At 48.8% G+C, this 70699-nt stretch overlaps 2 protein-coding genes and 2 long non-coding RNA genes across 5 annotated transcripts; 3 read left to right on the top strand and 1 right to left on the bottom strand.

The window, feature by feature from the left end:
* Positions 1 to 18779: 18779 nt before the first annotated feature.
* Positions 18780 to 21211, bottom strand: ID2 (inhibitor of DNA binding 2). The gene is made up of 3 exons (XM_086325472.1): positions 20732 to 21211; positions 20347 to 20410; positions 18780 to 19544 (listed from the first exon to the last, which is right to left on the bottom strand). Exons 1-2 carry the CDS (start codon positions 21077 to 21079, stop codon positions 20354 to 20356), a joined length of 405 nt encoding a protein of 134 aa, XP_086181598.1. The 5' UTR covers positions 21080 to 21211; the 3' UTR covers positions 18780 to 19544; positions 20347 to 20353.
* Positions 21212 to 23223: 2012 nt separating this feature from the next.
* On the top strand, positions 23224 to 25643 carry LOC147362681 (uncharacterized). The gene is made up of 3 exons (XR_015136388.1): positions 23224 to 23446; positions 23552 to 23635; positions 24900 to 25643. It is a non-coding gene; the product is annotated as an uncharacterized LOC147362681 (long non-coding RNA).
* Positions 25644 to 26689: 1046 nt separating this feature from the next.
* LOC147362680 (uncharacterized) lies at positions 26690 to 28653 on the top strand. Of its 2 annotated transcripts, none has more exons than XR_015136389.1 (2): positions 26690 to 26916; positions 28229 to 28653. It is a non-coding gene; the product is annotated as an uncharacterized LOC147362680 (long non-coding RNA). The 2 variants fall into 2 exon arrangements; XR_015136390.1 differs by lacking the exon at positions 26690 to 26916 and adding an exon at positions 27795 to 28122.
* Positions 28654 to 38433: 9780 nt separating this feature from the next.
* On the top strand, positions 38434 to 43596 carry LOC147362679 (uncharacterized). The gene has a single exon (XM_086325471.1). The coding sequence runs from the start codon at positions 38567 to 38569 to the stop codon at positions 39467 to 39469; it is 903 nt and encodes a 300-aa protein (XP_086181597.1). The 5' UTR covers positions 38434 to 38566; the 3' UTR covers positions 39470 to 43596.
* Positions 43597 to 70699: the final 27103 nt, after the last annotated feature.

The following is a 70699-nucleotide window of genomic DNA, read 5'->3' as shown; positions in this document are numbered from 1 at the left end:
CAAGTTTCTAATATCAAGAAGGCTGCAGGGAAAATTAAGGTTAAGAACGAAAAGAATTATGTTTCACAATTTCTCTAGAATCCTTTTTTATCCAAAGACTCAGACCATCCATAATCTTCCTGATTCTTAAAATTTGATTATAGAGCAAGACTGACTGTTGCAAGAATCTATCCTTTCAACGTGCTTCCTCCTAGAAGAGTGGCAACAGGAACTGGTTGCTTCTCCTTGTACCAGGAAGACGTGGCAGGACGTGGTCCTGGGAGGCCCCTCCTCCCGGCACAGGGACTGGGAGTTAAACAGAAGCTAAATTCCTGTTAGTGGGCACTCCCATCTGGGAAATGCAGCTCCCACACTTAGAAAGCAGTGCAAAAATAAGACTTTATGTCTACTATTTTGTTTTTAAACAAATTCATCTGCAATCTAACTCTGTTGACTACTTTGCAGTTTTTTTTTTCCTATTGGTATTTCATCAATTTCAAGGTGCAGTTTTTCACACCTTGACTTTTCTGAAATATCTTCCATAACATCAATAGGAACATTGATATTCCCATTTTTCCTTCAATGTTTCCTAAACTAATGACACATCCCACAGTTGATGTCGTCTTGTTTGGATTGATGAGACATTATTTTATGCCGTGGTCACATTGAGTTGTATCTTTAGCAATAGTAATGGACTAGTGATGGTTTATAGTCAACTGATCCCCCACATTTAACATTTGATGTTGAATATCAGTTATTCTGTATTCATTTTGGATAATGTTATACATTTATTATAATTTAAAAGTTCACGTTTATTGAACACATATGCCTCATATTGCTCTATAATTTCTATATGTAACTACTTCACAACCTCATGAATTAATTACTATTATCCTCAATTGACAAATGAAAAACTGAGTAATTTCCCAAGGTCATACAGCTTCTAAGTGGCAGAGCTAGAGTTCAAGCCCAGGCAGTGGACTTCAGAAGGCCCACTCTTATATTACACATATCTGCATTGTTCTTTAGCTAATTGGGGATGAGTCAATTTTTACACATCTTTCAAGATACACTTCAACTATAGCTTAATTTGCTGTACCATTACCATTGTCTACTTGTTTTAAAAAGGGTTTGGGGTTTAAGAAAATGTCTTTAAAAAATCTATAGCTGTGTGAATTACATATATAGGGAAAATTCTGTGTTTTTTTTTTAAACATCAAACATCTTTATTCCTACTAGTTATTTTGGAAAATGTTTAATTTTTAGTTTAAAAATCTTTATTTTTTTTTAACATTCTTTACCCCATTATCATTCATGGATTAGACCATCACATTAAAGTTGTACATAGTGCTGGATATATTAATTTTATTTGCAGTCTTGTTATATGGTTTTCAAATAGTTGCCCTTCTATGTGCCTATTGTCAGTATTCTGTGTTAGATTGCAATCTTAAATACCACTATATGTATTTTTCTTTATATTCTATTATTAAAAGTACTAATACTTAATAAATGTTAATAGATAAGTAATATATATATTGCCTATCTAAAGAATCATTACTGCAGCAGTTTTTTTTTTTTTTAATTTAATGATTCTGGTCACTGTCTCCTAAGAAGAAAATAGGCAAAATGAGACTTTCTGTCTTTCTTAATGTCAGCTAGTCACTAAATGCAAGAAACCAATAGACACATCAATATTAGTGGGTTGACAGTGGATTGAGGTGGTGGTGGGTGACAATTTAGTTTTATATAATTACCTGCTTAATAATTTGAGTGCTTATTCAAGCCAGATACTGTTATAGGCATTTCACATGGATTAACATATTAAGTCCTAGTAAGTATATGCTGTCATTGCCCCCAGCATAGAGATAAGGAGTCTGAAACACAGATGTATAACTTCTACATGACAACAATGCATTAGATTTTTATGGCTGTTTCCTAAACTCCTGACATCGTTATCTTAACTGTGAGAAAACCAAAGCCTTGGCAGTTTGAGACCGCTCCATTCCCCTGCCCCCAAGGTCAGTCAGCTAGTAAACAGGACCAAGACCCCAGCCCTGGTTTTTTGGCTCCAAATCTAATGATTCTTCCAGCCCACTCCATTTCTGCCAGTTACCCATCACTCTGTCCTCATGGGTCTGCAGTGCTTCTGTTTCCCATATTCCATTGCTGTAGAAAATGTTAGTGGAGAGTATTAAACATGCCCGTCTTCACGCTCTGCAGGACAAGTCCTGGTTTTCCCAGGAAGCTCTTCTCCTTTCTTGGTCCTCTCTGCCTGAGCTTGGTAGCCTCAAAGCCAGCAGTAAAGGAGCCCAGCTTTATAGGCTACCTGGGCCTTTAAATCCTTGTGTATCTCAAAATGAACCCTCTTGTCTGGTTCCACTGTCCTCATTGACTGGAGCTCCTGAACTGGTGCTGGGGGGCAGGGTGGGGAGTGTGTCAGAGTATGCCTGTGCAACTGTGTATTTAAATGTGACCTTGCCAGACAACTAACTTGATTAAGCCCGTCACTGAAACCCCATAGCATCAACGGAAGTATTTTTCCTTCAGTGTTTCCTAAAAGCAATGAGACACTGACAGCTGATGGAAACACAGTATGTGAGGTCTGACCCTGGTGATGTACACAGCTGTAAGTCATTACTTTTCACGGCAGAATAGTATTCTATTATATGAATATATATAACTTATCTGTTTACCTCATTGGATATTGGGTTGTTGCCAATTTTCATTGCAAAGTTTGTATGACTATGCATTATATGTCTCCTGTTGAACTTGTGCAAGAGTTGGGACTTTTTCTGACAAATTTCTGGATTTGAGTTATTTTTTAAAACTTGTACTTTTGTGATCACAAGAAAATCACAGGAAGAAAAGACTCTCTTGGTTTACTGAATCACTAAACCTCCCCAGGGACAGGTCTAATTGGATTGCTATGACAATCATGAAGTCTTTACTGAGGTCTCAGGGGCTGGGAGTGAGTGAACACAAGAGATTGATAATGAATACAAGGGGCCTTGTATTTTGAGACGATGCAAGAAGACAGCTATGATGGAGGCCCTGACACTGTGGATGTGATGGGGAGAACGTACGTGTGCCCAGCACGCCCTAGAATTCCAACCTCCCGTTCCTCTGTCACTAGCTGAATGTATCCCCTCAGATGTCAGCTGTCACTTCACGTGCCGCTTGTCTAAAACAAAGCTCAAGACCATCCCGTCAGACCAACTCTCCCCACTGGGTTTTCCTCCTTGTCATGGGTGCCATAATTATCTCTGTTACTCAGGCTCAGAACTGGAGATGTCTTTGCCTCCACTCTCTGCCACCCCCTCATTGCATCCATCACCAGGCTCTCAGGTCTCTGCAGTGTCTCTCCAGACCACCCCACTAGGGTCCCTCCACCTTGAATCCAGCCACCTCCCACCTGCCTCTCCCTCTCCCCGCTTCATTCCAGACTGCACACGATGCTGATGGAGCCTCCTAAAACACAGAGTTCATTTCCTGCTCATTGGTGGTGATGAGTCCCCTGTCACTCAACGTTCCCAATTTGAGTCATTTGGAGTTTATTCCTGTGCAAATTGATTTCTAAGCTAAAGTTTTTAATTTCCCTAGTTTTTCCTGAATATTAACAAATGTCTTCAGGAAACTAAATTCACAGATGGTCCTTATTTTTGTGAGTTTGTTCTTATTTCCTCCCATGCCCAGGTGCATGCTCTTTTCTTCCTCACATGCTGTTCCTTCTTGGCACAACATCTTCTCCTGAAATGTAATTGTCTGGGGTATCCATTAAAGCTTATCACAACCCAAGGGAGTGCCCATTTGTCACTGCCATATGCAAGGTACTGGGCCAAGGGTCAAACTTGAACTTGGTGTGCAGCAAGTTAATGGAATTTATGACTGTAAGAGTTGCCATAAGTTGAAAAATAACTGGCTCTCAAATATTTTAGAAAAATTTAATGAGTGATAAGTGATTAAGAGGGTTATTGTATAACTTATGGAAGCACAAGAGTCTGGTACTTAACAACATTCAGAGCATAAAGGTCTCCAAAGAGACCTTGAAAGATTCAAGTGCCCTTAATTTGTAAATTAAAAATGAGATTCCGAATGTTTTCCAACATGTCGCAACTTGTTTTGACTTGCAGCAGCATTAATCTCAACATTGTCTAAATTAATCTTGTTCTAGCAGCCTTGAAAAATAGAAGAATGTATTATTATGCATTGACTTAAAAGGAATTATCATTACTCGGAGCAAAGAATAGAAAAGGTTATGTGAAGTCAATTTTTTATGTGAAATATATAAAGAGTGATTTGATTGGAATGAAGTGACATCAAAAGTGAGCGTGTGGCCTTGAAAATTAAACAAGATACAGATGATATTGATGATCAGCGTGTTGGTCATTTACATGATCATGATAAAGGTGAGTGCTGTGACTCCAACATTGTGACAAGGGCTGGGAAAAGAGGTAACATTGGGAGCAAGTCTCGTGTCCTGAAGGACAAACTGAACATAAGGTAAGACTTTAAAATCTGTACCATGACTCTGAATGACAAATGGAGAAATCAAAGGCTTAGCGTTTGTTCTGGTCTTTCAAAGGAAACTGGACGAAAATAGCGTGGATTTGAGGAAAACAGTAATTGGAGATGAAAGGTGGTGTTTTCTCTGTGACCCAGAAACAAAGCGTCAAAGTTTGCACTGGAAAATTATAACATTCCCAACATCCCCAAAAGTACACATGTCAAAATCTCAAATAGCAGGCCTGTTGCTTTGCCTGTCTGCCATCTGCAGGACGTTCAGACGTGGAGGTCAAGAGTCCATCCAGCTCATCACACACACACATACACATGCACACACACACACACACACACGTGCTGATGGCCCACGAGATGCACAGCAGAGTTGCACAGTCAAGAGTCCATCCAGTTCATCACACACACACATGCACACATGCTGACAGCCCATAGGATGCTCAGCAGAGATGCACAGTCGAGTCCATCCAGCTCAGCACACACAAACACACACACACACATGCACACATGCTGACAGCCCACAGGATGCTCAGCAGAGATGCACAGTCGAGTCCATCCAGCTCAGCACACACAAACACACACACACACACACACACACACACACACACGTGCTGATGGCCCACGAGATGCACAGCAGAGTTGCACAGTCAAGAGTCCATCCAGTTCATCACACACACACACACACACATGCACACATGCTGACAGCCCATAGGATGCTCAGCAGAGATGCACAGTTGAGTCCATCCAGCTCAGCACACACACACACACACACACACATGCACACATGCTGACAGCCCATAGGATGCTCAGCAGAGATGCACAGTCGAGTCCATCCAGCTCAGCACACACACACACATGCACACACGTGCAGGATGCTTAGCAGAGTTGCACAGTCAAGAGTCCATCCAGCTTATCTCTATCTCTCACATACACACACATGTGCTGATGGCCCACAGGATGCTCAGCAGAATTGCACAGTCGAGTCCATCCAGCTCAGCACACACACACACACACACACACACACACACGTGCAGGATGCTCAGCAGAGTTGCACAGTCAAGAGTCCATCCAGCTTATCTCTCTCACACACACACACGTGCTGATGGCCCACAGGATGTTCAGAGTTGCACAGTCAAGAGTCCATCCAGCTCATCTTTCTCACACACACACACACACACACACACGCACGTACACATGTGCTGACTGCACAGTCAAGAGTCCATCCAACTTATCTCACGCGCACACACACACACACACACACACGTGCTGATGGCCCACAGGATGCTCAGAGTTTCACAGTTGAGTCCATTCAGCTCATCTCACACACACGCGTGCTGACGCCCCACAGGATGCTCAGCAGAGCCGCACAGTCTGAGGCCTCACCACATCAGGACCAGTTGAAAGGGGCTTTCGGAGAAACAGCTTCTCCCCAAAAGCTATTACGAGATTTATCAGTTCAGCCTTTCTGAGGAGGTTCTGTGGAAGTCTCTTTAGGTGAGGGCCTTAGCGGGTGTTACACGAAAAACTGGATTTGTGGTCTCATTAGTCTTGAAAGTCCAGTCAAACAGGTTTTTGTTACATAATTTCTTAGACCTTTCAATGTGTGCTTTGAAACTTCAAGAAGAGAAAATGAGGTGCAGTCGCTTCCAAATACTGTTGTCGTTTAGTTGCTCAGTCGTGTCTTACTCTTCACTACCCCACGGACTCTAGCCTGCCAGGCTCTTCTGTCCATGGGATTCTCCAGGCTAGAATACTGGAGTGAGTTGCCATTTCCTCCTCCAGGGGATCTTTCCAATCCAGGGATCAAACCCACGTCTCTTGTGTCTCCTTTGTTGACAGGCGGATTCTTTGCCGCTGAGCCACCGGGGAAGACCCTTCTGAATATATCCCACCCGGCTTCTTGTACCCCTGAGCAATGTGTAGGACACTATTCCATGCAACAGCCTGTAGGGCCTTGCTTCATTAAAGCCTTTCCTCCAAAGGACTTCTGGAAATATCAGTAAAGCAAATCGGCCATTGAGCACACTCAAAAAGCAATGATGTTCCTGTTTAAATGATCCCAGGAGGAGAGCCATCTGAGGCTGGTCCTCAGAGTATAGGACGCTCATGTGGCCAAATCTAAGTCCTCAGGCTTTCTGTTAACTAGTTACTGACTTCATACCCATCAGGGCAGAAAGAATGAATACATGCATCTCTCTTCTCCGTCCTGATGAATCAACCTGCAAGGTCAGAGAGCTCAGGAAAGGAGACAGTTATTTAGAAAGCCTGGGGAGGTGTGAAGTGATTTAGAGGAGTGAGCTACATCCCGGCTACCTACCAACAGGCCCCTAAAGAGAAGAGACTTGTGCAGGGCTCTCAAAGGCCCTCGAAGGCTCTGGGGGCATAGGGGCGCCCCCTAGAGGGCGAGCTTAAATGGGCGGTTTAAAGTCCCCTCCTCCTTTTGCTCCCTAGAACTGTTTGTAGTTGGTGAGTTCCAGTTCTTCGCTACCAATAAAAAGGAAGCTAGATGTAATCAAGTTGTCATGGGATAGAACACTAAAAATAAGGTTTGAGAGTGAATTGCTACATAATTTCTAGCATATAACTTAGAAGAAGTTTATGTTCTATCAAAAGAGCACCCAATTCCATCTACTTCTTTAATATGAGGTTTCTTGGCACTTAAATCTATTCCAGTAAAAACACCAGTATTAAAATTCATGCTGAACTCTGGCTCATTCTATACAAAAGTAACCTTCATCCCTGGATTCTTAAAATAACTGAAAAACAGTCTTACCAATATCATTAAAAAATGTTTTTCCTATAAAATATTATCTTAATGTTTATAAAAATGTTTAAATGTTGAGTGATTTGTGATAACTGGAAATAAAAATATTTATAACTTCAATATACATATGTGCATATACATATATATATATATGTTATTTTGCAGAAAGGCATCAGTTCAGTTCAGTTCAGTTCAGTTGCTCAGTCATGTCTGACTCTTTGAGACCCATGAATTGCAGCATGCCAGGCCTCCCTGTCCATCACCAACTCCCAGAGTTCACTCAAACTCACATCCATCGAGTCGGTGATGCCATCCAGCCATCTCATCCTCTGTCGTCCCCTTCTCCTCCTGCCCCCAATCCCTCCCAGCATCAGAGTTTTTTCCAACGAGTCAACTCTTCGCATGAGGTGGCCGAAGTATTGGAGCTTCAGCTTCAGCATCAGTCCTTCCAAAGAAATCCCAGGGCTGATCTCCTTTAGAATGGACTGGTTGGATCTCCTTGCAGTCCAAGGGATGCTCAAGAGTCTTCTCCAACATCACAGTTCAAAAGCATCAATTCTTCGGCGCTCAGCTTTCTTCACAGTCCAACTCTCACATCCATACATGACCACTGGAAAAACCATAGCCTTGACTAGATGGACTTTTGTTGGCAAAGTAATGTCTCTTCTTTTCAATATGCTATCTAGGTTGGCCATAACTTTCCTTCCAAGGAGTAAGCATCTTTTAATTTCATGGCTGCAGTCACCATCTGCAGTGATTTGGGAGCCCAGAAAAATAAAGTCTGACACTGTTTCCACTGTTTCCCCATCTATTTCCCATGAAGTGATGGGACCAGATGCCATGATCTTCGTTTTCTGAATGTTGAGCTTTAAGCCAACTTTTTCAGTCTCCTCTTACACTTTCATTAAGAGGCTTTTTAGTTCTTCTTTGCTTTCTGCCATAAGGGTGGTGTCATCTGCATATCTGAGGTGATTGATATTTCTCCCAGCAATCTTGATTCCAGCTTGTGCTTCTTCCAGCCCAGCGTTTCTCATGATGTACTCTGCATGTAAGTTAAATAAGCAGGGTGACAATATACAGCCTTGACGTACTCCTTTTCCTATTTGGAACCAGTCTGTTGTTCCATGTCCAGTTCTAACTGTTGCTTCCTGACCTGCATACAGGTTTCTCAAGAGGCAGGTCACGTGGTCTGGTATTCCCATCTACACATGGACATCACCAGATGGTCAACACCGAAATCAGATTGATTATATTTTTGCAGCCAGAGATGGAGAAAGGCACAGTAGGATACTAAGTAAATGATTTTCAAATGCAAACACACATTATATAGAATAAAATTTTGTGGGTGAAGTGGGATAGTAACAGTAGTTCAGGGAGAAAAAGAAACCATATGAAATTCTTGACTTCTAAAGAAGAAATGGCTCTTGTACTTTAAATACGGGTGATCACTGCTATCAAATTGTGCTGATACACTTAAGAGAATAATGTAATGAGTTTGTGTGCAAATGTATTTTGCAGACACTTAAACTTGTAACAAAAATTTTAGATGGCAACTTAAAACTATGTGAGTAGATAGATGGTTTTTCAAAATCCTTTAAGGAAGTTATACCAAAAAAGTATTTGGAGATTATAATTCTTTTTTTCTGTGGAAGCTGCATTTTATTTGAAAATCCATCCATTTTTGCTAACAGACATTTTAAGATTGTAAACAAAAATAGAATCTGCAGAGACAATGCAACAAGTATGCTTAAACTCATGTACAGAATTGCTTTCCTACAACAAACTGTCCTTCATAAGGCCCCTCTCAACCCAAACATTAAGATGTATTTACACAAAGAACCAATCAACAGTACAGTTTAATTCTTTGTTAACTAAACTTTTGGCTAGACATTAATTTTAAAGATCCTATTTCCCCTTATTTCAAAGGTACATGATCATAACATGGCATGAGCCAAGTAAAAGGTTATATAACTCTTAAACGATGTGACGTCTTAGCTTTTCTGATGATGTTCAGGGTATCAAATACTGTGTAAGGAGTCCCCCAAAACTGATTGGCAGAACAATTTTATAAGCTGTTATTTATAAAGATTTTTAAAATATTATATTAAATATTTTATAAATATTTTTATATTTATCTTATAGTCCTGGGTTGTAAGTATTATTCCAACTGTCCTAGGGTTGACCTAGCTCAGCCAGGTGTTCCCACTTAGGGTCTCCATGCCGTAGTGGTCGGTCAGATGGTGGCAGGGCTGGAGGCCTCTCAGAGGCGTTCTCACTCACATGTCTGATGTGTGACGTGGTGGCAGCTATAGGTGTCAACCCCCACACACGTTCTCTCTCTGCAGCTTGGGCTTCCTCACAAAATGGCAGTTACGTTCCCAGGGTGAATGTCCTGAGATTGAGAGAGCGAGAACCAGGCAGCAGTTAAATCGCCTCTTATGACCCAGCCCTGGAATTCACAAAGCACCCTCTCCGTCACATTCACAAGGTTCAACCCTGTTTCAAGGGCAGGAGACAGGCTTCAGCTCTTGTTGCTGACCATGTAGAAATATTTTTGCAGTTATTTTTGGAACATACAAACTGTCACAGATCACTACAGGGATTGCTGTTGTTCAGTGACTGAGTTATGCCTGACCCTTCGGGACCCCATGGACTGCAGCACGCCAGGCTTCCCTGTCCTTTACCACCTCCCGGAGTTTGCTCAAGCTGGTGTTCACTGAGTCGGCGATGCCATCCAACCACCTCATCCTCTGTCGTCCCCTTCTCCTCCTGCCCTCAATCTTTCCCAGCATTAGGGTCTTTTCCATTGAGTCGGCTCTTTGCATCAGGTGGCCAAATATTGGAGCTTCAGCTTCAGCCTCAGTCCTTCCAATGAATATTCAGGGTTGATTTCCTTTAGGGACTACAGGGATGAGGAAGACAAAGAGTCTGCTAGGATGCTATCATGGCAGAAAAATGGATGAACACATAGCTCTGCTACATGCTAGATGCACCCAGACTGATTTCAGAGAGCTGTTCATCTCCAGGGCAGAATTATAGACAGCATGATGGAGCTCAAAGGATCTCTTGCTGAGTTTCTCGTGAGACTGAGAGCTGGCTGGGGCACGTGCTTGTCCACACCTCCCGAGGGTCAAATGCTTGCGACCTCCCTCCTTCCAGGGGCTGCACATAAGCTCTGTCTTGGCTGAAAATATTTGAAATCAAGCAGATCTTTTCCCTCAATGCTGAAGCCTTCCACATACTTCTGGTATGTGATTGCCTCCATTTTTTACCCCTGCAGGATGATTTTCTTCGTTGGGAAATGTCAGTTAAAATTTACACCCTTACTGTAGTGAAAAAGATGTAAAAAATAGAAATGGCTTTCTTTTCAGACACTGTCACTCTCTCTCTTGCATATGGCTTCCAGTAAGAGTTTTTTTTTTTTTTTTTTCCCTTCTTCTTCTACTTCACTGATGGTTTGGCTATGGAATCTCAGAAAACTTGGGCTCTCGCCTATAACTAAGAATGCAAAGTCCTGATACAGAAAATGTTGAAGTGTATAAAAATCGATACTTACTATTTTTAGATTGCATATCAACATAAGACTTAGAATTCAAGTCCCTTGTCTTTATCTATTAGCAGATGCTACACAAAAGCGATCCCTTTCTTGTGAGTAAAGGTGTAGAAATAGCCCAACATTTCCAGAACTTTGGTCCTTTTATCTACTTCAGTGGATCACTTGAACTTGAAGGTTGTCTTTTTCAATGGTGAGATTAAGGAACATTATTAATGCTGTATAGTATGTTTCCAGTAATCAAAATATTTCCCCCCAGACAAGCTGCATACATATGAAAGCTGGGTAAGGAAAAAGAAATGAATTTTATCCTTGGCTATTATACCTTGCCATTTCATTCTTTAATAGAATGATCATTTCAAGTCCAAAATATTTAATAGTATGATTTCATATCTATCTATCTTCTATCTATCTAGTCTTTGAGATATGCCAAAATTACCCCTCCCATTGTGGAAGTGACAATATTATTTACTCCAGTTTGAGGTTCTGCGTAGAGCCAGAATTAGGTATTGAATTAGGTGAAAGTAATATTTGGGAAAAGTAAAATGTAAAAAGTAAAGGTAAAATGGTTGAATGAGTGATGATGTTCTATGATCTGAGGTTACTTAGTATGGTACTTTTTCTTGAGTTCAAAAAGCTAAGTTAATTGTGGTCTTATTAATAAGTTTAAAATGCACTGGCTACGACTAAAAAAAGACACATGTAAACCGGTGACATCTAGACATCGTAGACATCTAGACATCGTATCAGCTGGAGGAAATGCCGGCAGAACTCCTAAACTGAGAGTTTAGTGATACAGCAAGACACGCCTGGAGGAGTCACACAGCCAAAATTATCGCTGCCATTTCCACCAAATGTTTCCAAGGAGCTTCTAAAATGGTGCCTGTGGTAGAAAGTTGGCCCTTTGCTCCTTGCGGGCCCCCTGGCTCCCTGCTCAGACCGTGGGGTCCCTCCACTGTCACCAGCAGCAAAGGCATCAAGACCCCCAGGCAGGCCCTGATCCCACTGCACCCCCTCAGCCAAGGTTCTTAATAAAAACACTGTGTAGCCACCCTCCAAGATGGCCCCAGAGACCTGTGCCTGCTGTGTGCACCTGCAGCCTGGGTGCCCCCCACCTTGTGCCCAGGTTGTCTGTATGAACGATAGTGGAGATCTGTCATCCCCGAGATCTGGTGAGTCGAGGTTGCAGCTTCTGTACGTTCTCTCCCTGCCTTGCTCCGGGGGACACCAGCTGCCCTGCTCTGCTGTGATTGGCCCATAAGAGAGGCCCCGGGGTCTCTGGCCAACAGCTGGGGATGAACAGAGGTGACCACAAGATGGAATCTGGAAGCTGATTCTCCAGAGTCATCAGCCTCGAGGTGAGAGAACAGACACTTGATCCAGAGACCCAACAAAGCCACTCTCGCTTCCCAACCCTCAGAAACTGAGAAAGTGAGAAACATTCACTGCCTTAAGCTGCTAGTTCAGTTCAGTCGCTCAGTGGTATCCAACCCCATGGACTGCAGCATGCCAGGCCTCTGTGTCCTCCACCAACTCCTGGAGTTTGCTCAAACTCATGTCCATTGAGTTGGTGATGCCATCCAACCATCTCATCCTCTGTCATCCCCTTCTCCTCCCTCCGTCAGTCTTTCCCAGCATCAGGGTCTTTTCCAATGAGTCAGCTCTTTGCATCGGTGGCCAAAGGATTGGAACTTCAGCTTCAGCATCAGTCCTTGAAATGAATATTCAGGACTGATTTCCTGTAGGATGGACTGGTTGGATCTCCTTGCTGTCCAAAGGACTCTCAAGAGTCTTCTCCAACACCACAGTTCAAAAGCACCAATTCTTTAGTGCTCAGCTTTCTCTATAGTCCAACTCTCACATCCATACACATCACTGCAGATGGTGACTGCTGCCATGAAATTAAAAGATGCTTGCTCCTAGGAAGAAAAGCTCTGACCAACCTAGACAGCATATTAAAAAACACAGGCATTACTTTGCCAACAAAGGTCCATCTAGTCAAAGCTATGGTTTTCAAACTGCTAAGTTTTATTTATTAATTTTTGGCTGCACTGGGTCTTCATTTCGGCTTTCTCTGGGTGTGGTGGGCGGGGTCTCACTTCGGTGGCTTCTCTTGTTGCAGAGCACTGGCTGTAGAGCCCAGTCTCAGGAGTTGTGGGGCACAGGCTTAGTTGCCCCTTGACATGAGGACTCTTCCCTGACCAGGGACTGGATGCATGTCCCCTGCATTGGCAGGTGGATTCTTAACCACTGGACCACCAGGGAAGTCCAAGCTGCTAGGTTTTAGAAAGCTTACTCACCCAGCAATATCGGATCAGTGTAGCAGTAAAATTCTATTTTGTTGTTTTGCTATTTATTTAGTTTTATTTTATATTGGAATATAGCTGATTAATCCTGTTGAGTTAATTTCAGGTGTAGAGCAAAATGATTCAGTTCTACGTATACAGGCAGGTATCCTTTTTCAAACTCTTTTCCCACTTAGGTTATTACAGAATATTAAGCACTATTCCCAGTACTATACAGGAGGTCCTTGTTGGTCATCTAATTTTAAACACAGCAGTGTGTACATGTCAATCCTAAATTTCCAATCTAGCCCACTCTCCCCCTTTGCCTTCCCTCGTGGCCCTAAGTTCATTATCTAAGTCTGAAGAAAATCTGCCTTTGCCCATTTTTGAATTGGGCTGGTTTTTTACTTTTTTGGTGGTGGTTGTTGAGTTTTAAAAGTCCTTTACATATTTTGGATATTAATCCTATATCAGTTATATGACTTGCAAATAAATATTTTCTCCCATTCCATAGGTTGCATTTTCACTCTGTTGATAATGCGTAAATGGATGCACAAAGTTTTAAGTTTTCATGAAGTCCAATTTGTCTGTTTTTATTTATCTGTTTTGCCTGTGCCTTTGGTGTCATGTCTGAGAAGCCATCGCTACATCCTGTGTTGTGAGGCTTGTGCCATGTAAGAGTCTTATAGTTTTAGGTCTTATATGTTGTTGCCTTTAGTGCAGTTTGAGTTAATATATTTGTATATGGTATTAGGTAAGGGTCCAACTTCATTCTTTTGCACGTGACTATCCAATTTTTCTAGTACCTTTTGTTGTAAAGCCTGGCCTTTCCTATTGAATGGTCTTGGTATTCTTGTTGATCATTTGACCACACATGTGAGGGTCTGTTTCTGGATTCTCTAGTCTGCTCCATTGATCACTCTGTTTGTGGTCATGCCAACACCACACTGCTTGGATGACTAGAGCTTTATAGTAAGTTTTGAAATCAGGAAACATTAGCTCTCCAATTTTGTTCTTTTTCTAGACTGTTTTAGCTTAAGGATCCCTTGAGATTCCATATGAACTTTAGGATGGATTTTTCTATTTCTGCAAAAAACATCATTTTGATTTGACATGGATTGGTCTCGAATCTAATAGACTGCTTTAGATGGCATTGTCATTTTAACAATATTACGTTCTCTAATTCATGAGTATGGGAAATCTTTCCATTTCTAAATGTCTTCTTTAATTTTTTCAGCAATGTTTTATACTTTTAATTGTGCGTGCCTTTTGCCTCTTTGGTTAATTCCTAAGTATTTTATTCTTTTTTGATGTTATTGTAAATTGAATTGTTTTCTTAATTTCCTTTTCAGATTGTTTGTTGTTAGTGTGTAGAAATGCTCCAGTGGTTTTTCATCTGGGTTTTAACTTTTGCATCGTTTTCAATTTCAATATCTTGGGATTGTCTTATGTTTTCAATTAGTTCTTTGATTTCTTTAATCATTTCAGTCATTCTCATTCTTTATAGTTCTTTGGTTCCTAATCTTTCTCTTCATTGTATCTATTGACTCTTTTGCTCATAGTAAATTGTTTTCCAGTGGTTTAAAAAAAATTTACTTTAAACTTTCAGCGAGCCATTAAATATGAGAATTGTATGCGGTCTATATGGAGGGCTTTTCCATCCAGAGAAGTTTTGCACTTGCTACTGCCAAACACCCTAGAAGCATCACTAGATGGGACCCCACTTTATATTAATTTATTGGCATTAGCACAGTGGGAAAGAAACTGCCTGCCAACACAGGAGGTGCAAGAGACACAGGTTTGATCCCTGGGTTGGAAAGATCCTCCAGAGGAGGGCAACTCGCTCCAGTAGTCTTACTTGGAGAACCCCATGGACAGAGGAGCTTGGAGGGCTACGGTCCACGGGGTCGCCAAGAGTAAGACACGACTGAGTGTCTGAGCACACACACACTGGCAGTAGAATTTCTGAAACTAACTGGGTAGTATATATTTGAACCTGAGGGCAGATCTACCTACATGAATTTTCAAGGGAGCTATTTCTTTCCCAGCCTGAGCTCAGGCTGACAAATAGACTTTCTCAGGATCTAGTGAGCAATGTATTTTTTTAGTCTATACTTCAGCTGAGGGGGCCTTCAAGGGTTCTGCATGGTGGTCACAGCCGCAGCGTCCTGCTTCCACATGGTTTCCAAACCTTGATCCCCATCCCCGTTGGGCCAGTGCCCCTACATTGCCGAGCCTGGCGCCCCCAGCCAGGACGGCCACAGCGCTGGGCACTCCCCTCCTCCCTCTACTCTGCTTCAGCTCTGTCTACACGTGTCCTCTGCAGCCTGCCCTGGCATTCTTGTGACCTTGGGCTGGTGCCACTCAGAGTGCCTGTGTCCGTGGTTGGCACTGAACACAGTATCTGCGCTGAGCTTCTCAACCCATCTCATGGCCCCTGTCCCAGATGATCTTTATGATGAACCAGAAAGACATCCGAAGTCTTGGCAGCGTCATCAACCAGAACAAAGACACTCAGAGCCTGGAGGCGCCTTCCCATCAGCACAAAAAGGGAGGGTGGGTGGCAAGTCAGGCTACTGACTCTCCGCGTGGTCCTGGAGCCGCATGCCCACACTGTGGAGAGCGAGCCCCATAAATAATTAACACTGAAATTTTTTTTTTTTTTTTAAGAAAAGCTCCACAGTACAAGCATTCTTTTTATGGACAAGAATGCTATTTCCTTTTAAATTCAAAAGCCCCTTCTCCATTTCAGTAGAACACTGGGCCGAGTTGCTCTGTCTGTGAACGGCTGTGCATCTTTCCTCACTCAAGTCACATCTCTGAACCCAGTTTCCACAGGATGGAAGATTTACGTCTGCTTACCTAAGAGGATTTATCCATGACTTTGAGGACTAAGAGTAAATGTAAACTGACATTTATTGTTTGAGGTTAGTGTGACCTTGATTCCAAAATTAGATAAGGTCTGCACAAGATACCACAGCTCTATTTCATTCTCAAAAATTCCAAGCAAAATATTGGCTGACAGAACGCGACAGTGTCTATAAAAAGTAACAATACATCGTGTTCAGGTAGGATTTTTTTTTTAATCTCAGTTTTGTTTATTTATTTATTTTACTTTACAATATTGTATTGGTTTTGCCATCAGGTAGGATTAATTGCAGAAATGAAAGGGTAGTTCACATCAGAAAAATCGGTATCATATACTAGAGAAATAATTTCAATAAATATGGTAAAAGTATTTTACCAAATTCACCCCCCAAATTATGATTTAGAATTCTCAAGAAATCCCTAACAATGGAAGGGTTCTTCCTCAAATGGATAAAGACTATATATTACAACAAAATCCTAGAGTCAGGTCATCCATAAGGGATGGAGGGTGACCTGTGCTCCAAGCGCCAGGATAGGACACGAATACCCACTCTCACTCACCCCTATTCCTTTAACACAGCATTGAAGATTCTGGCTAAAGTGCTTAAATAATTCAGAAAAATAAATAAATAAGTAACATTCAGTTAAACAGAAGCTTAAGGTAAGAGAAGGGAGAACGTTCAGGCTTTCGTTGGACTTGACAATCCATTTTTCTCCACAATCGCCTTATCATCTATTTGAGGCCAAGGATCACACCTGATACTTTTTAAAAAAATCCAGGACCCCACCTGGTGTCGAGTTGGTGGTAGATACTAGTTTGCAAAAGGGATCTTATCCAAGTTATGAAGTAGTAAAGATGAAATGAGTCGCATGTGGAAACCACTGTACATGTGCTAGAGAAGTAAGCTTGCAGGACATCATCCTTCGTTTTCAAAAGGCTGCATCTCCCTTCCACTTCTAAGCCTCAGAGCCCCCGCGCCCGCGAACTGCCCTCCTCGAGGCGGCCAGCAGGTGGCGCCCGGCCTCCACCGGCAGGACCCGGAAAGGCCCACTGGGCTCCGACGTCCCAAGTCCCCTCGGAAGGGCGCCCGTTTCCCGGACGCGGCTGCTCCCTTAGGTCTTCGATCGAAAGGCGCGAACGGCCCGCGGCTCCCAGCGACGGTGTGGGCCCGGCTTGCCCCACGCTTCCCTCGCAAAGCCAGGGAGCCCTCGCGCGAGGTCCCCTCCGTCCAAGACACTGTCTCGGTCCGAGCCGACCGCGGGCGGGGCACCGAGCCTGGGGTCTGTGCTCCCCTCCCCCCGGAGAGAAAGGCCGCAGGTGGGTAGAGACCTGGCCTGGCGCTTCCCGCCCTCGCCGCTCCCGGGTGCAGCCCCACGCGGGGTGGCCGGTCGTGCCGGGCGCTGGAGGGGCAGAGGACGAGTGGACCGACGGCCTAGGCCAGTCCTGAAGGGCGGCCACGGTCGGAATGACCGGCTCCGCACGGGGGCCGCCGCCGGAGCCCGCCTCCCCGGGGGTATGATGATCCCCGACAACGGCGACGGCCCCTGGATCCAAGGACAGGCCCACCTGTGGGCGAAGATGCGGTCCGGGGGCGGGGACGATGCGCAGCGCGCGGGTGATGCGCAAAGCTGGCCCGGCCGGCTGCACGGCCCCCTCCCCCCCCCCCCCCCGCGCCCTGGAAGGGTGCAGGAGCCCGGCTAGGCTGGGACCACCGGTGCCCCCGCCCCCGCCCCCGCCCCCGCCCCGCGCTCGGGCGCGATGGATTCCGTGTCGGGCCCGGAAACGCCGCAGCCACCCGGGACAGACTCGCCGGCGCCACCCTTACACCTGCTCGGCTGGGCCTGAGACGGTAGCCCCAGGTGAGACCCTCCCCCCCCCCCCAACCTCACCCCCTATCCTCACCGGCCCGTCCTCCCCGCTCCTTCTCCAGGTCCCGTCCACCCTGGATCGGCCTTACGAGCATCCCACCCCCACCCTCAAGCCACATGCCCTGGCGGAAGTGTCTTCCAACGTGAGAAGGTAGTATCAATATACGGGGATACAGATGATTTGTAAACACGTACCTACACTAGCTCTGCATTTTAAAGCCAAGTCCCAACGTTGCCACGTGAGGGATGCGGTGGACACAGCACTTGGATCCTTCCCTGTGGTTCCCTCTCTCTCCTTCCCTGCGCAGTCCAGGGTGAAGGGCGATTTAAAGATTTAAACAGAAACCTGTCTCGGAGCCCGGGCAGGGCCCAAGCCTCCTCCCCAGGCTGGGTGAGCTACAGGTGCAGGAGGAAGCTCGCGGCCATATTACAGCTTCATCCCCAGGGCGAAGTGGCCTTAGGAGTAGCATGGAGGGTTGTTTTTTTTTTTTTTTTTTTTTTTTTGCCCCACCTCTAAATCTTAAAATCAGGTTCAGAAATTCTGTGGATTCTGTTCTTTCCTGATTAACAGCAGTTTCATTTGCTGCAGAAGTGTCTTATCCACTCGACAGGTCGTCATCCAGATTCCACATCTAAAGTGCTAGGAGTCCTCACCACAGTAACTCTTGGGTTGGAAACCCCACCCCAAGGCACAGAACTACTTTTTTCTTGACAGACTAAGAGAAACTTCTGGGTCTATAGACTCCCCAGCACAGTCAGCTTCCCTAAAAAGCAGCAGCAGCCCTTTGCCCCAGAGTGCTAGCCCTGACCACACATCTATCTGATAAGGGCCTTCTCTGAACTGCAGATTCCAAGACTTAGGGGTGGTAGAAGTGATGAAGGAGGAGGGATTAAATAAAATGGCGAGACAGAGACAGAATCTTAAAAATCATTCAGAATTCAGGCATTGACTTCAGACATGTTTTATTATAATCTTATACAGTCTACATAAATTTGAACTTGTATTTATTTGGGTTCAGTTATAACATAGCATAATAAAAATCAAAGCACTGGTCCTCTGAAATAAAGCAGGCAATCACCATTCAATAAACACACTTGATTTATTTTGTATAAAAGGGTTAAGTTTACAACTAAACTTTTATAAAAAGTTTAGCATGAATAAGTACATTACACTTTGTATGCAGAAATGTACATTTCTGCCACTATACAAGAAAACTCTAATTAAAGAGTTCACAAGGTTTCACTCAATATATATATATTTATATATAAATATATACACAGCATTCAGTAGGCTTGTGTCAAAAAAGGTAATTTCTGACCAAAAGACTTCATTTAAGTAACTGAATACTGATCCTTCTGGTATTCACGCTCCACCTTTGAAAAAAGGCAAAGTCTGCTTAAATTGGGCAATTCCTTGTGATTTTAACGTTTTCGCTCCCCATGGTGGGAATAGTATATAAAGAAAACCTTCCAACTGCAGAAAGGGCATTTAAAAGTCTTTTTCATAAATAACTAATATCACAGTCCAGGTCAGAAAACACCCTGGGGAAGTTGATCATTCTTAAGTTTTCCTTCCATTTTTTTTTTTTAAAAGGTCCATTTGACTTGTTGTCCTCCTTGTGAAATGGTTGAAAAATAAGTTCAGCGCCTTAAAAGAGCCTGTGGATTTGTTGTTGTTGTTGTGCAAAGGGAAAAAAAAAGTCATGAACACCTGCAAGAGATCGAGAGAGAAAGGACTGTTTAGGAGGTTTTACCCTAAGGGCAGAGTCAGGCAGACTGGCGCCAGGAGGAAGCCGCAGTTTGAACATTTAACCAAACACTCAAACATTGGGCAAACCCTGGCGTCCAGATGCAGCGCACACACTCGGCCTGGACAGCGCAAATTAAACATTAAAATAGCAGAGGCTCCGGGGAAAACTTCCCAACGCAATCTCCTATTTGGATCTCCAACGGCAGTGCTCACAGGCGCCAGTCTGCTTCTTGTAACAATTATTTGATTGAAAACAGCCCTTTAGTTAACAGATAGGGAAGTCGGAATCCCACATCACAGGGTCTGAGACACAGGGTAGCAATGCTCAGCTGGCCGATCCGAAGGGGCTGGAGTTTTGGGGAAGGAGGATCCCTATGGAATTTGCGGTGATAAGATTAATTATATGGAGGTTAGTACCTCATAGTACCAGAGCAATAGCAGAAAACAGCCGGGGCATGTTACAGGCGCACGAGAAGCCAGTAGGTATTCTCCTTCACCACCTTGGGAGTGAGTTACAGGCATTGATTTTTTTCTTTTTCTTTCTTTTTTTTTTTTTTTTAAGGAAAACGTTCTGGGATTTTGAGTAACAGGAGCTAGATGACTCTTCATGTCTAGGACGCGTAAACAATGTACTACGTGCAACCCAACGCAGTACACGTTCATTTACCAAACCCCCAAATTTTACAGATACGCAAGTACCCACGCGCGCACACACACTCTCCAAGCGCCAGTTAACCAACGGGGGACACAAGCAGACACTCACCATTTATTCAGCCACAGAGAGCTTTGCTGTCATTTGACATTAACTCAGAAGGGAATTCAGAAGCCTGCGAGAGAAAGGGGGGGGGGAAGGCACAAGACGTTAGACAACCTTAAGGAGAAAGAACCTTAAAAAAAAAATAGTTTTATTTTGAACAGCAAGTTCCAATAACCCACGTTTATACTGAATTCAGACTCGGAGGCATTAATATGTCATAACTTAACAATTTCACGCACACGACTCTTTGCACAGCAGATTTGTTTTTGTTTTAAATGACAGTAACAGGGATAGTGATGATAAAGTTATTAGCCTATCTGTAAGTGAGCGACTAGGGCCCGCCGCCTGACAACGGCTCTACCCGAGCATCGCTGGGGGGAGCGGGTCTTACCTGCAAGGACAGGATGCTGATGTCGGTGTTGAGGGTGGTGAGCGGCGTCCTGGACGCCTGGCTCTGTCCGGGTCGCTGGTGGTGCAGGCTAACGATGGTGGGGTGCGAGTCCAGCGCGATCTGCAAGTCCAAGATGTAGTCGATGACGTGCTGCAGGATTTCCATCTTGCTCACCTTCTTGTTTTGCGGGATGCTGGGCACCAGCTCCTTGAGCTTGGAGTAGCAGTCGTTCATGTTGTACAGCAGGCTCATCGGGTCGTCCACCGGGGTTTTGCTCCGGGAGATGCCCAGGCCGTGGTCCGAAAGGCTGTTTTTCCTAACGGACCTCACTGGACTGAAGGCTTTCATGCTGACCGCGGGGAAGGGAAGCGAAGCGATTGGGAGGAGGGAAGCGGGCTGCCCCGAAGCTCAGGCCGCCGCCGTCGCTGCCGCCGCCTCCTGCGAAGCTCGCTACGCTCGGCACCGCGCTCGGCTCAGAATGAAGCGGGGAGCCCGGCCCGGCGGCTTTTATACGCGCTCGCCGGGACCACACGACCCGGCTTCCCCGCGCCCTCATTGGTGGAAGGCGGTGCGTCCATCAGGCCGGGCGGGCGCGCCCATTGGCAGGCGCGGGCGCGAGGGGAGAGCTCCGTCCTTCCGCGTTCGCAGCCAATCGCCGTGGGGGTGGGCGGAACGGGCGCCAGCCCAGCTGAGGTGGTAAATAGAGTACAGTGAGCGCCGGGCCCAGGGGGACCTGGGGGTGGGCAGGGGCCGGGAGAGGGCCGAACACCGGGAGCAGGGGGGCGCGGACGCGGTGGGGGCGGGGACACCCCGGGAACGTAAGCGTGCACCCCAATTCCAATCCCGATCACTAGGCGGGACCCTCCCCCTAAAGGTGCCCCCCGACGGAGGCTGCTACACCTCTAGGCTTTCAGCATCACTAAGATCACAGCACCCGCGACGGGATCTGCACGGCAGAGGGGGAAAGCCACCACGGTTCCCCGCGCCTCCCGGAAAGTTATCAAGACGTTATAGAAAGCATTTCCGAAAAAAGGGAAAACGCAAATAAGTTTGCCATCGACAACTGATGTTTGTAGATTGAGATCGGCCTCTTAAGATCAGGAAAAGCTTTGTAAAAACAAACCCCAAAACACCCACGCGCGCGCATTTCAACGACAGGTTTAAGTGTGGGATCGTGCAACCCGGAGCAACGTAGAAGGCAGTATTGTAAACTCTGTGAAATGAGTACTTACTGGATAACCGTGCTGATCGCTAAGGAGCTCCGAGACGTGCGGGACCCTTCCTGGGTTCCTTCTCTAGCACTGGGAAGGGCTATTATAATAAAGCTATTAATCGGAAATCATTAGGAGTATTTGCATATTGAAGCTGTATTTACATACACTACCCTTGAGAGGCTGCTGGTCCGCTCTGCAGTGTCGGTGGCAAAGGAAGGTGACTAGCTATGTACACATCATGATTTCTGGTGTCACATTTCAGCGCCTGCTGTATTTTTAAAGTTCTGTACAGGTAGGTGGCCCTAGCCATGGTCAATATCTTCACACTGTTTAAAAAAAAATCTATCAGGTACCAGGATGGGAATCTTCTCAGCACTAGTACTGGAGGCAGCTTCAGGTTGTGTCCCCGCCCTCAACTTTTTAAAAAATTTTCTTTCTAGAAATCTTTTAAGAACTCATTCCTGAGGTCTAAATAAAAAACGGTTTGCAGTTATTTACTCAAATCCTTTTCAGTGAATTCACACATAATTCTAACTTAAGGGAAGACTACAGTAAATTAGTTGTGTGTTTTGAAAATCATTTTTCTAGAATACAATAAACTAGGAAGTCTGAAAAAGCATTCTATTTTTAAGTGTCTTTTACTTTATCTCAATCTGCATCTCTTTGGCCTTTAAGAAGGAAAAGGAGGGCAGAACTGGAGAAAAAGTAAAGCTTAATAATGGGTAAACAGTATATTTTTCTTCAATTAATGATTAATTCCTCAGCTGGTGGACCAGCCGGTCTGGTCCTGGACAACAACTACAAACATGTGCCTGCACTACAGCTGCTCTCGAGGGAGGAAAAGTTGGTGGCGCTAGGGTAGATATCACCTACCGAAAATCCAGCGACCTCAGGTGGGAGGATGGAGGTGATGGTTTCCTGACCAGCAGAGAAATCTGCTCAGGGCCTGCCCAGCAAATGCTGCCTGAGACTTCTTTGCGAACAGCAGTGGAGTCCCCACCTCTCCTCTGCTATTAAGTCTGGAAATGATTTCATCCTGAGTCCCCACAGTTCGAACCTTTTGATGTACTTTGCGTGCATGTGTTTCTGTCACATACGTGCCACAGTGGAACAGATTTTGTTTTGACACTATTTTGGTTCATGATGTTATACTTTGACTATTTTACAATAATAGCCAATGTAAACAAACATCTTTGGGATTCTCAAATTATTACTTGTGATTCTTGGACATTGCAGCTCTGAGATACTGACGCATTCCTAGCTTTTTCCAAGGACACCGTATGTTAACATCCGTGCCAGCCTCATTATCCCTCCAGCCGGGCTCCGGGCTGCTTCCTAATGAGCGTTGTGCGGGATTACTTTGCACACTCGCAAAGTTGATGAAGGCACTGCCTTCTCCCAGGCTCGTGTGTGTACCCTGATGCAGTAAAACTGCTAAATATGGTGAAAGTGTTCTGGTGTTTCTTCCTCTATCGGCCATGTCAGAGTCCAGTCAGCCTGGGTGAGTGGAATTCGATTCGACTGGCAGGCCAACCAGTTCTACATTCATTTAAAGATCAACTTAAGGGGACTATGAGGGTAAGTTCATGATTTTTTTTTTTTAAAGGCCTGAGTTCCTAGTACGTTCTGTCTCAGCAAGCCCAATACGCCATTACCTTTAAAATTATGTTTTCATCGGGAAAACGGTGAGGTGAGTTACAAAAAAAAAAAAATCTGTCCATTGGTGTCTCCGTGGGCTTGAATTTGAGGCCTCTAAAGCTACAGATGGGCCCTGGTTCTGCTAGATCCGTGGGTGGTGGGAAGGTGTGAATGGTTTCCGGTGGGGGGGTGGGTGGAGATGCATGCCCCCCACCTCCCCCACTTAAAGTCACACGCCGGCCCGGGAAGGTCGCCTAACCTGGTTCCAGGGCTTCACTCCCTCGGTCTCCACCCCGGCCCGGCCGCCGCCGGCTCCCAGCGCGACTGGCCCCTCGCGGTAATGAGAAGCAGCTCCGGGCCGGGCGCGCCAGGCTGGCCGGACGGCCTTTGCAATTCCAACCCCCATCCCCCGCCCCGCGTGATGCAACTGGGGGCGGGAGGAGCCTGCGGGAAGGCGGAGGTGGGGTGCGGAGGAGGGGGTGTCTCAAGGTCCTCCCGGCACATCTGGCGCGCTGGGGAGCGCTCGCCTCTCTTCCCCCCGGTTTTGTTCTCCCAGCTGTGTCCATCCCGCCCGTGACCCCCCGAGCGAGCCCTGACAGGTGATGAATGCGCGGCGGCGGCGGCAGCGGCGCGCGGGCCGGGCCGCGGCGGGGCCGGGGCCGGAGCCCGGGAGCAGACTCTCTGGCGCCAGGCGCGTGACGCCGCCCATTCACGCCGCCCGGCCGCCTTGTCCTCGCGGCGCCGCTCAGGCGGCTGCCATGGCAACCGCGCCGTCACTCAGCGCGCGCGCCCAGCTGATCAATGCCTGCGAGGCCCGGCTGGCCCCGGCGCGCCCCAGCCCCGCCGCTCGGCCTGCGCGCACCTGCAGCCGCCGCGCGTCTTAAGTTTCCAGCGATTTGGGGCAAGGAAGGAGGACCGAGAAGAAAAGAAAAGGGGGGCTGGTTGGGAGAGAAGAAAAAAAAAAAAAATACACACAATAAAAGCCAGGAGAGGGAGAAGAAAGAAATCTTCCTTGTGCAGAGGAGGCGTCATGTGGCTTAGAGGTTGCCAAAGCAAAAGGTTTTGCTTTATTTTGTTTTTGCAACCGAGACGCTCAGGGTGGGGCCGGCGCGAGGGGAGGGCGGATGGGGAGAAAGTGACTGTCTCAGTGGAGGGCAAAAGTGATTTATTCCTTGGGATCCTCACGAGGAGGAGCTGGACTCCCCCAAAATACCTTTGAAGGCCCCCCTCCCTCCCGCCCCCACATACTGCCCATCCTCGGAACCTTGGGAGGTTGCCCTAAAGAAAAAAAAATCAGATTTTTTTTTCCCTCCCAGGACGGCCCCCTCCCCTCGCCCTCCGGGAGGCTGGAGGATGGGCAGCCGGTTCCCGCGGCTCCCAATCTCTGCGCGCGGCCGACCCGCGTCTGCGTCCTCATTAACACTACAAAGCCGGGCAGACGTCGCCTCTTTCCAGAGCTGCGCTTTCAGCTGCGAACATCAAGAGGCCAGAAAACATCCAAGTGGGCCCGAGGACGCAGACGCCGCCTCGGTCCTGGCTTTATCTCTAGGGAAAGTTCCATTTTAAGAACCAGATGCCAACATTCCCGGACAGTTTATGGTATCCGGATCCCTCGGGGTGCGCATCCGCGGCTTAGAGTGTTAGCAGCAATTATTTATCGTGTGCCCTGGAGAGGAGGTCCTGAACACGACTGTCCTCGGCGGACCCTGGGGGTGGGGGTGGGGTGGGGACACACGACTGTTCCCGATCCGGTTATCTGGTTTAGCAGAGTTTGTTGTGGTTTTCGAGGAAACAGCATCTGGGTTACATAAGGATTCAAGTTTTTGCTTTGCTTGTTTATTTAATACCTTGGCAAGAGGGAGCCCTCACTCTGAAACCAGATAACCGAATTTGGGTTTAAAACAGCCTTAGATGAGGGGCAACGAGAGGGGAAGAAAATGAATCAAACCACGAAAAGCAAACAAGGGGATGTTTATTTTTCTCCCTTTGGGTAGTTTTGAAGACCTGCCTAACCTCTTACTTCTCGTCGCGCACAGCTAATAAATTGCATTAACAAAGCACTTCAGCTACTACCGTGGCTTAGCGGACATCCCTCCCCCGCGCCACCCCCACCCCGGCCCTAATTCCTTCTAGGATTCGCGCGCGGTCCTGTTTGCCCAGAGATCTCAAGAGCACCAGGAAAAACGGCGTGCTAAATCCAATTTCTTTCAACTGTCTGATCTCCTTGTAGGGAGATCACCTTTCAGCCCCGTTCAAAGAAAGCAAAGTTTGGAAAGTTTGGCGGAGGAGCCGATTTAACTACCAGCACGGCAAATATTTAGTTACAAACGCTGTGAAGTGCCCAGATTTGTGGCCGCGTTTGGCTTTCACAAAGGATTTTCCTGTGACTTTTGTTCCGGTCACCAAATTAAAAAAGAAAATTAACTTGAGCGAGAGATAAGGGCTTGGAAAACAACCCCGGGCCGCCCGCGAGCTGGCGGGCGCGGGACTGGCGTCGCCGAGTCTGCGCCGCCCCGAGGCGCGCGTCGCGGGGGTCCGACCCCCGCGGGGAGCCCGGGTCACCGCTCGGACCCCGGGCCGCCGCCCACCGTGAGCCAACCCTCGCGGCATGCAGCGCCGCGGCCGCCGGGCTGCCTCCCGGCGTCCGTGGGAAACCGCGGTAACCCTCTCCAGCCAGCGACAAGGGCGGGCTTGTCCGGAATCAGGCTGCATCTTAATATTATAATACGGCCCTCAAAGCAAAACCCAAGGCCCCGCTTACGAGTCTCTTAACAAGAAACACATTGTGCGCTTTTTTTTTTTCCTCCTTTTTGGCCGAAGCCACATTGGCGCGCTGGCCACGGTACTGTGAGCCAAGTCCATGACTTCAGAGGGGAGGGACCCGCCTGCCCCGCACCACGTGCGCGCTCGGCCCGGATGGCCACCCCGCCGCGCCCTGCCGCCCTGTCCCGCCGACAGGTCAGGGGCTCCGGCCGGGGCCAGGGCGCGCTCGGCGGACACGTGTCCTGCGCCCGCGGCTCTTTGGCCGCTGCCTTTTCCCGACCCGGGGAGGTACCCAGGAGGCGCCAGTGCGGGTAACTGATCGCTGGCCGCTCTAGCCGGCTGGTGGAGACGCTTTATTTTAAAATACTTTGACAGCCTTCTGTGTCCCCCACCCCCAAGTCCTTGCCTTGGGGCTTTTACTTCCAGGTTCTACCATCCCTCTTCCCTAAAAAGGACCTTCTCTCAACTGGAAATAGCCCAAGGTTCTGCAAGCCCTCTGACCCCTGTCATGTGTCATTGCTGTCCCTGTCCAGAGGAGGTGACAGGATCTAGGGCTGCATTTTCAGGGAGGTGAGTGCTGGGAACCTGTGGGGGCGCCCCGGGAGGAGCAGTCCTGGGCATCCACCCTCAGCCCGGTGGTGATCACGCTGTCTTCCCAGTGCTGCTGATGTCAGGACCCTCATCTGTTTCGATGCCAATGCTGCCCATCATCCAGGTTGAATTAAGTGGTCCATTTCATCTTAACCATTTCTGCCTTTCCTGGAGTCTTTGGGAAGAGCACAGATACATTACATTTCAAAGCAAAAAGGGAACCGTGATGACCCTCTTTATTTTAAAATTTTTATTGGAGTACATTTGATTTATGGGGCTTCCCAGGTGGCTCAGTGGTAAAGAATCTGCCTGCTAATGCAGGAGAGTCAGGCAGGAGACCTGGTTAGATAGCTGGAGGACAAGATCTGGAAAAGGAAATGGCAACCCACTCCAGTATTCTTGCCTGGAGAGTCCCATGGACACAGGAGCCTGGTGGGCTACAGTCCATGAGGTTGCAAGAGTCACACACCATTTAGCAACTGAGCTCCGGCATGCACACACACACACACACACAACTGATTTACAATGCTGTGTGAGTTTCAAGTGTACAGCAAAGTGAATCAGTTATACATATGTATGTATCCACTCTTTTTTAAAGATTCTTTTCCATATAGGCCATTACCCAGTATTGAGTAGAGTTCCCTGTGCTATATAGTAGGTTTCTTTTAAGTCTTTATTTTCATTTTCTTCTGTTATGTATGTGTGTGTGCATGTATGTGTGTGTTAATCACTTAGTCCTGTATGTTTTTTTCGACCCCATGGACTGTAGCCCACCAAGCTTCTCTGTCCATGGGGATTCTCCAGGCAAGAATACTGGAGTGGGTTGCCATTTCCTTCTCCTACAGTAGGTTTTTTTTTTTTTTTAGTTATCTAGTATATATATAGTACTGTGTATCTGTCAGTCCCAATCTCTCAGTTTTATCCTTCTAACCCCCTTATCCCCTGGTAACCATGAGCTTGTTTTCTAGTGATAGCCCTCTCTAAGGGGAGGTTAATCATTCACACTGAGTAAGAACAATCGTTTACAAGGTCATCACAGCTTGCCTGTTTTGCTGTTCACTTTGCCCCCATGAGTTAGGAGAGGCAGATGCTGCCTCCATTTTACAGACGAAGCCGAGGCATAGAAGGAGGACAACGCCTCTGTGAGCCCACACTCCCTAGAACAGTACCTATGATGATCCAGAGGTGTGTGACCTTGACCCCAGGTGGGATGTCAATTACTTCTTTAACCTTGAAATTGGTTCCAGTCCTGCAGGGAATTTATAAAACACTTTGCTTTCCCCTTCCTCAGGTATTAACACTGAGGGACTGAGCCTGACTCTCTACTGACAGAAGTTCACCTCAGGTCTGAGGACTTCACTTCTTAGTGCGGGTAACCTTTACAGGCAGAGTCCTGGGGCCCACATCTCTAGAGATTCTGCTTAACTGGGTTTGGTGAGCGGCCAAGGAAACGCTGAGGAGACATGGATGCAGGTGGTGTGGGTTCCACACTGATGGAATGACAGGTAATCTGTGAAATCAGTCCTGCGGCAGGTGCGGTTTGCCTCTTGAGGACCCGTGCATTTGTTTTTGGAAAGCCGAAGAAGACAAGGAAGACAAGGGGTGTGTTGCATTTACCCCCATCTTTACTTTCTCCCTTGTTTGTTCTTCCTTCCTGATGTTCCAATATTCTTTCTTTTAGAAGGAAATTTAAAAAAAAATTTTTTTTTAAATTTATTTGTTGGCTGTGCTGGGTCTTCGTTGCAGCACGTGGACTTTATTTAGCAGCTGCAAGTGCGGACTACTCTCCAGTTGCGGTGCATGGGCTTCTCACTGCAGTGGCTTTTCTTGGGCAGAGCATGGGCTTTAGGGGCATGTGCTTCAGTAGTTGTGGCACGTGGGCTCAGCTGCTCCGAGACATGTGGAGTCTTCCTGGACTAGGGATCAAACCTGTGCCCCCCACATTGGCAGGTGGACTCCCAACCACTGGACCGCCAAGGATGTCCTTTTTAAAATATTCATTTGGTCTTAGTCGTGGCACGTGGGATCTAACTCCCTGACCAGGGATCAAACCCAGGCCTCCTCCGTTGGGAGCATGGAGTCTTAGCCACTGGACCATCAGGGAAGTCCTTCCAATATGCTTTCTTTTATTATTTCCTTTCTTGTTCAAGGGCATCCTTTAGACATTGTTTAAGGGTAGGTCTGCTGGTGACAAGCTCTCTCAGTTTTCCTGCATCTGAGAAGGTCTTTTTATCTTCTTGATTCCTGATAGATGTTTTTGCTGGATCTAGACTTCTGGGCTAACCCACTCCAGTGTTCTTGCCTGGAGAATACCAGGGACGGGGGAGCCTGGTTGGCTGCTGTCTATGGGGTCGCATAGAGTCGGACACGACTGAAGCGACTTAGCAGCAGCAGCAGACTTCTGGGATAGAATTCTTTCCGCATTTGACATGCTATGCCACTTTACTCTAGCCTCTGGTTTCTAATGAGAAATCTGCTGTTTCTCAAATTGTTTTTTCCTTTGTAAATAAGATGCTTTTTCTCCCTGTTCTTTATGTCTTCAGTTTTCAGAAACATGTCCATGATGTATCTTGGCAAGGATTTCTTTGTTTTTCCATTTTATAGGTGTCTCAGCTTCTTGACTCTGTAGTTTAAGTCTTTTGCCAAATTAGAAAAATTTTCAGCCATTATTTCTTAACATACTTTATCAGCCCCTCCCTCCTTCTCCTCTCCTTCTGGGGCTCTGATGACAAGAATGTTAGATCATTTCTTATAGTCCCACAGGTTTGTGAGGCTGTCCTTGTGTGTGTTGGGGGGGGGCGGTGGTCTACTTTTTCTAATGGTCAAATTGGATTATTTCTATTTTTCTATCATCAAGTTTTCTACTTTGGCCACCCGATGTGAACAACTGACTTACTGGAAAAGACCTTGATGCTGGGAAAAATTGAAGGTGGGAGGAGAAGGGGGATGAGATGGTGGGATGGCATTACCAACTCGATGGACATGAATTTGAGCAAGCTCCAAGAGTTGGTAATGGACAGGGAGGCCTGGTGTGCTGCAGTCCATTGGGTCACAAAGAGTGACTGAGCAACTGAACTGACATGATGTTCAAGTTCACCAATTCTTTTCACTGTTTTCTCCATTTTGCTTTTTGAACACATCCAGTGAATGTTTTAGAAGGCACTGGCAACCCACTCCAGTACTCTTGCCTGGAAAATCCCATGGACAGAGGAGCCTGGTAGGCTGCAGTCCACGGGGTCGCTGAGAGTCGGACACGACTGAGCGACTTCACTTTCACTTTTCACTTTCATGCATTGGAGAAGGAAATGGCAACCCACTCCAGTGTTCTTGCCTGGAGAATCCCAGGGACAGGGGAGCCTGGTGGGCTGCCGTTTACGGGGTTGCACAGAGTCGGACACGAATGAAGCGACTTAGCAGCAGCAGCAGTGAGTGTTTTGCTTTGGCTATTGTACTTTTCATTTTGGAATTTTCCATTTGGTTCTTGTCTATATCTTTTATTTCTTTACTGAGATTTTCTATTTCTTCCACTTTTTGGAGAGTATTCAGAATTGCTCCTTGAAAGACATTTTTTTGTGTGTGTGGCTGCTATAAAATCCTTAATAGTTAACTCCAACATCATGTCAACTCAGTGTTGGCAACTGTATTCTTTTCTCATTCAATTAAGCTTTTCCTGTTTCTTAGAAAGAAGAGTGATGTTTGTTTGAAACCTGGACTTTTTGGGTGTTATGAAACTCTGGATCTTATGTACATCTTCTGTGAGAGCAAGTCTCTGCTGCCACTACCCTGGCTGGGGGCAAAGGGGAAGGGTTGGGGGAGGGTGAAGTCCTCTTGCTTCCGGAAGGGTGTGAATGCCCCAGCTCCCCACCCAACTCCTGCGGAGACCAGCCTGTGGGGAGGGGGAGCAGGGCCTGATTACTGCTGGGTGGGGGTGAGAGTCCAGGCTCCCATGTGATCTCTGTTGACACTCTCGAGGGGGCTGCTTGCCGAGGAACACCGCTACTCCCCACCCCACCATCTGTATTACCACCCTGTCGTGATGGGAGGCTGAGATGCAGGCTCTCCACTCGGCCTTTGTGATGGGGGTGGAGTTGGTGCCTCCCCTCTATCTGTGGTGCTTCTTTCGAGTCTCATAATTATTGTCTGAAGTTTGCTGTCTTACCAGGCTGCCTCGTTCCTGATCTGCTGCCTGAAAGTACAGGCTTTTCTTTTTCTTTTTCCATGTCCATTGATGCTTCTGGATACCTACTTCCCCAGCTCCTGATCTAGGATATAAGAAGCACAAAGAAAACCCAGGGAAAACATCACCATGTCCTTCCTTGGCCCCCAGAGTCAGCAGCTAGTCTGCCCTTCTCTTCGCCTCTCAGAGTCTCCCGATGTCTGTTTTATCGCTGATCTCCAGGTTTCTTAGCTCTCCTTGGCAGGAGGAATGAGGAGAAGTACATCTACTCCATCTTGCCTGGAATAGAAGTACCAAATGTTTATCATTTAATGAAATAGAGAACATGAAGCAGTGGTCTCTGTTTGAAGAAAACTATTCGCATTTCTTTATTGTTTGGATTTGCAAGTGCTTTCCCAGGTACATTATTTCATCAAGTCCTGGATTTAAAAAAAAATAAAAAATATGATTTAACTGTTGTTTTCATCAAGCCCAGTCAGGCCCTGACAGCAGGTGTGTAGAGGCATCCTTACGTCTGATGGTTGTCGAGTCTCCAGTCTACATGAGTACTGTCCTCGCCCTTGGCTGTAAGAATTGCTTAGAATTCTTTTCAGTGGAGTCTGATTCGTTCCACTAGCACCGTCTGGGTCCTGGCTAGCTGGACAAGCTGGAGGGATCGTTCCCCTCCCATGCTGCTGTCACTCCGGCTCTATCACTTCTCCTTGGCGGATCCAGCCCCAGTTGCGTGTCTGCTGGGCGCCTAGCTCAGGGGGCCCCATGCCTGGGGGTTAATGTTCTGCGGGTGTTATCTTGAGAGTCTGAACCATTCTTTCAGTTGTGTTTTCTGAGTGATACTTTTGATGGGAAAATGGAGTATGTACTGGGGGTTGGTGCCTGGACCATGTTGGGGTCCCATCTTCCTACCTCCCTGGGTTCTTGCCACTTGTTCCCTGCCTCTTGCTGACCCAACACTGCTCCTCTGTTCGCCGAAACCTAGGACTGGGGGCAGAAAGGCTCAGAATGGGTGAGTGTGGCCCGCATGCTGAGTTGAATACCAGGGCCCTGGGCACCTGTGTCTTTATTTGCCTAAGTATCCTTGTGACCAAGAGAATGCCATTAAATCACAAATGAACCTTGATGACAAGTAGAGAGAGATGTAGAAGACAAGAAGAAGTCTTTTTTCTGCTGTTTGAATGAGGTGGGGGTGCTGCACTTTTACTTTGCAGTGGTCCCTGAAAGTTATTTAGCTTGTCCTTCACCGATAGCTTTTGAGGTCACTACTTTCCACTTCAGTTCAGTTCAGTCGCTCAGTTGTGTCCGACTTTTGCAACCCCATGAATCGAAGCACGCCAGGCCTCCCTGTCCATCACCAACTCCCGGAGTTCACTCAGACTCATGTCCATCGAGTCAGTGATGCCATCCAGCCATCTCATCCTCTGTCGTCCCCTTCTCCTCCTGCCCCCAATCCCTCCCAGCATCAGAGTCTTTTCCAAGGAGTCAACTCTTCGCATGAGGTGGCCAAAGTACTGGAGTTTCAGCTTAAGCATCATTCCTTCCAAAGAAATCCCAGGGCTGATCTCCTTCAGAATGGACTGGTTGGATCTCCTTGCAGTCCAAGGGACTCTCAAGAGTCTTCTCCAACACCACAGTTCAAAAGCATCAATTCTTCGGTGCTCAGCCTTCTTCACAGTCCAACTCTCACATCCATACATGACCACTGGAAAAACCATAGCCTTGACTAGACGAACCTTTGTTGGCAGAGTAATGTCTCTGCTTTTCAATATGCTATCTAGGTTGGTCATAACTTTCCTTCCAAGGAGTAAGCGTCTTTTAATTTCATGGCTGCAGTCACCATCTGCAGTGATTTTGGAGCCCCCAAAAATAAAGTCTGACACTATTTCCACTGTTTCCCCATCTATTTCCCATGAAGTGATGGGACCAGATGCCATGATCTTCACTTTCTGAATGTTGAGCTTTAAGCCAACTTTTTCACTCTCCACTTTCATCAAGAGGCTTTTGAGTTCCTCTTCACTTTCTGCCATAAGGGTGGTGTCATCTGCATATCTGAGGTGATTGATATTTCTCCCGGCAATCTTGATTCCAGCTTGTGTTTCTTCCAGTCCAGCGTTTCTCATGATGTACTCTGCATATAAGTTGAATAAGCAGGGTGACAATATACAGCCTTGATGTACTCCTTTTCCTATTTGGAACCAGTCTGTTGTTCCATGTCCAGTTCTAACTGTTGCTTCCTGACCTGCATACAGATTTCTCAAGAGGCAGATCAGGTGGTCTGGTATTCCCATCTCTTTCAGAATTTCCCACAGTTTATTGTGATCCACACAGTGAAAGGCTTTGGCATAGTCAATAAAGCAGAAATAGATGTTTTTCTGGAACTCTCTTGCTTTTCCCATGATCCAGCGGATGTTGGCAATTTGATCTCTGGTTCCTCTGCCTTTTCTAAAACCAGCTTGAACATCTGGAAGTTCACGGTTCATGTATTGCTGAAGCCTGGCTTGGAGAATTTCGAGCATTACTTTACTAGTGTGTGAGATGAGTGCAATTGTGCGGTAGTTTGAGCATTCTTTGGCATTGCCTTTCTTTGGGATTGGAATGAAAACTGACCTTTTCCAGTCCTGTGTCCACTGCTGAGTTTTCCAAATTTGCTGGCATATTGAGTGCAGCACTTTCACAGCATCATCTTTCAGGATTTGAAAGAGCTCAACTGGAATTCCATCACCTCCACTAGCTTTGTTCGTAGTGATGCTTTCTAAGGCCCACTTGACTTCACATTCCAAGATGTCTGGCTCTAGGTCAGTGATCACACCATCGTGATTATCTGGGTCGTGAAGATCTTTTTTGTACAGTTCTTCTGTATATTCTTGCCATCTCTTCTTAATATCTTAAAGATGCCCCTTAATGAACTATGCTTCCAAGGGTTCAATGAGGGTGTCATCCTTCCCAGGCTGGACCTGGGGAGGCCCTGTGCACCCAGGAGAATGCAGTGGGTGTGGTCCTGTGTGACTTCCCAGGCTACAGTCGAGGATGCCTTCTAGTTTCCATTTTGCTTTCTTGGCTTTTCTCTTACAGTCTCCATGGAAGAAATCTGGGTCTCTTGAGCTCCAGCATGCTTTGGGGAATCCAAGCTCCCTGCAGGGAGAGGCCACACAGAAAGAGCTAACCAAGGGAAAGACCAGTCCTGGTCCCCACGTCATCCCAGTTAAGCACACCACTGTGAGTTAAGGAGACACCTTAGATGTCCAACCTAGAAAAGCTTGAAGGTGACTTCACCCCAGCCGCTAACAGACCACATTCAGCTGAGAATCCAAGCCATAAGATTATGAGAGAAGGAACTATGGTCTGAAACCATTATGCTTTGGAGCAATTTGTTACACTGATGACTAAATTGCCACCAAAAGAGAAACTAGAGATGGGTGGGGGGCGCGGGGCTTGGTGGTGAATCAGGGTTTCTAAGTGTAATCTTACGTATGCCTTGTAGCTGTAATCATTGATGACTTATTTCAGCTTTCCCCCCCGAAAGTTTCACAACAGATGATTTACAATACACAAAATAAGTGTATCTCCACTTTTAACAAAAACGCCTTACTTTTAAAAAGTGTCTGATGTTTTATTTGACATCGTGGAGCATGTATTCAGGTATACAGTGTGAGTCTGGCTTCCCCAGTGGCTCAGTGGTAAAGAATCCACTTCCCAGTACAGGAGCTGTAGCAGACATGAGTTCGATATCTGTGTTGGGAAAAACCCTGGAGGAGGAAATGGCAACCCACTCCAGTACTCTTGCCTGGGAAATCCCACAGACAGAGGAGCCTGGTGGACAGGTCCATGGGGTTGGACACGGCTGAGTGTGCGCACACATAGTGTGGGTCCATTTTTAACCAATCAGAATCCCTGATAACCTTCCCCTAATGTATCGAGTTTATCACCATAATGGATCACTATATGTTTTGAACCCAAACCAAGTAGGATAAATGGGCTGACTGACTCCAGGGCCCTGGAGAGGACGAAAAAGCTGAGCGGGAGAGGAAGGTGACCATCCGTGGACCCCTCCCCCCCAACCCCAGCCTTTTTGGGATGGGATTAAGAGCATCTGGGGCCCCCAGACATTCTAGAAACTGTATCATAGAAACATCTCATCACTTCTCAGCATCAAGATCTTAAGGTGATTTTGGTGTTTTCTTTACATGTCATGGATTTGAGTGTGGAGCCATCGGGCTTCCTAGTTGGGCCCAGGTTCTTCATCCCATTATCTCACTGATTTGACTTCCAGGGACCCCTGGGGATACTGTTTTCCCCCTGAAAGACCCTGTTGGCATGAGGACTTTAAGGTTGAGTACCGAGAAAGAGGCTGGAGCCCTCTGACAGTGGCTGTTGGCCATCTGTCTTCCTGTGATACCATCTCAGGGTGGTCATTTCTGGTCCTGAGACTGGAGTCAGGAGGGGGCTGGTGCAGCTACAGTTCATGAAGTCCTGCCCAGAAGCCCTGAGCCCTGCTTTCCCAGAGATCTTGGCCTGATCTCCATAAACCCTATAAGACCCTTTGGGTGGGACCAGCTCGCTCCGCTTTCCCAGAGATCTTGGCCTGATCTCTGTAAACCCTACAAGACCCTTCAGGTGGGACCAGCTCGCTCTTCATTTCACCTGGCAGGAAACTGCCCTGTCATCCATCCTGTCGATGCAGCCAGCAGGCGGGAGCCAGAATCTGGGCCTGTCCTGTTTGACGTCAGTCTCCTCTCTGTGTTAAGTTACTTAATAAGACTTTCTCAAAGTGTATTCAATCCATTTAACTATCATCGCGAGAAATGCTTGCTTAAAAAAGAAACGCTGACAATGGATATTTTACAAGCATTTGAAACATAACATTTTGAAATAAAATATTCCTAACCATCCTCACCATGTCTTAGGGTCCCAGTGAGCTGATGGTCGCCGGTAGGAACAAAAGCCCACGCATTGTAGGTGGGGCTAGAAGAAGTGATGCTGAGACTGGAGCATCCCTGAGCGCAGGTGGTCCTCAGAGCAGCCTCCCCATGGGGAGCCCCCAGCACTGCCACGCATGGTATGTGATGTGGGGAGAGCACAGGCTCTGCTGACTGAGAATCCGGATGGTAACAGCACCTCGCTCTGGATGGCATTTTAAACATCCTCTGCCACCCGCTACTCCTTTTACCTTCAGTCTTCCTTCCCCAGCATCAGGGTATTTTCCAATGAATTGGCTCTTTGAATCAGGTGGCCAAAGTATTGGAGATTCAGTGTTCGTCACATACAACACCTGGAAGAACGTAAATGCTCTGTAAACACGGCTGGCGGACAAAATGCAGCCCACATTTCAGGTGCACAGTGAATACTTTTTAAGTGTGAGTGAGTCCCTGTACTTTACCTGGTAAGTCTAGTCTAAGCCTTCTCAGTAAATATCACTATCACGGCAGCAAGTGCTCCTTATGAAAGAACTAAGACATCCATAAAGAAAAAGAAACTGGCACTTAAGTTTACTAAGCTCTGACTAGTTAAGATAACTGGGAGAGAAGATGTCTTTCACTAAACTTGTAGAATTCAGAGTAAAAGAGTTCTAATTTGAAGTCCTTGGGGACCAGAATGGCCAGAAGTGAACTTCAGAGGGTTTATTTAAAAAGCTGCAGTTTCAAAGATGGACAGGTCCACGGGCCCCTCCCACCTCTCTGCACAGGCCAGCTTGTTGTTTCCGTTACAAATTGATTTCCACGGTAATACCCCCGGAGGCCTGTCTCCCACGTGAGATAGGAGTCTAGACTCCAGCATCCCCCCAGGTCACGTCTGCTGATCCAGGCCCAGCTCACGCACAGCTCAGAGTCTGTTTCTCGCTCCAAGTCCAGAGTGGGTGCCAGGGATGGGGAGGCATCTTTCAGGCACTTGGTCTCTGCTTGATTCAGTGGCTCAGCCTTACTCACCCTGCACTTCCAAGGCGTCTGGGCTCCTCTGCACAGAGCCAGAAGCGGGGAGAACTTGGAGAGCCCTGTGGGGAAGCGCTTGGCTGGATTTATGGATCAGGCCTGGACTTGGCTCCGAACACTGAACTTATCCCCTGGGCTGGACTGCGATCTTCCAGCGTCAGCACTGCTGACACTTGGGCTGACGGTTCTTTGTTGTGGGGGCCGTCCTGAACAGGATGTGCCCTGGCCTCTCCCCACTAGTAGCTGTTCAGTTGCTCGGTTGTATTCAACTCTTTGTGACCCCGTGGACTGCAGCCCACCAGGCTTCCCTGTCCTTCACCACCTCCCAGAGTTTGCTCAAACTCATGTCCGTTGAGTCCATGTTGCTATCTAACCATCTCATGGTTAACCAGCCACTACTCCTTTTATCTTCAGTCTTCCCCAGCCAGCATCAGGGCCTTTTCCAATGAATTGGCCCTTTGCATCAGGTGGCCAAAGTATTGGAGTTTCAGTTTCAGCTTCAGTCCTTCCAATGAATATTCAGGGTTGATTTCCTTTAGGTTGGATTGGGTGGATCTCCTTGCGGTCCAAGGAACTCTCAAGAGTCTTCTCCAGCATCACCTCCCACTAGCTCCTCATAGAAATCCCTCTCTCTGCCAGTGGTGACAACCAAAGATGTCTCCAGACATTGCTAGATGTCTCCTGGGGACCGCGGAGCAAAGTCACCCTGGCTGAGAACCACTGTCTCATGGCCCCACCTGACTGCAGCGAGGCTGGGAAAGGTAGCCCAGACGTCTGATTGGGAAGAAAAGAAAGCTCATTTAGATCCTGCCAGCCAGTCTCTCTTTCTCAGTGACCTTCGACGGTTCTTCTGGTGCTGTGGGGACACTGGAGGGGCCCAGTGCAGAGCCATTTCTATGGGTGAGGGGGTGGGTAGCAGAGCCTGAGGGATGGGACAGGAGCTGCACAGGACAGGGGGGGCATCTGGAAACCAGCTGCCAGTGTGATCAACAGCCCTGAGTGTTTACTTGTGAGCAGATGAAGAGGAAATGACCAAATGAAGAGGAATATCCCCATCATTCTCAAACACTTACTTAAAAGATGTGACTGAGTTCCCAGGCTGCCCTGGGGTGGGAATGGAGGTGACTGGCTGCCGTGTCACAGGGAGGGTGCTTTGATGTCCTTGTCTTACTTGAGGACCCTTGAATCGTGCAGAAAGCAGAATGGATTGGGGTTCCCAGAGGTAAAAATCTGGGATTTGCTGTCTTCCCAGGAAGGGGCTGTCATCTGGAAGCCCGGTGAAAGGGTTATTCCACTGCCCATGTGGCTTGCTGCGTGTGCACGTGATTATGCCTGGAAGAGGAAACATGTAGGAAGTTGTTTTCATAGCTTCTTTTTATTAGCATTTATATGAGTTAATGAGCATGCAAACAGATCTGGCAAAAATGTCGGTAGTAAAACAACCAATATGGTCTTAAAGAGGGAAGTCACCAGCTTGTAAGTAATCAGATCTTACCTTAGCTGGAAAAGAAGACAGGTTTTCCAAGCTCAGATGTGCAGCCACTGTGAGTTGTGGTATAGTAAAATAGAGCTCAAAGACAGGTTCCCTCCCACCGACCCACCCATCCACCCACCCATTCACCCACCCATCCATCCATCCACCTATCCACCCACCCATTCACCCACCCATCCACCCATTGATCCACCCACTCACCCATCCATCCATACACCCACCCATCCACCCACCCACCCATCCACCCACCCATCCACCCACCCACCCATCCACCCACCCATCCACCCATTGATCCACCCACTCACCCATCCATCCATACACCCACCCATCCACCCACCCACCCATCCACCCACCCATTCACCCACCCATCCACCCATTGATCCACCCACTCACCCATCCATCCATACACCCACCCATCCCCCCACCCACCCACCCATCCACCCACCCATTCACCCACCCATCCACCCATTGATCCACCCACTCACCCACCCATCCACCCACCCACCCATTCACCCACCCATCCCCCCATTGATCCACCCACTCACCCATCCATCCATACACCCACCCATCCCCCCACCCACCTACCCATTCACCCATCCATCCACCCACCCATTCACCCATCCACCCACCCACCCATCCATCTATCTATCCATCCATTCACCCACCCATTCACCCATCCTTCCACCTATCCACTCACCCATCCATCCACCCAATAATTCATCCACCTATCCACCTGCACATTCACCCACCTACCCACCCATCCACTCACTCATTCACCCACTCACCCATTCACCCATCCATCCACTCACCCATCCATCCATCCACCCACCCACCCATCCACCCACCCATCTATACCACAGATCCATCCAGTATTTACTGAACACCTACTTCAGTAAAGTAAAGTATCAGGTACTTTTCCAAGAACTTGAGTATCATCAGTGAACAAAATTGATAACCATCCTGACCACCAGGATGTTACATCCTATTGGGGAGAGATAAAGAAACAAAATTGTTGAGTAAATCACAGAGGTTATTAGAAGATGATGAAGATTGGCAATAAAGCAGGGATGGGAATGTGCAGTGCCAGTAGCAAGGTACAAAAGTGACCATTTCAGATAGGGTGGTCCTGGTAGGCTGCATGGAGAAGGTGACATTTGAACAGAGCCTTGAAGAAAGCGGTCTCCCCAGTCACATTGCTAGAACTTGAGTACAGTAAAGGAGGAGAGGGCCGGGCACTCATTAGCCTGTACCTGATCCCAACAACAACCCAACAGAAACAGTTACAGATTTAGGGGCTCTGCTTTGGTGTGAGTCAGAAGCTGAGACTCAGAGAGGTTAAGTAACAAGTCTAAGGTCACAGAGCCACTGAGTATCAGGGTTAGGGAGTAAAGCCCGGGATGATAGATACACTTTCTGTGCACTTTTCAGACAAGTATGGGGAAAATAGTGAGGAAAGTTATTCTCAAGTGGAAGAGGGTAACAAAACTCATAGGCCACATTTCCACGTCTGCTCAGAAACTGAGGGTCGTCTAGGCACTGGTGGGACTTGGCTGTTTTGTTCTTGATAGCAGAGCTGGAGAAAAGCCAACTTGAATGATTTGGAGGCGTCTGGAATCTATGGATTTGTAGATCCCCCTCACCCTGCCTCTACCTAACCTGAGGGTAGTGAGAAGATTAGGGCTGAGAGTACTTTACACTTTTTCACAAGATTCCTAGGCAATCCTGGGATCATGTTTTAGGGAACACTCCTGGGATCCCCAGCTTCTTAGCAGAGGTAGAAAGATGATCACAGAACCTGCATGTTAGGTAAGATCTTCCAGGTGATTCTTATGGCCAAAAAGTGACTAGAAGTGGCCATTTTGTTATCCCATGAAGGTTCCGACTTTGGGGACATTGAAGGAACTATAGGTACTAACCACTCAGACTTACCCATTTCCATTTAAATACACAGCTACTCATAATCAAAGTCAATTAGTTTATTGACTCTTGAATGTACGCCATACAATAGTCACACAATGTCACAGTGCTTAGTCACTCAGTCGTGTCTGACTCTGTGTGACCCCATGGACTGTAGCCCACCAGGCTCTGTCCATGGGATTTCCCAGACAGGAATACTGGAGTGCATTGCCGTCCCCTTCTCCAGGGGATCTTCCCAACCCAGGGTTCGAATCTGGGTCTCCTGTATTGCAGGCAGATTCTTTACTCTCTGAGCCACCAGGGAAGCCCTCATACAATATTGGACAGGACAAATTTAAAAAAAAAAATATATATATATATGTATATATATATATAAGCAATCCTTATGTTTTGCTAGTGATAAAATTCTGGTTTTTATTTTTTATTTTTATCTAACACTGTTTCTGTCTACGCATGTCTTTAGTCCTGCTTATTGCTCTGGCTTCATCTCAGGCAAAGTTCTAGAAATCCAGTATTAACAGGACTTTACTATTTGGTGACAGCCATGCTGCTTTGGCCCCTTGTGGAACCTTGACCTGATTCGTCCAGCTCTGCCGTCCCCTCCCCGTCCCTCCAGGGAGGCCTGGCCATGGCTGCCTCAGCTGTTTTGGTTGCCCTCTCTCCGGATTTCTCCGGGCGAGTGACTCAGCATGACTCAGCATTTAGGGGAGCCAGAATATTCTGCCATGCAGCCAGCATATGGTGAACATTCACACTGCTTAGAAAAATCATTGTAAATGAAACACACAGGAGAAAAAAAAAAGGCCCAGATTTCGTCACACCCAAATGAGAGATTGGGTCAAGGAGGAGGAGGAGAAGTTGAGAAAGGGCCTTCCGGCTGGGGCTGCAGAGCAGAGCGGCTGCCTCAGAGGTGAGCTGGGGAGAAAGAAGCAATGACACCTGGTCTTCCAGGTGGAGAGGGGCCCAAGTGGCCCTCCCGTGAACAAGAAGACAGCTGGCCACAAAAAAAACCAGTGCAAATGCATTCATTTATTGTGGGGGAAAGTACCCTTTATTCCCAACTTTTAAGCTCAGTGAATCTTTAGCTTCTCTTCGTCCCTTTTTCTTTCTCAGTGGCATGAAGGCATGGCTCTTTAAAAGGGCCACCGAGCCGCTGACACTTGGCAGTCTCTCCAAGTGGGATTTTGAGGCTGTGAATCCTGCCGGGAGGGCCCTTCTGACACCCCTCCTTGGAAAGCCGGCGCAAGCTCTCAGACGGTTTCTAGGGTCATTGTGTTAAGCCTCTGGTTAAAGAACAGCCTCTTTGAAGCAGCTGGTTTGGGCTGGCCTCCTCGTCCCGGGATGGTTTCTCGGTATTTGGTGCTCACGTGACTGAGAACATACACTGGATTCCTCGCCTTTTAGAGTCTGCTGTTTTCTTCGTCTGAAGTAGCTTGTTATGCTTCAGAAAAATTTTGCTTTTTAGGTCATAAAGTGGAGCTTGAAAACTGGAAGAGGCTTTTTTTTTTTTTTTTGCATGTGTATTTTTTGTTTTAATGTCTTGACTCTGTGCTGAATGCTTGAAGGGTCTTGGAGCAAGAGATGGGAATTTGAAGCTGGCGTGGAGAGGTTCTGTAGGATGTCCAGCTCATATTAAGGGAGCAGCATTGAAGGGTCAGTCATTGAAGGGTCAGTCTTGGGCTCGGGGTTAAGCCCTGAGGCAGATGGACTGGATGGCTTTCAGGTAATCACTCTCTCTCCTGCCAACCTGGTTTGGTTCTTTGAACAACAGCTAATGCCCTTGGAAGATTCTCACAGAATAAGCTCCCTGAGAGCAGGGCCTGGTTCATCCTTTATACCCCGGTATCCCAATACCAATGGAGAAGGAAATGGCAACCCACTCCAGTGTTCTTGCCAGGGATGGGAGGGGAGCCTGCTGGGCTGCCATCTATGGGGTCACACAGAGTCGGACATGACTGAAGCGACTTAGCAGCAGCAGCAGCATCCCAATACCAATAAAGAAGGAAATGGCAACCCACTCCAGTATTCTTGCCTGGAGAGTCCCATGGACAGAGGAGCCTGGCGGGTTACAGTCTGTGGGGTCACAAGGTTGGACACAACTGAGCACGTATGCACCTCTGTGTAATATATAAATAGATAACCAACAGAGACCTACTGTATAGCACAGGGAACTCTACTCAACATTTTGTAACAACTCATAAGGTAAAAGAATATGAAAAAAAATACACCCACGTACTGAATCACTTTGCCGTGCACCTGATCAGATCAGACCAGTCGCTCAGTCGTGTCCGACTCTTTGCGACCCTATGAATCGAAGCACGCCAGGCCTCCCTGTCCATCACCAACTCCCGGAGTTCACTCAGACTCATGTCCATCGAGTCAGTGATGCCATCCAGCCATCTCATCCTCTGTCATCCCCTTCTCCTCCTGCCCCCAATCCCTCCCAGCATCAGAATCTTTTCCAATGAGTCAACTCTTCACATGAGGTGGCCAAAGTACTGGAGTTTCAGCTTAAGCATCATTCCTTCCAAAGAAATCCCAGGGCTGATCTCCTTCAGAATGGACTGGTTGGATCTCCTTGCAGTCCAAGGGACTCTCAAGAGTCTTCTCCAACACCACAGTTCAAAAGCATCAATTCTTCGGTGCTCAGCCTTCTTCACAGTCCAACTCTCACATCCATACATGACCACTGGAAAAACCATAGCCTTGACTAGACGAACCTTTGTTGGCAGAGTAATGTCTCTGCTTTTCAATATGCTATCTAGGTTGGTCATAACTTTCCTTCCAAGGAGTAAGCATCTTTTAATTTCATGGCTGCAGTCACCATCTGCAGTGATTTTGGAGCCCCCAAAAATAAAGTCTGACACTATTTCCACTGTTTCCCCATCTATTTCCCATGAAGTGATGGGACCGGATGCCATGATCTTCGTTTTCTGAATGTTGAGCTTTAAGCCAACTTTTTCACTCTCCACTTTCATCAAGAGGCTTTTGAGTTCCTCTTCACTTTCTGCCATAAGGGTGGTGTCATCTGCATATCTGAGGTGATTGATATTTTTCCCGGCAATCTTGATTCCAGCTTATGTTTCTTCCAGTCCAGCGTTTCTCATGATGTACTCTGCATAAAAGTTAAATAAGCAGGGTGACAATATACAGCCTTGATGTACTCCTTTTCCTATTTGGAACCAGTCTGTTGTTCCATGTCCAGTTCTAACTGTTGCTTCCTGACCTGCATACAGATTTCTCAAGAGGCAGATCAGGTGGTCTGGTATTCCCATCTCTTTCAGAATTTCCCACAGTTTATTGTGATCCACACAGTCAAAGGCTTTGGCATAGTCAATAAAGCAGAAATAGATGTTTTTCTGGAGCTCTCTTGCTTTATTGATGATCCAGTGGATGTTGGCAATTTGATCTCTGGTTCCTCTGCCTTTTCTAAAACCAGCTTGAACATGAGGAAGTTCACAGTTCACATATTGCTGAAGCCCAGCTTGGAGAATTTTGAGCATTACTTTAAATTACTGTAAAGTACACCTGAAACTAACATAATATTTAAAATCAGCTACACTTCCATTTAAAAAAAAAAGTTTTCTACATCAAAAAGCATTCACCGATTCTTCCTCTGAAACAAGGGATCAAGGACTACCCTGGTGGTCCAGTGGCTAAGACTCTGTGTTCCCAATGAAGGGGGCCTGCGTTCCGGCCTGGGTTCGATCCCTACCGCCAGGGAACTAGATCCCTTGTGCCATAGCTAAGATCTGTTGCAGCCAAATAAAAAGTAAATAGTAAAAAAATCATAGGATGCCATTTGAAAAAAAAAAAAAATCAGTGTTTCCACTTCCTCACAAATCAGCGGGAATGTGGCAATGAGAAGACCTGCATGTGTACTGAAAAATGTTTGCTGAGCAAGGGGTCCCAGGGAGAAGCAAGAGCTGAAGAACACGGCGCTGAACGGAAGTGCCGACATCCACCGCTGAGCAAGGACTGTGAAACCATTGACGGATGGATCTTGACCGTTAGGGAAGAGATACCAAATGTTTTTTGATCCTGTCAGGATCAAGAGAAAAAACCAGTAATTGAGTGATTACTTAAAACAAAAATTAATTTATTTTAATTGGAAGCTAATTACTTTACAGTATTGTAGTGGTTTTGCCATACATTGACATGAATCGGTCATGGGTGTACATGTGTCAGTGATTGCTTTTTAAAAACATGTGACAGTCACATGGCCTGAGTTTCATTTTGTTGTTTAATTTTTAACCGATAGTACTTCCTTCCAGCTTGCTACTGAAAGAAAAATGTATTTAGAGGTGACCTGCTGTTTACTAGAGTAGAGGGAAGACAGCATGGGACTTCTAAAAAGCTGTCCCAGTTTTTCTTACATTGCACTGTTTCCCTGCCCCTACCATGTAAAGCCTTTTGGAAATTTGAGTAAATGTCAGCTCTGGTGTTTGTCCCATTCCCCTTCCCTCCACTACTATGGACTGAGTGTTTGTGTCCCCCACAAATTCGTTATGTTGAAGCCCTACACCCCAATGTGATGGTCTTTGCAGGTGGTCCTTTGGGAGGTGGTCAGGATTAGATGAGGTCATGCAGGTAGGGCCCTCATGGTGGGCTCAGTGTCCTTCTAGCTAGTGGGTAAAGAACCCACATGCAGTGTGGGAGATGTGGGTTCAATCCCTGGGTCAGGAAGATCCCCTGGAGAAGGAAATGGCAACCCACTCCAGTATTCCTGCCTGGAGAATCCCATGGACAGAGGAGCCTGGTGAGCCACAGTCCAGGTGGGTCAAGAAAGAGTTGGACACGATTGAGGCAATTAAATAACAACAGTGACGACAAAGAGGAGGCACCAGGGAGCCTGAGGCCCCCACCCCACGTGAAGAGTGGCTGCAACCCTGAGGAGGGCAGAGGGTTCCTGCCAGACCCTGCACCCGCTGACGTCATGATCTAGGACTTCCAGCTTCCAGAACTGTGAGAAGAAATGTTTGTCTTTTAAGCCCCAGACTGTGCTGTGTTTTGACACCAGCCTGAGCTGCTGCTGCTGCTAAGTCGAGTCAGTTGTGTCCGACTCTGTGCGACCCCATAAACAGCAGCCCACCAGACTCCCCTGTCCCTGGGATTCTCCAAGCAAGAACACTGGAGTGGGTTGCCATTTCCTTCTCCAATGCATGGAAGTGAAAAGTGAAAGTGAAGTTGTGTCCGACTCTTAGCGACCCCATGGATTGCAGCCCACCAGGCTCCTCCATCCATGGGATTTTCCAGGCAAGAGTACTGGAGTGGGGTGCCATTGCCTTCTCCCAGCCTGATCTACTACCCCACAAACACTCCCCACCTCAGTCCTGGGTCCCGGCCCTCCCAGGGCCTTTCTGTCTGGGAAGTCGTGGCTGCCCGGGGTCCAGGACCAGACATCTGACCCCTCGCCGCTGCCCCTGCCTCCTGGGTTGTGTCCCGACTCTGACCCACAGGTCGTGCCCTGGCCTGTTGTCCAGCCTGAGCTCCTGTCCTGCATACTTGCTGCCCCTGGGACACCGGTTTACTCTCGTGCTGGGTGGGGGTTTGCTGGCGTCCATCCAGTTCTCTGGAGCTCCCTTCACACCCCCTGAGGGTGGCCCCAATGTCACTTTCTCTGGAATCTTCTGTGGCCCACTGGGGCCCCCTCCCTCAGGGCCGTCTGCACTGGACTGGGCTGCTTCCTGCTCGAGTGCCGTGAGCTCTTCAGCAGAGGGTCTGCCGTGGCCTGTGACCCCGATGGGGAGCTCTGACCACAGACCCTTCGGGCAGAGCGGTGTCCAGGGGACAGGACTGCCCTGTCTCCACCGGGGCACTAGGGCTAAGACTCGAAGTGTGGCCTTGACCTCAGCGCTGCTGGGGTTATCAGGGATGCCAATGATCAGACCTCACTCCAGAGATGAATCAGAGGCCCTGGAGAGGGGCCAGAGGGTTTGTGCTGATCGTCCCCCTCCCCGGAGGGACTAGAGGAGAATGTGAAGTCCAGAAGGTCTGGCAGTCTCCTCCTCCCCCTCCCCCATCCCCTGCCCACTTGGGTTTCAGCAGAAGCCTCCAGACCCACCGGGTGAGACCCCCGTGTCCTAAAGGAACCCTCAGAGGAGCTAGATTGTCACCCATCACTTAAAACCAAGGGTCCACCAGCCCACTGGAGATGAGGCCAGACCAAATTTTGGCAGAAAGGGAGCTGAGTGTCCATCAGTGGTTCCAGCTAAAGGCTGATCAGCGACTGCCTTGGGTCCTGGGCTGCTGGCCAAGTGCACCTGATTGGACTGGGAGGCTGCGCTAATGAGGGCTGGTGGGGAAAGAAAAGGAGGCGGAAATGCCAGGTGAAAGTCCGAGACTCGAGTGGAGGACGCTGCCTGGAATCCTGGTGATGCTGGCTGCTTTGTCAGGCCTGGACATTTAATTTGTCGTGTTCGTGGACTCGCAAAATGTTCCTGCCAGAAACGAACCCTGAAGGTCATTTTGTGCTGTTCCTAAAATTACAGTTGAGAACAGAAGTCTCGGCCACTCTTGTCTCCCTGCAGCCTCCGTTCACCCTGGGCACTGGATGCTCTCAGAGCCTGGAGGGGAGGGGGGCCTCTTCTCCCCTAGGCTGCTAGGGGGTGGGGGTGAAGATCCAGGGATGCCGGGAAGTCATCAGAGTGGTTATGCCAGTTCCAGTAAGTCCACCCTGGTTGTTGGAGGCTTTCAAAGAACTGAGGATACGTAACTCCTTTATACTCCTGATTTTTGCCCATTTCTTGGGCCAAAGGGAAATTTGCACTCAGTGCCCACTCTATCCAGCATTTGCCGTGCTGAGAAACCAAAAACGTCACGGGGCTCCATCTCTGCCTTCCTCCAGGGAGCTCACAGGCAGGGCCACTCAGGGGGCAGACGTGCATAACCCAGCCTCCTCCTCAGCCTTGATGTACCAAGCAGCAGTGTCAGGACTGGGGTCACCCCGTGAGTCACTCTCCAAAGCAGGACGTTTGTGACCAGAGCCGGGGATACCATTCACAGCCAAGGACGACCCCACAAGCAGGCGTGAACTCAGACCCTCCTGGGCAAGTGAGGGGCAGGCTCGCCTCCCTGGGAACTGGTCGAGGGTAGTCATGAGGGATTGCCGCTGTCGTGTTGCAACCGAGCAAAGACACAGCACACAGCAGCTGCCAAACGCTGTGCTGACCCTTGTCTGTGTTCAGCAGAGAGGTGACGGCCACGGCCTTGTGGTTAAGGGCAGGTAGGATTTGATGTAAGAAAAAGCAGAGAAATTACTTTGCCAACAAAGGTCCATCTACTGAAGGCTATGGTTTTTCCAGTAATCACGTAGGGATGTGAGAGTTGGACTATATAGAAAGCTGAGCGCCCAAGAATTGATGCTTTTGAACTGTGGTGTTGGAGAAGACTCTTGAAGAGTCCCTTGGACTGCAAGGAGATCCAACCAGTCCATCCTAAAGGAGATCAGTTCTGAGTGTTCATTGGAAGGACTGATGTTGAAGCTGAAACTCCAATATTTTGGCCACCTGATGTGACTCATTTGAAAAGACCCTGACTCTAGGAAAGATTGAGGGCAGGAGGAGAAGGGGACGACAGAGGATGAAGTGGTTGGATGGCATCAATGACTCAATGGACATGAGTTTGGGTAAATTCCGGGAGTTGGTGATGGACAGGGAGGAGGCTTGGTGTGCTGCGGTCCATGGGGTCGAAAAGAGTCGGACATGACTGATCGACTGAACTGAACTGAACTGACAGATTGGCATGGAAGGTGGCGGTTGGCTAGGTGAGGATGCAGTGAAGTAGCTGAGTCCTGGAGCGTGCCTGGTCTCCTCCCATCCTGCCTGCTTCTGCACAGATGAGGCCACAGCCATTTTCTCCCAGCAAAACTGGGACCCTACTGTTCCCCTGCTCCCAGCTGCTCACAGTTGGCAAAACAGCAGGACCTCTGTGCCCAGGGCCCCCTCTGTGGGTCCCCATCCTGGAGGCTCAGCCTCCCCCCAGGTGGCCCCCTGCTTTTTCTCCCTCAGCCTCTGCTCAGGGGCCCTGAGATGCCGTTCACCCACAGCTTCTGGGGAGGTTTTATGGCCTGCTGCCCCATCCCCTCTTCAGAAAGGACTTCTTGGCTGCCCTCTGGCAGCTGCAGGCCCCACTGGCACCCTCTTGGCCACACTCTGTTCTGTGTCAGACCCTGACTGGGGGTGGGGGCCGTCTCTCACACCTCAATTCCCCTGCAGTGACGAGCTGCAGGATCTCCCTGCAGGAGATCAGCTGCATTTTCTTTCTAATCGCTTGTCCCCCACAGTGACCATGACAGCGTAGACAGCTCTCAGATAGCTGCTGAGTCAGTTGGCTTCAGTCTCCTGATGCATCTCCAGGAAAGGAGATCCCTCTATCCACCTGGTGCCACCTCCAGCATCTTCTAGGGACACGGAGCATTGGTGCTAGGGAATCTCAGGGTTGGGCGGGATCCGGGGATGGCCTGTCCACCCCGAGCCTAGTGACCGCTCCAGGGCGCACGGGTGGCCCTTGTGTCTACCCTGGGACCCAGGGTCTCAGTTCAGTTCAGTTGCTCAGTCATGAGCATGAGCATGCTCAGTTGCTCTTTGCAACCCCATGGACTGTAGCACGTCAGGCCTCCCTGTCCATCACCAACTCCTGGAGTTTACTCACACTCATGTCCATCGAGTCAGTGATGCCATCCAACTATCTCATCCTCTGTTTAACCCTTCTTCTCCTGCCTTCAATCTTTCCCAACATCAGGGTCTTTTCCAATGAGTAAGTTCTTTGCATCAGGTGGCCAAAGTTTTGGAGTTTCAGCTTAAGCGTCAGTCCTTCTAATGAATATTCAGGACTGATTTCCTTTGGCATGGACTGGTTGGATCTCCTTGCTGTCCAAAGGACTCTCAGAGTCTTCTCCAACACCACAGTTCAGAAGCGGGGTCTCATACTCAGGCTTTGAAGATGGTAGGTGTGGTGGGCGATTAATGTAATGCTGATGATTAATGTAATGCTGATGACAGGCAAGAAGGACGCTCACCATGGGGGAAATGCCTTAGACGGTCTGTCTTTGGGTTCCTTCCCCCTGAGGCCCTACCGCTGCTCTCTCTTTAGGAATTAGCTCAGGGCAGGGAGGAGCCCCGCTGTGTGTCCCACAGCAGGACCTCAGGCCAGGCCACGTCCCTGGGTTGGGGTGGGGGAGCACTTGAAAGTGTGAGCTGATCCTGTGGGCAGCGGTGCTCCTTGCAGGTAAATGCTGGACATGGGTGGTCAGGGGCATTCTGAAGCAGGTGGGTAACCAGGTATGACTCAGTGTTCACACGGATCCCGAGAGCCAGCATGAAGGGTTTCCACAGGGAGTGGAAGAGGAGGAACTGGTCAGGGAACAGGACTGGAGTGAGAAGGAGTGCGAGGGAGGGCACATCAGCCCTCCGTCAGCCCCAGCCCTTGTCTCATGAGGACACGGAGGGTCAGGGTGGACCTCAGAAATACAGCAAGCATGTCATAGGCTTCCAGGGGAGCTCTCTTGGCTCCGAGGTGAGCTGGCTTTCCACCACACCAGAGAAACCCCGTGTGACATTTTATCCTCCGCGTTCTGTGATTTTTTTGGTCTAAGTCTTTCCATCAGCCCTGCAGGCTACAATTGGGTCTCTTTCAGGGTCACAGGAAGGTGAAACCCTTTCCTCTGAGCTTTGCCCTTCCTGTTCTGCTCCAGTGGACACTTATATGCTCTGAATGGAGACCCTGGGCTCCTGGCTCACACGGGCTGGCAGGTGGTTCTGAAAGCAAAGCAGCTCCCACGTGCGGCCGGCCATGCTGACCGGGCGGCAGACCCCGGAGAACACTTGGTCCGGAGCAGGCGGGCCGCCCCCTCCTCACTCCCTTCTCGGAGGTGCAGCTTTCCGCAACCCTCACGCTCCCCTGTGTTGTGCTATCTGGCCCTTGAGACTTATCGGATTCACTTTTACTGAAATAACACATTGCAAATATTTCATGGCTTCTGGTAAAGTTCGGTTAAAATGAGTTGAAATTGGAACTTAACAAGAGAAGTTTGAAAATCTTACTTAAACTCTGAAAAGAAGTTCACTTGGCTAGCATCCAAGAGGAAGAAACTTCATCCCCAGTGATAATTCTCTTGAGAAGCTGAGGAGTCACTAATGGCAGAAGAGAAAGGGTCTTGAGCAAACAAGCATCTGTAAGGAGGGTGTAAAGGCAGAGAGGGGCTTCTCCGGTGACTCAGTCAGCAGAGAATCTGCCTGTGATGCAGAAGCCTTGGGTTCGATCCCTGGGTCAGGAAGATCCCCTGGAGAAGGAAATGGCTACCCACTCCAGTATTCTTGCCTGGGAAACCCCATGGATAGAGAGCCTGGTGGGCTACAGTCTAGGGGGTCATAAAAGAGTCAGACACGACTCAGTGACTAAACCACCACCATCCCCAAAGGAGGAGAGAGCCTGCCTGCCCACCCCACTGCTGGCCATGTTCCATCCCACCTCAGGGACCCCTCTGGACCTGCCCCGAGGCTGCTTATCCTGTTTCTATCTGTGCCTTTAGGGAAAGTGCTGGGCGCCACAAAGCTGGCCTGGCTTCCTCCCTTTTCCTTTGAAACCTGCAATCCTATTAATTACCAGATTCACTGCCATACACCTTCTTTTGATAAGCCCGGGTTTATTCAGGCCAGCCCTGCTGGGCGTCTGCATAAGCCCTGCCTGCTCCGTAATTGCAACTTCCTGCCAGGTTTGGCTGCTTCCGGCAGGATGCACACGCTTCCGCAGGCTCCCAGGCCAGCTTTGGGCCTTTGGCTGCACATTTGGCTTGCTCGTTGGGTTAACAGAGGAAAAGGGTGTTGAACAGGATTCAGTGGGAGGGAAAGCTTCCAGCTCCTGGACTCTCAAGTATTTAGTTAAACATGTTTTGATTTTCCAAAAGAAGGAGGGAATTTGTAGACGGAAGAGTTTGCTGAAGACCAAGACAGGAATGCATGAGCTTTTGGTTCAGACTGTCTTCGTGTATTTTTTTTTTTTTTTCTCCCTCTCATTTTCCCTGGAAATAAAAGGAATTCCAGATAAAGACAAGGGCAAAAATACCCATAGTGAAAATGAGCCAGAAACAAAAGAAAAAATCAGTAATAGTGATCTTGTTTTCATTTATAAGTGTAGTATTTTGTTAGCCATGGATTATGCATTAATTTTGATTCCTTAGGTACTGCATTAAAAAAAAAAGATGTATCGTGAGCACTGATTTTTTTGTTGACATCTTCAGTTTTACACTCAAAGCCTCACTGTTCTGTGTCCCTTCACCCACTCCTGGCCTGGCGCTGACCCCTGTGTCACAGGCCATTGGTATCACTTTAGCATAGATTCACTGATGGAGGTAAAGAAATGGACTCACTCATGCCTCCCTGGCCCCGTGCCTGGGTCTCTCTTCTCCCTTCTCTGTCTAGCAAACTCTCACCCTTGGAGCACCTGCTCCATGTGCCCTTCTTTTTAACCCTTTTTTGTTCCTCTGACGCTTGGAGAACCCCCCTTGTCCATGCTACTACACCACTTGTGCCCATCTGTGCTCTAGCCCTGACTTCCCTGCATGTAAAGTTCCCCCATCCGGGTCTGCTTCTGTGTTCCTCAGCAGACATCAAGGTTGGGTGCAAGCTTTATTTATTTATGCCTTGCTTGGTTTTCTTAGTATATGGTTGGTGGGCATTCACTGAGCGATTGAAATGCAGTTACCTGGTGCTGAGATGGGTTTTTTTCAGTATCAATAAACTGTTAGTCTGAAAAAAGGAGCTGGTCTGTGTGAGTCCCTGGCCTTGTTCCTGCAACCATGGGGCCCATCCACTGGTCTAGTGATCAACGGTCTCTGGTCAGCGGCTTGTGGACCAGGATGAAGAAGGTAGGAATTTGAAAGTGGGGGAATGACCCAACAGGAAGCCCAGTGGCTGGATGGAGAGGGAAGGGGAAGGGGTAGGGAAGATATTGGAGACACCCACTACCTGAGGCTCATTAGTCAATATTTGCTGACAAATTTGATTGACTAAGAGATAAATGAGTTATGCTTTAAACCACAGGTGTAATTGGATACGGGATGGTGGGGGGGGGTGGGCTGGCAGGAAAGGTGGGGGACCCTGCAGACAGGGGACTCAGGGAATGAGTCCTTGGGGCACCGAAGGGCCCAGTGGATGGATGATACTGACAGAAGGAAGCGATTAGGTGATGCCTTTCCAAAATGTAGATCTTCGGAGGGATCTGCACATATATTTTTTCCTTTAAACTCAGGTCAGGGAAACGAGGAAGCTAAATGCTGTGGAAAGGCTATTGGTAACTCCTGCCAAAATAACTTGATAATATTTTTAGTTTTACTGCTCTGGGATATTTAAGGAAGATAAATAGGTTTTGTAATGAGATGACAGTGCACAGACTGGCTGTTATAAGCTGGACTTCTGGAGAAATGGTGGGTGATGATTTAGGAAGGTTGTAAAACGGAAAAGCAGAAAACGAAAACAAAAACAGTGGTATGTCAGAATCCCAGAAGAGACTCAGGCCTGAATGGAGACGGTTTAGTTCTCCGCTGCTGCTGCTAAGTCGCTTCCGTCGTGTCCGACACTGTGCGACCCCACTAGGACTATATGATAAAGTACCCCTACGTAACCGCCTGAAATGACAGCCATCGTATCGGGTCTGGTTCTGTGGGCCCGGAACGGGGGCTTGGGCACCTGGATGCCCACCCTGGGGCACTAGGGAGAGGGCTCTTTCTCACCATCTGGTCATCTCCCTGGAGTTTCTTTCCATGGACCCCCATCCTCCTTGGCGGCAGCTAATCTTGTTGGTTGGTGACGGTGTACATATGGTGGGTGGGCTTCTGCCTGCGGAAACACAAGCTATGAGATTTGGAGGCAGGGGTAGGTACTGATATTAGGTGTTAGATGGCTTCCCAGGTGGCGCTAGTGGTAAAGAACCCACCTATCAGTACAAGAGTCACAAGAGATGCGGGTTCGATTCCTGGGTTGGGGAGATCCCCTGGAGGAGGGCACGGCAACCCACTCTAGTATTCTTGCCTGGAGAATCCCATGGACAGAGGAGCCTGGTGGGCTACAGTACATGGGATCACAAAGAGTGGGGCACAACTTTTCCCCAAGCACTCATGGGGCGAAGAGAGGCGGGATCTGGGCATAGGGGACCGACTGCTGACTCATGGAGAGGGGGTTGGGGCACTGGGAGATCCCTGTCATGAAGGCCCTTTAGCTACCCCTCTGGAAATGTCTGTCTAGTCAAAGCTATGGTTTTTCCAGTAGTCACATATGGATGTGAGAGTTGGACTGTAAAGAAAGCTGAGCGCCAAAGAATTGATGCTTTTGTGCTGTGGTGTTGGAGAAGACCCTTGAGAGTCCCTTGGACTGCAAGGAGGTCCATTCAGTCCATCCTAAAGGAGATCAGTCCTGAATATTCATTGGAAGAACTGATGCTGAAGCTGAAATTCCAATACTTTGGCCACCTGTTGCAAAGAACTGACTCATTTGAAAAGACCCTGATGCTGGGAAAGATTGAAGGTGGGAGGAAAAGGGGACGACAGAGGATGAGGTGGTTGGATGGCATCACTGACTCAATGGACATGAGTTTGAGTAAACTTTGGGAGTTGGTGATGGACAGGGAGGCCTGGTGTGCTGCAGTCCATGGGGTCACGAAGAGTTGGACATGACTGAGCGACTGAACTGAGCTGGAAATGTCAGGGGTTCCTTCATGCTACGATTTCTGCAGATCCTGCCAGTCAGGTGTGTGTGTGGGGGGCATGATTCCAGCCAGGGTAGGGGGTTCTAGCCTGAAAGAGTCCCAGATTGGCTGAAGCCCAAGGGCCCTGTGACCTCAGAGGAGGCGTCTGCCCTATATCACCTGCCATGTCAGATGGTCTTGGCCGGGGTGGAGGTCCTAGGGAAGAGAGTGATGCCTGCAGACCCTGTGGGAGCACTAGGGGCATCCCTGCCAGGGGCTTGCCTCGAAGGACACATGGCTTTGAAGGCTCTGTGTGGGGCAGAGGCTGGGGCCCCCCACGGGGGCAGCGTGGCTCCTGACTGGACAGCCCAGCAGTGCTCAGAGGTTCTTAATGGTGCCTGGAATCAGCACGAGTCGCTTTGCAAGGACTGTTTGCCCAAGGGTGCGGCCACTGCAAGAGAGTGGGTCTTGATTAACTGATAAACCAGGGGCCAGATTGTTGGGAAAATAAAGGAATGGGGATGTTCTCTTAGATCCACAGTGTCCTGTCTTCCAGAAAGAACCCCTGAGGTCTGAGTCAGGGCCCCCTCTGGCCCTCTCTGCTCCCCACAACCCTCTGGCCCAGAGGAGGAGGGTGAAGGGGGCGGGCTCACTGCTGATAGTCAGGGGTCCCAGGACGGGGGTGGGGCAGGGGTCCCCTCTCCAGCCTTCCCTTCTGCATCCCACTCCCTAGTCCGTCCAGCATCGTGAAGGGTACCACCAGTGGTCTGTGGACGCTCCAGGTCTAGAACCCAAGCTTCTTCCCACACCCCCCAGAAAGCGGATCCTCAGACCTGGGGTGTTCACAGCAGGGTGCGGTCCCTCCTGGGAGGACACCCAGCCCACTGCCTGCTTTTTCTCTGAGCCTGTGGCCCCCAGATGTCAGCAGGCAGAGGGCTTCTTTTTCAAGGATGATAAGTGTTTGCCAGGGACACGTTTCCACGTCCTGTGATGGCAGGACATTTCAGTCTTGACCTAGAAGCTTTGGAAAGATTCTGAAGAGGGATCGGGTCGCTGGCAGAAGCCTGGGGCCACGCTGGCCTGTCTCCCTGCTGCTCTGTATGGAGAGCCTGGTTTCTTGGCTGCCGCTCTGGGTGTCCCTGTTGGCAGCCAAAAATCCATCTCGTATGTGGTCAAGAACATTTTATGCAAACCATCACTGAAGCTGGACGCAGGGAAACAAAACAAAACAAGCCTGAGTGCTCAGAGGCCAAAGGGGCCCCCAGATATTCCATGGGAACAGCCCTGATCTGCCCCTCCTGGGCAACCCCCTCTCCAGGAAGCCTCAACGGGGTGCCATGAATGTGACCTTTATTCTTCTTGGCCTTGTGCAGAGTCAGGTGAGGTTATTGCAAGTAGAATATAGAAATATTCCTTTTTCATTCCAAAAAGGGCTCTTAAATGTCAAATCAAATGAAATGAAATCATTGTATCGGGGCAGAACGCATATAAGTTGCAGATGGCGTGGTCTTTCTATAAATTCCCCCAGCCTCACTGCCTCCCCTTGGGTTTTATTGACCTGGGCCAGTTTAAATAAAGTTCAAACACACTTATTAGTTGAGCAAATGTCATCTGCTAGAGTCTGAGCAAAATTCATTAGCTCACTTCTCCCTCCCCCCACCTCCCCACTCCCCCGCCCACCCCAACCCCCCAGTGTTCCTCTGGCTTCCTTGCCAGGCTAATTATAAGGTTCTCTGACAGCAAGTTCATATGACATAGTTTAACTCTTTGGTCCACCTTTAACACCTGAAAGTGAGCAAATAAAATGCCAGGTGCTCAGCATCCCAGCAGAGAAGGCAATGGCAACCCACGCCAGTACTCTTGCCTGGAAAATCCCATGGACGGAGGAGCCTGGTGGGCTGCGGTCTATGGGGTCACACAGAGTCAGGCATGACTGAAGTGATGCAGCAGCAGCAGCAGCAGCATCCCGGGGGCCTCAGCACCTCTGGGTGCAGCCCCTTTAGAGCAGGGAGGCTGCAGGGGAAGAGGGTGTTTGGGGTGGGGGGCGGTGGTGTGGTGGAGGTGAGAGGAAGGGACCCACCCGGAGAGGGAAGGCCGGGTCACGTGATAAACATGCCCGGCTCCAAAGACGGGAGCCCTCTGCACAGATGTTGCAGTGTTATGAGATAATTTGGGGGCCTCCGCGGGGTGAAAGGGTGGATTTGTCAGAAAGGGCACATACCTAGGGCGGTCTTTTCAGGAGCCGCACGGGCACTTCATTACCATGTCAATCCTGGGAGGAGGCCCTGCTTTAGCACAGCAGTTGGCGGAATGCATATGGAGTGCAGGGACCCCTGAATGAATAGTGAATGGAGAACCAGCTGAGATCTGCCTCCAGCTTTGTTCGCGGATGACCAGGGTAAGGGACCCCGGAGCCTGCAGCCCAGATGGTAGGAGGAAGCTGTGACCTGGCGGGTTTCTCTCCTTTTCCTCGCTATCCTATCGCTTGTGGGGCTTTTTCTTCCTTACTTGTATAGATTCTGTGTTGTGTTAGTGACAAAGTCGTGTCCGACTCTGCAACCCCATGGAGTGCAGCCCGCCAGGCTCCTCTGTCCCTGAGATTCTCCAGGCAAGAATACTGGATTGACTTATCATACCCTCCTCCAGGGGATCTTCCCAACCCAGGGATCCCACTTGGTTCTCCTGCATTGCAGACAGATTCTTTACCATCTGAGCCTCTAGGGAAGCCCAATATGTATTCATACTGCGGTGGCCTAATCGCGTCTGCTTTGATTTCCTCACTTCACTCATGCGAACTTCTCTTTGGGGGACTCGGAGATGAAACGCAAGAGGATCTGAAGCAATAAACATTTACAATTTCTCCCCCCCCAAATAGAAGTTTAAGACACTCAAGTCTGTGAGTTGTAGAAGTCGTTGAACATGTAATTAAGAAACCATGGAAAAGACAGAGTATTTGAATGGTGAGTTCAGAATTACTTCTGGGTTCTCCTGAGTGAGCTGGGCGACATCCTGAGGAGGAGTGCTGTAAATCAAAGGACTGGCATTATCTAGTTTCCTTTCTGGCTTTAAAAGTTAGAACAGATGTCACCAGAGAGGACAAAATGGATTTTACCCACCAAGAGGGGCTTTTCTTGCCTCCGTAATAGGAAGCGCCTTGAAATGCTAATATCCGCAGTCTGTGTTGCCGGGGTTTGCATAGAGATGGTGGGAAACAGCTCTGATCCCAACAAAACCTTTTGTTATTAATCAAGAAAATCTGGTCTTCTGAAGCAGCAAAGAACTGGAAATTAGCGAGGCCACTGGCAATGAGGCCAGGGAGCAAAAACGAGGGAGAAGATTCCAGCACCCTACTAAGACATGCTGCGGGGGGGTGGGGAGGGGGCACGCTGGACGGCGGGCGCCCCCCAGCCTTCTCTGCTCTCCCGGAGCCTTCAGATTTGGAGGGGGAGGGATGACAGCTCTTGTCTCTTGTGCGTTAAAGCCGTGTGTTTTCTTTTTCGGCAATTTCAAGAAGCTGGCTGGAAGAGTCTCCGTTAAAAGCACGCTAATGAAGTAGTGCTAAGAAAAGAAAGCTAAACACCACAAAATCAAAGTGGAGCATTTTGCTCAGCTAATGGGCTTGATTATGAGATTTTACAGGCCCTTTTATAAACGTGAATTTTATTTTGTGCTGGGGAACAGGAAATTTCTGTTTGGTTTTAAACATACATGATCACACCACCAAATATTCCTAATTTAAGCCTGTGAGAGTCGAACAAGATTTTTATGTCTAAGAAAGGGGTGGAATCAGCTCCACCAATGCTAGTTAATAAAAGCACAAACTTTAAGCCTCATATTTTACGAAAATGGAAGTGGGGGCTGCAGCCCCCCTGGTGGCCTGTCTTCATTTCCTCCGCCCCTTGGGGTGCTCAGAATCTCCCTGCCCCGTTCCCTTCCCTGTCAGGTGTGTCCATCTGGCCGTACCTCCTCAACTAGAGCAGGGCCAGCCACTGCCTCGGAGGGTGTACAGCATCCCTGGCCTGCTCCCACTAGATGCCAACAGTGACCCCCCTAAATGTCTCCAGACTTCACCAAGAGAGTCCCTGCTTGAGAACCCCTGAGCTTGTTCAACCAGCTGCCCCAGGGTGATAACAACCATGCTTGGAACTTTCTAACTGCTCAGAGTCCAGCCTGGCGTGGGACACAGAGTCGCGGGTGAACCCATGCTGGGGCAGTGATGTCACTGAGAACTTGGTAAAGGACGGACTGTGAAAAGTCAAAGTCACTCAGTCGTGTCCAACTTTTTGCGACCCCATGGACTATACAGTCCATGGAATTCTCCAGGCCAGAAGACTGGAGTGGGTAGCCTTTCCCGTCTCCTGGGGATCTTCCCAACCCAGGGATCGAACTCAGGTCTCCCACATTGCAGGCGGATTCTTTACCAGCTGAGTCACAAGGGAAGCCCAAGAATACTGGAGAGGGTAGCCTATCCCTTCTCCAGCAGATCTTCCCCACCCAGGAATTGAACCAGGATCTCCTGCATTGCAGGCAGATTCTTTACCAACTGAGCTATCAAAGGACAGACAAGCCAACACCACCAGCAGGCTGCATGCCCTCATTCTCCTTCCCTACCGGATGGACAGCTTTGGATTTTCCCTTCTAGGAAGTCAGCTGGAGGGGAGAAAATAGAAGGAAGCAAGAAGTCCCAACAATCCACAGCCCCGATGAGCAACTCCATGTTGGGTGTGTTAATCTAAGGTCTGCATATTGGCCCCGTGAGCCGATGGCATCCACGAGGAATAGAAATGGGGCTGCCATTGGGTTCTCGGTCCAGCAAGATTTCAAGTGAGGCCTTGCTACGCTTTCAATGATGCTACATTATCCTTGTAGGGACACCTTGCTTTTTGGAACGAGTTATTAAAAAGTTACTTGTAGGTATGATGAGAAGTGTTCACCTATGAAAAATGTATGCATTTTTCTACTGAAAGTGAACTTAGAGAAAACTTGTTATAAAGAATTTAATTATATCATCATTGACTAAATCTGTACCTTCAGTCAATTAATTTCTGAGAGTTTGATATTGAAACTCTAAAAATCTTAATTTATCTACTTAAACAGTTATAATATATAGTGGCACTATACGTAACTTTGTTCTATATTTTCCAAGTCTCCTATAATGTATTATCATATTTTCATAATTCAAAAAATAAAAAGGAAAGATAAAAATAAATAAATATAAACAAATTTAATTATACCATCATTGATGGTATCATCAGCCTCTTCCCCGTCCTGGGTTTGCCAAAACTATGGTGCGTGCATCTCTAGAGAAACACTGGAAGTTCCCATGGCCTCTTGGAGGTTCCATAGCCATATTGTGATTGCTTTATGCGTAGCCTGCTCACAAGAGCTTCATGAGAGAATGGAGGTAAGATAATACATGGAGAGATCAACAGTACCCACAGGCAGAGGCCAGTCTGTGTTACACTTAATTCCTGACCTGTGGATCAGTGGCACTGCTCATTTGGGGCGGGGAGGAGGGCCCAGGGGGCATGCTTCCAGCTGTGTGCAGACGTGGGCTCCCAGGACAAAGGAGGTCCCAGCTTCACCAAAACGTGGGTTCGTAAAAGACCACTTGCCTTCTCTGCCAAGGGAGCACTGCTCTCTTTGACCTAGAGCCATCAGGGAAAGCTTGGGGCTTTGGGGAAGGGAAGGTCCTGAAAGTCAAGGCCAGCCGGGGAGAGGGGATTGGCCGGGCAGGGGGCTTCAAACTAGCTTCTTCTGAACTGTCCCTGCTCTCATTTCATGTCTCGATGCTGCGTGCAAGTCTTCAGCCAGCTGTGTGGGGCCGTGGCTGCTGCTCACGGGAGGGTGCTCACCTGGGGACCTGCCTCCAGACCTGCAGGGATCAAGGAGGGCCCTGGGCTTGGCACTGGGAGCAGGGATTAGCATGCAGGGGGAGTGGAGGCCTGGGGATGGAGGGGTGGACAGGCTTGTCTGGCCTCATCTTCTCCAGAGGACAGGGTGTTGTAGACTGCACGCTTTGGAATCAGAGCTCAGGACTGGTACCCAGGGACAGAGGGCCCAGAGATGGATGGGTGAGGCATCACAGAGGACAAACGCTACCCACTCTGCACTTCGCCATCATCACCTTGCCTGGAGAGCGGCGGGGTTTTGGGTTGAGCCCTCTCAGGCTCTCCTTCCGCTGGAGCTGCCTCTCCCATCCGCCCCCTCCCCGCCAGACTCAAAACACAGTGTCATCATTAGTGTGAAAGACCAGAAACCAGGGAGGGAATCCAATTTTGTGGGCTGGCTGGGGCCCCTGGGACGGCTGAAACATTGCTTCTGAGGACGAAAGGACTGACTACTAGTCTACCTAGGAGCTGTTTAACTTTCCAATGATTTTTATTTTGGAGACCAGCTGGTGGGTAGGGGCCAGAGGGAGAAACGGGCACCAGCAAAGTGCCTTTCTCAGCCTTGTTCCCACGAAGCTTTCCAGTTGCTTGGTCAGTACCCAGAGCATCAGAATTCTCCCAGTTTCCTGCCCTGCCCCCTCACACCCCGCCCCCACCTCCACCCCCTTGCTCAAAAGCAGCCTAGCTTATTCCCAGGCATTAAGAAAAGAGCATGTGTGACTGGAAAGCAGCGGAATAGCCTTCCAGACTGAGATTTCACCTATTGGGGGGGTGAGCGTGGAGCAGAAAAAAGACTCCATTATAAGCACCTTAAAAACAGACCACAAAGGAAATGCTGACACGGCCGGGCCCCCAGGGCCGGCTCCAGCAGGCAGTTAGGGGAGGGAGGGTTTTGTGCGGAGTTCAAAGCCCCAGTGAAAGCGACCGAGGACCATTGTGTTTGGGCAAAAGACAGTGCTTATCAGAAAGGAGTGTTAGGTTACCCCGCCTCTGGGCTCCGGGGAGTTTTAAAAGGCAGGCTTTGGAGCCCTTGGAGGCTTCCGGAGCTGTTTTCTAGGGGACCCTGTGTGGGGACAGTTCCTGAGACACACTGGCTGTGCTGGCTGAAACCACTGCAAAGGGGCCGATGGAGGGTGGGGGGAAAGGACCCAGCGATCACTTTCCTGAGTCCAGGAGAGTCAATATTTCTGGGGAGTCTTAGTAGTTTTAGGGATGAGAGAGGTTGCAGCTTTGGGTGAGTGGAAAAACCAAGAGCTGAGATGCCTTTTCTGATGGATCTTGAGGCAGTATCCTCAGTTCAGGCGTGAGTCCGTGCGTGTGTGCTACGTGGCTTCAGCCGTGTCCGACTCTCGGGGACCCTACAGATCGTAGCCCTCCAGGTTTCTCTGTCCGTGGGATTCTTCAGCAGGAATACTGGAGCAGGTAGCCGTTTCCTACTCCAGAGGATCTTTCCGACCCAGGGATCAAACCCACATCTCCTGTGTCTCCTGCACAGGCAGGTGTGTTTTTTACCTCTAGCACCCCCTGGAAAGCCCAGTTCAGGCACATCGGACAAAAAATCAGCTGCACTTATGGTTGCTGGGGGAAAAGGGGAGGGAAAGGGATGTTTAGGGAGTTTTGACAGGTACATGGTTCTGTGTTTAAAATGGATAACCAACAAGGACCTACAATATTGTGACCCCAGGGACTGTAGTCCAACAGGCTCCTCTGTGCATGGAATTCTCTGGGCAGGAATACTTAACCATCTGAACCACCAGGGAAGCCCAGGGAACTCTGCTCAGTGTTATGTGGCAGCCTGGACAGGAGAGGAGTTTGTGGAAGAAGGGATATATGTGTTTGTATGGCTGAGTTCCTTTGCTGTCCACTTGAAACTATCACAACATTGTTAATCAACTATACCCCAAAACGGATGAAAAGTTAAAAAAATTTTTTTTTTAAAAAACTTCAAAAATCAGCTGCTCCCATTTAACACTGACCAACGAGTGAGTCTTAGTGGACAGTCCTTTCCCAGAGTCAGCCCTGGTCCTGAGAAAATGTCTCATTACTGCTAGGGACCTGGGCTGATAGGGGACCCACACCCAACTTAGGGGGCCCAGAGATGTCCTGAGAGGAAGGTCTTTCTGTGCATTTAGGGGCCCCGTGCCACCTCCTAGTCGCTGAGCAGAGATGAGCTGTCCTCCTGGGAGGACTCAGTTCACCATGCCCACCCCTGTCATGTGCCACCCTAGGAACACCTTTCTCTAAATCTGCTCCAGAGTCACTCACGTTAAGAAATCTTCTTTCACTTTGTCCTTTCACTTCCCCATCTATGGAATGAGAAAAACAACAGTTTTTACGTAAAAAGCAAACCAACCCACTCACCGACAAGACAAAACAAACCCAGCCATGTCCACTTGGGGAAAATTACACACTACTATTAAAGTGGACGAGGAAGAAGCCTGAAAAATTATAACATGAATGATGCTGAATGAATGATAATGAAAGAAAAATGGAAAATAATTATGCAGTAGTGTTTCTGAGAAAATCTGCCTGGCCCTTCAGTAAGAATTCCCATTGGCCGAATGTTAACGTCTAATTAAGATGTTAGCTCCTCTTTCCTCCCAGTGTTTCATTCTTATCAGTTCTTCCAAAAGTCTCCAATTTCGTGCAATGTAAACAGAAATAAGAGAGGCCAGCCACACAGGACTGCAGGGGTGGGGGAGAGAGTTTTAGGAATGCAAGGGAGGAAAGTGCAAGGAAGGGAAAAGAGATTTTAACAGCCTTGTCTCTGTCATGCGTTAAGAACAGAGATTCTGGCCAGAGGAGCCCTGGGGGCAGGGAGACAGTTTGAGACCAACTTCCCTGCCTGGACCAGACCCTGGAGGGTGAGGTGAGACAGTCTGGGGGGCCTCATAAGGACAGGCAGCCTGCAGCCTGAGCACAGAATTCCCAACCTGCCAGGAGTCTTCAAGCCACCCGGGGCATTTTCAGAACAACAGGAAATTTTTTTTTTCTTTTTATTGAAATATAATTGATTTCCAATGTTGTATTAATTTGTGCTGTACAGCAAAGTGATCCAGTTTTATATATATATATGTGTGTGTGTGTGTGTATATATATACAGATTACTTTTTCATATTCTTTTCCATTATGGTTTATCACAGGATATTGAATAGAGTTCCCTGTGCTCCACAGTAGGACCTTGTTGTTCATTCATTCTATATGTAATAGTCTGCATCCGCTAATCCCAAGCTCCCAGTCCTTCCCTCCTCCACCCACCACCCCCTTGGCAACCACAAGTCTGTTCTCTATGTCTGTGAGTTTGTAGGTAAGTTCATTCGCGTCATATTTTAGATTCCACATATAAGTGCTATCGTATGGTATTTGTCTTTCTCTTTCTGACTTATTTCACTTAGAATGATAATCTCTAGTTGCATCCATGTTACTGCAAATGGCATTATTTCACTCTTCTTCATGGCTGACTAGTATTCCATTGTATATACGGACCGCGTCTTCTTTATCCAGTCGTCTGTTGATGGGCATTTAGGTTGTTTCCGTGTCTTGGCTGCTGTGAAAAGTGCTGCTGTGATTATTGGGTTCGTGTAAATATCTTTGTGAATTGTAGTTTTGTCTGGATATGCCCAGAAGTGGGATTGCTGGGTCATATGGAAACTCTAGTTTGAATTTAGAACAAAATTAATTTTAATTCCCTGGAGTTAGAAATATGTTTGCTGTCAGCGGTCTAACTAGATATCCTAGGCTGGGTCGCCACTGAGACAGAGAGGAAGAGAGATGTCTAGGAGAGGTGGAAGCAGTGGGGAAAGAGTCTCTCTGTGGGACTGGACATCAGTTCTGCGCACCCCGGGGGCCTTTTGAGTCATTCTCCCTCCAGGAGCTCCTGACTGCCAGCTCTGAGTGTAGAGAAGCTCTAAGTGAAGTGGCTTATGGGACCTCAAAGGGAGGACTCTGATGAGGCTCAGCAAATAGCTTCTTATTGAATTTAGGAAGGTGTTCTTGCCTGGAGAATCCCCATGGACAGAGGAGTCTGGTGGGCTACAGTCCATGGAGTCACAAAGAGTCGGACATGACTGAAGCGACTTAGCATGTATGCAAGCAGGCTCAGAAAAGAATCTGTCTGCAATACAGGGGACGCAGGTTCAATCCCTAGGTTGGGAAGATCCCCTGGAGAAGGAAAGAACAACACACTTCAGTTTTTTCGCCTGGTAAATCCCATGGACAGAGGAGCCTGGTGGGCTACAGCCCATGGGGTCACCGAGAGTCAGACACGACTCAGCAACTGACATGGTCACTTTCAAGTTTGGAAGAGAAGCACCTCTGGCCTTGCTCTCTGGTTCATGGAGGAGACTCTCCTCGCTCAGGAGAAGTGTTGGCACAGAGACTGGAACAGCTCACAGGTCCTGAGCCCTCGGGATCTGCCAGGTACCTGCTGTGTCACGAGAATATTCCACCCACCTTCACAGCCCGCCCATGAGGGGCACGCTAGTATTTCATGGATGAGAAATGGAGGGGGTTCAGATTGCTGGAAGGACTTGTCCACGGCTGTGCAGCTAGTGAGGCGAGCTGGGATTCGGGCTCTCAAGGAAGCGACAGCTGCCCGGGGCTGTGGGGAAGGGTGAAGAACAGAGGCTCTCTCAGAACTCAGAAACTCTGTGCTGGATCGAAACGGATGGCTCTTATTTGTTTAAGAACAATTGATGCTTCAAGAATTGATCTTTGGGGATGTCCCTGGTTGGTGGTCCAGTGGCTAAGACTGTACATTCCCAGTGCAAAGGAGTAGACCCCAGGTCAGGGAACTAGATCCCAGAGGCTGCAACTAAGAGTTCGAATGCTGAAGATCCCGCACGCCTCAATGAAGATGGAAGATCCCATGTGCTGTGGCTAAGACCCAGAGCAGCCAAAGAGTAAAAAAAATATTAAAAAAACAAAACAAAAAACCAACCAAAACAACCCTCCCCCAAACCCAAAGTTGATCTTAGTAATAATGTGGCAAAGTTGTAATTAAAACTTAATTAAAAAGAAAAAAAGTTGTGCAGATTTCACGTTTGGTCCCTGGGATCATCACTCTCTCTCTGAGGTTTTTGAGAGAGGAAGAAAGAAAGGAGAAGCAGCGGCAGGTGGGCCCAGAATCACACCTGCAAGGACCTCTTGTGGGTCTTGACAGAAAGGGTTGAGCAATGAGCGCTGGGAAGTGGCCAGTCTCCACCTGCGTTATTTCATCACATCCTCACAACCTCCCCGAGGGACCGGGTGCTGTTACCTTGAAGATAAGAAAACTGAGGCTCAGGCAGATACAAGATCAATGTTGACAGAAATATTATGTACCCCCAAAAGGTGTGTTCATGTCCTAAGCCCTGGTGCTTGTGAATGTGACTTTATTTGGTGAAAGTGTTAGTCGCTCAGTCGTGCCCAAATCCTTGTGACCCCATGGAAAATAGCCCATTAGGTTTCTCTGTCCAGGGGATTCTCCAGGCAAGAATACTGGAGTGGGTAGACATTCCCTTCTCCAGGGGATCTTCCCGACCCAGGGATCAAACCCGCATCTCCTGTGTCTCCTGCACTGAAGGTGGATTCTTTACCATTTGAGCCACCAGGAAAGGCCTTTATTTGGACACAGGGCTTTTGTAGATGTACTCTAATTAAGAAGAAGTCCATGGGTGGGCCTAACTCAATGACTGGGGTCTTTATAAGAGGGGCGTTTGGGCAAATATGCAGAGAGGACACAGGGAGGAGCCATGGATGATGGAGCCAGAGCTGGAGTGATGCAAGCCAAGGATCGCTGAGGGCTGCTGGCGACACTGGAAACTGGGAAGAGGCAAGGAAGGGTCTGGGCCTTGAGTTGTCAGAGGGAGCGTGGCCCAGCCGATGCCTTCATTTTGGACTTTCAGTCTCCAGAGACGAGACAGAAAAGCTTTCGGTAGTTTTCAGCCACCCACTTTGTAGCAGTTGGTCACAGTGGCCGCAGGAAATGAACACAGCAAGCACTCACCTTGCTTCCATTGTGTGGTTTAGGCGCTCAGTCCTGTCCGATTCTTTGCAACCCCGTGGACTGCAGCACACCAGGCTTCCTTGTCCTTCACTGTCTTCTGGACCAGGCTTCCCTGTTCTTCACTGTCTCCCAGAGTGTGCTCAAACTCATGTCCTTTGAGTCGGTGATGCCATCCAACCATCTCATCCTCAACACTTCTCCTCCTGCCTTCAGTCTTTCCCAGCATCAGGGTCTTTTCCAATGAGTCAGCTCTTTGAATCAGATGGCCAAAGTATTGGAGCTTCAGCTTTAACATGCCGAGGGGCACGGCCACAAAAAAAGAGAGAAGACTGTGGAGAGTTCCCTAAGGACATGGGGGTGTTTGAGAGCAGATGGCGGGGGGCAGGAAGGGGATATGAAAGTGGCTGGGGTTGGGGAGGGGGCCTGGAGTCTCCGGTGGCCTGGAGGTGGGGTTTCCATGGAGACCATGGTCAAGGAGGGGTCAGGGTGCCAGGAGGAGCAGACGGACCCCGGGGTGCCGGCGGGGAGCAGTGGAGACAGGAAGATGGAGAGGGGGCTGGAGGCAGAGAGCCGCCCTGGGGAGGCCAGGGAAGTCAGGGTGGCCGTGAGAAGTTGCCATGAAGAGCCGACGTGACTCCTGACGACAAATAACCCTGTCCAGGCATTGAACATGGTGCTGGAGAGTGACTCAGAGCCCAAGCATGCTGGTCCCCTTGTCCTGTGGGCGGCAAGCTATGCTGGACCAGATGAGGGTGAATATCTCATGAATGCGCGTGGGAGGCCGACCGCATTGGAGAAAGAGTTAATAGTTTAACCATTTGCACCACCACAATGGGCCGGGCGGGCCCAGGGTCCTTGGGGCTGACCCTGCTCCTGCCCACCCCGTCATCAGCGTCAGTATGTAGTCCACACGGAGACACCACAGGAAGCTCAGCCCAAGGGCCCCCAACAACAAGGCATTTTAGTTTTGGAAGCTGCCAGGACAGGAAATTAGTGAGAAATTACTGATTAGGAAAAATCAATTTGGCCTGACTTGAATTGGTAGGAGGGGGATAAAGGGTGAGGTGGGGGCTGCATCTGACAATGCACTCCTCCTGGGGGGGCTCTGAGCCCCTCTTTTCTGGGGAACCTGGAGCTCCAAGGGGTTAAACAGTTGCCAAAGGCTCTGAAGCAAGCAAGGGTGGCGGGGCCAGGAGTGAGGGGGAGGCCTGTTGGCTCCTTTGGCTCCCAGGTCCCCCCCACCTGAACCCCCCATGGTGGTGCTGGTGCCGGCAGACTCCCGAAGCTTCGAGAGGAGGCTCTGAGACTGCAACAGGAACCAGGGGCCTGGACCTCCTCTGACTCTGCCCTGTCTTATGTGGTCATTGGGGGAGAAGCCAGAACAGGGCGGCCGGCCTCATGCCACCATCACCTGCCTGGTGACCCTGGGCGACCTCAGGGCTCCTGCAGAAGGCTTGACAGAGCCTTTCTCTGGCAGATGAGGCTGACCAGGTGACTTTCTAGGGTGCTGTCTAGTCCTAAGATTGCAGGGTTGGTGATTTCTGGAGATTCGAAGGGATAAAGACTGTCTTTGTGCTCAAACGAGCTGGGCTCTGGGGCAGAAAGTCACTCCCTCGGGGCAGTGACTGGAGATCAGTGTCCCCCTGAGTACCCCCTGCCAGCCTTCTTTGCTCTGGACTGCCAGGGGCCACCCTGCAGCCCCTATTCCTTTCCCATCACCAGTGCCTGGGGCATAGCGGGGCATAGGCCTCTGGTGTCCCTTGGCTGGGTGGTCCTGCTTGTTTTCCATGCTGTCTGGCTGCCCACTCTCAGGGCCTGCCCCACCACCACTTAGATGAAGTCCCTGCGTCTTGTCGTCCCTCCTGGGCTCCCCAAGCTCTGCACGTCACATGGCAGGCCTCACCCCTGCTTCTGAGCTCCCCAAGGGTTCCCCAGGATGGCCCAATTGCCTGAGGGGTTCCTTGGTCAGAGCTGCCCAGAGTCTTGGGGCTCCTCTTTCTTCCAGGGGGCCCCGGCCACTCCCCGTGGACCCAGCCTTTCCAGCTCTTTCCAAAGCAGGAGAAAGGCTGCTTCCTGGAGGAGATGTCCCACAGAAGGCACATCCTCTGTCTCCTGCCTGCTCACAAGGGTACTTGGGTCCCGGAGACGGTCCTTCCCCAGGGCTGTGAGCACACAGGGGCCCCAGCAGATGTGGCTTTCTGATTACAAAGACCACATGTGGGTGCCACCCAGGGGCTGTCTAGTGCCCCCCGATGCTGATCCAGGGGGACGTGTCTATTCGCAGTGTGTCCTGGGGAAAGCACCCTCCTTTGACTGCGGTGGGCAGAATAACTCCCCTCCTCCCCACAGATGAACACATTCTCAGCCCGAGAAACTGTGAAAGGAAGAGGCACTTGGCAGATATGGTTCAGCCAAGGGCACTGAGGTGGGGAGATTGCCCTGGATTACCCAAGTGGGCCCAGTGTGGAAGCGTTACTTGCTCAGTTGTGTCCGACTCTTTGCGGGCCCATGAACTGTGGCCCACCAGGCTCCTCTGTCCATGGGATTCCCCAGGCAAGATGGCTGGAGTGGGTTGCCATGCCCCTCTCCAGGGGATCTTCCCAACCCAGGGATCGAACCTGGGTCTCCCGCATTGCAGGCAGATTCTTCACTGTCTGAGACACCAGGGAAGCCCCAGTGTGGAAGGGGGAGGTGTCCCAGCGATGCTGTGTGGAAAGACCCAGCTGGCCAGTGCTGACCATTAAGGTGGAGGGTCCACAAGCCAAGGAATGCAGGCAGCCTCTGGAAGCTGGAAAGGACAAGGAAGCAGGCTATCCCTGGGAGGCTCCAGGAAGGACACAGCCCGGCTAAAACCTTGGTTTTAGCCCTGTGAAACCTACTTTGGACTTCTGGCCTCCAGAAGTGGAAAAAAAAAAATGTGTGTTGTTTCAAGCCACCGAGTTTGTGGTAATTTGTGGGGTAATTTCTGTTTGTGGCAATAGAAAAACTAACAAATCCAGTGACATCTTCTCTCGTGACCTGTCTCAGGGAGCAGCTCTCCATGCACACGTGTCTAGGGTGGAAATGGACCACAGGGAGGGGGCCCGTGTGATCTGGCAGGCCCTGGGGCTTCTTGCCTGTGTCCCCCAGCTGGACAGCCCCATGGATGCCATGCTCAGAGAGCTGTACTTTCTCACCCCCCTCCTTCTCATTGACCTCAGAACATTTCCTTAGAGGCTGCGGTGGGGGCGGGGGGTGGGGAGATACCAGGCGACTCTTTGGTCTGTTCAGCTGGACAGATGGGCCTGCAGCCCCTGGGAGGAGAGCCTTGAGGTTGGAGGAGGGAGGCCCCGACTTGGCTTTCAGTTCAGAGAAGATCCCCAAACAGGGCTGCACTCAGGCCATAATCAGAGAACACTGGGAGGGCATTGGAGGTCACAGGGCATTTGCTCCCACTCTCAATGGAGGCCAGGTCCATAGGGGTGTTTACAGCAGCCTGAGAGCTGGGCAGGGACCCAGGATCTAGGCAGATGATGGAAGCTCTGCAGGCACGGATCCAGACGCAGAACTGGGGTGTTGTGACCCAGATTCCTCCTCTTCCCGGGCACTTGGATCCTTGCCAGCCTCCCCACTCTTGGCCCCTTTGGCCTTTGGGTTGTGAGCAGTGTTAATGTGTGCTGATCAGTCGCTTGACTCAGCAGACCCGGAAACCACGTGTTCATGAGTCCAGGTCCCCAGACATGGAGCCCATGGGCCCCAAGCACTCAAGTGAGCAAGGTGTGACCTTGGTTCCTGAAGCCCTAGAAACTCCTGGGTGAACCCCTCACCCCAGCACGGTCTGCCTATCTAGGAGGATTAACTAGGTTTAGAAAGAGCCCCCGGGTCTTGTGAAGGGCGTGTTGTGTGCGAGGAAAACAGGAACACAATGAGCTGATAGGATGGAGGTTGGAGGCCTGAGAGACAATTGCAGGGAGGTGGTGGGATGGTGGGAGCAGGGGGATGGGCAAGATAGAGCCGAGGCTGTGGAGGGACAAAGGCCACCTTGGAAGAAAGCCTTGGATTCTCGCTTCCAAGCAAAGGATCTGATTTTCAAGATTGCTCTCAAGTCTTCTCTGTTCCAAGTGTGGGAGTGTTCTTAACTGTTTTCTGGGAGACCTGTACAGCGGGCCCCAGGTACCCGTAGGTGCTGGAACGATGAGTAAGTCATTTTGAAATAAGGCAACCCTATTTAGACATAGCCAGAATAGGAACTTTTAAAAGTGAATGTTTTTGGAAAATAAACTTTTGAGACATTTCAGTTGAGATGTCAATGAAACCCATTGAAGTAGTACATCCATTGGCATTTAGTCTATGATTTTATGGAGTAAAAATTTTGTTCCCTGAATCCTTAAAGGTGAGTATATCCCTCCTGTAAGACTACTGATACGTAATAAGGATCGGCCAGTGCCCTTTAAAATAAATTTTAAATCCAAGTATCAGCTCAGTTCAGTTGTGTCTGACTCTCTGAGACCCCATGGTGCAGCACACCAGGCCTCCCTGTCCATCACCAACTCCTGGAGCTTGCTCAAACTCATGTCCATCTCACCAGTGATGCCATCCAACCATCTCATCCTCTGTCATCCCCTTCTCCCACCTTCAATCTTTCCCAGCATCAGGGTCTTTTCAAATGAGTCAGTTATTCGAATCAGGTGGCCAAAGTATTGGAGCTTCAGCTTCCCA

This window comes from Bos grunniens, chromosome 11, assembly GCF_055505025.1.
Source record: "Bos grunniens cultivar Pamir isolate PY7600 chromosome 11, Bosgru_T2T1.0, whole genome shotgun sequence".
In the NCBI taxonomy this organism is placed as follows: domain Eukaryota; kingdom Metazoa; phylum Chordata; class Mammalia; order Artiodactyla; family Bovidae; genus Bos; species Bos grunniens.
The sequence above is the reverse complement of the archived record's forward strand: the minus strand, read 5'-3'. Positions and strand labels throughout refer to the sequence as shown.

Excerpts from the sequence above, each read along its gene's own strand:
- ID2 (XM_086325472.1), bottom strand. The coding sequence starts at position 21,079 with ATGAAAGCCTTCAGTCCAGTGAGGTCCGTTAGGAAAAACAGCCTTTCG. Across the intron at positions 20,411-20,731 it reads TCAGCATCCTGTCCTTGCAG|GCTTCTGAATTCCCTTCTGA; the intron begins GTAAGACCCGCT and ends TTTCTCTCGCAG.
- LOC147362679 (XM_086325471.1), top strand. The coding sequence starts at position 38,567 with ATGTGCAGCCACTGTGAGTTGTGGTATAGTAAAATAGAGCTCAAAGAC.